Source organism: Bufo bufo, chromosome 8, assembly GCF_905171765.1.
Source record: "Bufo bufo chromosome 8, aBufBuf1.1, whole genome shotgun sequence".
Classification (NCBI taxonomy): Eukaryota; Metazoa; Chordata; class Amphibia; order Anura; family Bufonidae; genus Bufo; species Bufo bufo.
Window position 1 is genome coordinate 187634772 of NC_053396.1, and position 72089 is coordinate 187706860.

The 72089-nt window shown below is 47.7% G+C and overlaps 1 long non-coding RNA gene across 1 annotated transcript; it reads right to left on the bottom strand.

The window, feature by feature from the left end:
• Positions 1-2033: 2033 nt before the first annotated feature.
• On the bottom strand, positions 2034-12746 carry LOC121009438. Its single transcript, XR_005780753.1, has 3 exons — positions 12512-12746; positions 5211-5213; positions 2034-2095 (listed from the first exon to the last, which is right to left on the bottom strand). It is a non-coding gene; the product is annotated as an uncharacterized LOC121009438 (long non-coding RNA).
• Between the last annotated feature and the right edge of the window lie 59343 nt (positions 12747-72089).

Sequence of the window (72089 nt, forward strand, 5' to 3'; positions counted from 1 at the left end):
GACAACTTGGCTATAGCCATGTCCACCTTGGGAACGGAACCCCACGATTCCACCAAGGGTTTAGCCATCGGGTACATCAGTTTGAATTTTCTGGTGAGAACTGGACCTTTCTCAGGCTTTCTCCATTCTGTGCGCATCACAGAGAGAAGGGTCTCATCCGCTCTAAAGACACGCTGTGTCCGTCCGGCGGGATCGGAGGACTCCCCCATGTCAACATCCTGGTCCCCCGACCTGATGGACTTGAGTAACTTCTGCGTCCTTTCTGGAGGGAAAAAGCAAGAAGTAAATTCTTCCTCCTCAGAAGAAGATCCTACAGAACAGGGGGTAGGTCTTTCGACCGGTGCGACCACATCCATAGGAGTCTGAGAGGGTCCTGGTAGCGTCTCATTGAGCAGCCGCACCACTCCCTTAATGGAATCATCCACGTCCACGTATGTCTTCGTCCACTGAAACATTTCCTGCATCGTGGGTTCCGTGGATGCCGTGCGACAACTCTCACATCTGGAGTAAGGACAGCTGTCGTCTAGGGGTGTGTTACATTTGTAACACACCAGATGCTTCCTCTTGGCCCCAGCCTTACGCTGATCCGGATCCTTAGGGGAAGCCATAGTCTGTAATTAGAAAGAACACAGGTCATAACACCTACAAATTTACCTGGAGGTGGTGAAACAAGACCTTATGGGGGCCCACCAGCACTAGAAGAAATCAGAGCTGTAAAAGAGGAAACCACAAACCCAAGCCAAGCAATACAAAAATATCTCAAGGCACAGGGAACTCTGGAGCTAGCTTGTGAAAGCGATGCAACCAGAGCACTGACTGACAGGCTCTGGGCGCTTAAGAGGAGGAAGCCCCGCCCCCTAGGCGGGGCCTCAATCGTAACTAGCCCAGAGATATAACAGAGCCTATACAGGCTCAGGCTTGCCCTAAATGTCTCCCCCAACTAATCCTGGAAGCCAGGATGTTTATGGGGAGACAGTTCTAATAGGACTGCTGGTATCCAGGGTAACAGGGGGAGGGGATACCACCTTTAACTCACCCTTGGCCCCTTTACCCAACCTTGACCCATAACAAAAGACACGACAACTGTATCACTTTATTGCTGGATGGTGATCGGCCACAGCTTCTTTATTAAAGCGGCAAACCTTAATAAACCATAATATCGGAACGGTATGCCAAAGGCTGGACTCCCAGCGGGCAAGTTAAACCGTAATCATCCGAGCAGTCTGCCAACCGCTGGACTCCCAGCGGGCAGTTACTCCATCTGCTACCACCATATCTCCGCTGTACTCAAATGCCGCCACGGAGGAGGCCCGTTCTCCCAACGGGGCTCCGACCACCACCCAGCAGAACCGAGTCTGTTTTAGCTCACGTACAGGCCAGAAAAGGAATTGTCCAAATTAACACCCAAAAGGAAGACACCATCAGGTCCCATTAAAAACCAAGGCCAATAAGGCCCGTGATGAGAGCATAGTCCAACCACTTTTCAAATCACTAGTCAGACCACACATAGAGTACTGTGTACAGCTCTGGGCTCAGAGGAGGGCAACTAAAGTAATGACTGGAATGGGGCAACTACAGTACCCTGGAAGATTGGCAAAATAAGGTTTATTCACTGTAGAAAAAAGACGACTAAGGCGAGATCTAATAACTGTGAATAAATATATCAGGGGTCAGTACAGAGATCACTCCCCTCATCTATTTATCCACAGGACTGTGACAAGGGGAACATTCTCTGTGTCTGGAGGTAAGAATGTATTTTCACAACATAGAAGAGGATTATTTACGGTAAGAGCAGTGAGACTATGGGACACTCTGCCTGAGGAGGTGGGTGAGAAAGGGATAATCATATGTCAGGACACATGAGGTCCAGAGCTCTGGAATAGCAAAGGTGCATTACCACAGCGCGGGTCACCAGCATCACCGCGCCTCCGGCGGAACTCTATACCAACCACCTCTGGATGGAGTTATGACCACCAGAATTCCAGGATCCCCGTCCAAAAGACTTCCACCTCTCGAAAAACCAAAGAGCACCCACCAGCCTCTGTTCCTCTCTCCGCACCGCACAGAAGGTATACGAAAGCCAGCCATCGAACCGCTAAACGCCCCAAATCTGAAAGAAAAAACAATTAGGCCGAGCCACAACACGCAAAAGAGGATCGCACAACTAGACACAGAATAGTTATATTTCATCCAAAAAGTATTTTCTTTTTTGTTATTATTATTATTATTATTATTATTTTTATTTTTTTTAAAGACCAAGGTAAATTGTCAAACCATAGTGCACTTGGAAAGAGTAAACGGATGGCTCACTGTGATTGATCACGCTAGGTGCTCTGGATGAAGAGAGCACCCCCCTTGCTCTGGAGAAGGTAAGATACATGCATAAAATTAAAAAGCAACTAACAAAACAATATCCTTAATCGATGAATACTCGATTTTCCTGGAGACCTAGATGTTTCTCACAATTAAATTCCCAGTGTAATAAGCCCATATCATATGGGAGAGTCCCAGTGGAGATGATACAAGCTGTGTAGTAATCAGAATTGTATCCTCAAAGCTCTATATAGAGAACAGGGTTGTGCCTATCCAGACTGGCATAGATAATAAATGCAACCAGATTTATTTTATTTTACCGTACCCGAACAAACCAGTCCGGGTACACACCCCCCGGGCGCCCCGAGCGCCGGCCCAAATCACCCACAAATTGTCAAACCGCCTGGGGGAAACCTAACCTAAAGGGAAAAACAATTGGAGCCCCACCATGCGTGAAGTCATTACAGAATACCAAACGAACCGACCAGCCGGATCGAAACCAGGCGGAGGGGAGGTACCCACCCCTTTATATTAACTGGATCGACATGTATAGACGGACCCCAATCCAGAGTACTATTACCCCATACAAAAATTCTGGAATAACAACCCCCCGCGCAGTGCGGCCTTGAATGAAGAGACAAACACCTTGGAGAAAATATCAATCAGCCAGAACAGAAGGCTGAAGGAGACGGGACGTGACTATCCAAACTAAATACTCCCTAACTATACCGGTATCGCCTACCATACAATGAAACGATACATGCAAATAATGCTTGGAGGGTCACCATGCCTACCTGTGAAGTCCTGTCAAGAGGACCTGTCAGTGGGACTGACCCGCATCACAACCTAGATCCGAACGCGGAATGAAAGGCTGCAGTTTAACAGTGTAACTCCATGAATGGTGTTATATCAAGGCTCCCCCTGAGCGATGTCTACGAACAGACCTGGTTATCCGCTACTGGCTTACCATCTAGTTATACCTGCGACTACTGATTCCGCCATATCCACTCAACTAGGGGCAGCCCTGCTTCGTACAAACCATGTGGCACCAGTATACTAATACCACCCTCACGGCAACCAACCCAGCTGGACTAGAAGAAAGTCTCATGAACTGCTAACATCGTGTACATCTCCCCTGGATTTGACCCAACTGGATCCCACCGCACTGTAACTCCTGTATCACTGGACATGAGGAAAGTGCATCACCACCAAGCTGCCCGCCTGCACAGACATGTTATAAGCTCAGCAGCAGTGCCCAGGTATCAACCATACCAATGGAACCTTGGGCCGGTGACCCGTACCGTAGACTGCAGAAAGAGAAAACCGTAATTGCAGCTGTGATGATATGAACTCACAACCATTTACATTAAAGGAAGGTCCATAGCCACAGGCTATAGAGCTGAATGCTAGAGGGATTACTACTACTGCGTCTCGCCTCCGTATATATGTACTAACCATGTGCAGTGTACTCAAGTTGTGCGTAGTAGGTGTTTCTGGGTGTAGTAGTGCAATATACACTAACCTGGTACAGCTGACTCTCTGCAAGGGCAGGTATAGAATTAGAAATAGTTCGTGACGCCAGTGCCAAGTAAACGGTGGCACGCCGTTTGCGGAAAGCAGAAATAATTTGAGGAAACGTGGTGTTAAAACAGAACTTCAACTTTAGTAGTTTGCAGGCAGAGACAATATTGGAAACGCAGTTCCTCAGCATACAGTCGATTTTGCAATTCGGTCGATGCAGGCAATTCAGTACAGCAGGGTAATTACAGAGTGTTGAACACAGGATTTGCAGCAAAGGAGCTTGCACTCTAACTCTGTCTGATCCTGGAATGTAGCAATTCTTCACCAAGGCCCATTAACCTAAGTCTGGCTTTATATCCTTGATTATGGCTTAAATAAGTACCTCCTCTGTTTCTCTCAGTACCTCTGGCTCCTCTGATCTTTGCCTCTGTCTCTCTCAGCTTCCTCAGGCTCTAGAAACTTCTGAGCTCTGGTCTAGACTGCTTCTGCACTCCACACTAGATCAGGTTACACTGCCTTGCACTTCCCTGACTGGCCTTATATAAACTAGGGCTCCCTAGCTCCCTCTAATGCCTAAGAGCTGGAATGACACCCCTAGCCGGCCTGTACTTGCAAGTTTCATAGCAACAGGGAAATACATGCATTACATTAAATGACATCTTATAAAACTGACATATACCAACTTTCCATAATTAAGGAGGGACGACAGCACACCAAGTGACCTTTGGTAGTGACGGGTATTACAACTCCCGTACACTACATACCCCACTGCTTTAAGCTGAGTACGACCTCGTACTCCATCATGGGTCGCCCAACTGGAATCTCTACCTGAAATAGGAAAATAGACATGCAGGCATACATATATGCAATTCATCTGCATTTACATCAGGTCCAATTGGCAAAGATGCAGGGTAGTGACAAGGGGCGTCGTTCTCTTCTCTCAGGATAATGAATGGAACGGGGGCGCTGACCTGGCACAGCGTAACATTAGAACCAGGATAGTCCATGACAATGAATAAGTCCATGATAAAACAGTAGAAAACGGTATAAAAGTTCTTGGAGGCTCAAATAACAAACATGAGTCCGTACCCAGGTTATTTCTTATCAAATCACAGAGGCTCTCATGCGGTGGAGTCCATCTCTGGGCACAATACTTTAGTATGAAGTTGCACAATAAAATGACAGAATAACAACGGAACTACCCAGGGGTTTCCTGTGGGTGTAGCACAGGCAAGGGCTCACGTGGGGGAGTCCATTCTTGCGCACAAATGTCCAACAAGGTATTCCCAGTAACAACGGTTTGGGAGGAGACGCCACCAGAATAGTCAAAGTCTCCTAAACGGACTGGCGGGCGTCCCCTGGTCATCCGGGTAGACCTTCTCAGTACAGGGGTCTCCTCTTCCCTTAGCAACGAAGTAGAAGGGACAGGAGCAACAGGAGGGTCTCCATCAGCGAGACCCTGGTCAGGAACAACTGGAACAACAATATCCACAAGAGGGGAAACTGGATCCGGGGCATCTTGAACCGGCTCTTCTGGAGGTGAAGAAACAGCAGGGGCCGGAGCAGGCACCAACAAGTTCAACCAAGGTGTCAGAAGCCAATGCATGGGATCAGCGTCATACCTCAGATTACTAACAGCCTGCATAGGATCCTCGGGCTGTATGGCTGACTCTGACACAGGATATTCTGATCCAGAACTCTCGGCACTAGGTTCTGGTGTCAGGCAGAGTTTCAACCGGTTTCGGTGTACAATTTGGGATCCCTTGTCTTCCCGGGTGATCTCATAAGTGTGAGTTCCAACATTTGGGATTGCAGTGACAACATAAGGACTTCGCTCCCACTTACTGTCCAATTTGCTGGTACGACGGTTATTCTTTAACCATACCACGGCCCCTATGGTCAAGGGTTCTGCCTGGGCTGCCTGATCATAGTCTTTCTGCTGCCGGTCTCTAGCAAAGTCCATACGTTCCTGAACAATGGCCTTGGCTGCATCCAATCGCCTTTGATGTTCAGCAACCCAGTCGGTGTTAGGTAATGGGTTAATGCAGTCAGGCACATGTACATCCCATGAATGATCAGCAGGTAATGTCCCTTGGCGCCCAAACATCAAGTAAAAAGGGGTATACCCGGTGGAGCAATGTATGGTATGATTGTATGTGAACATGAGCTGTGGCAACAGACTGGGCCAATCTCCTCTGCTCTCAGGAGGCACGGCCCTCAGCATCTCAATCAAGGTCTGATTCATTTTTTCACATAATCCGTTACCTTGAGGATGGTAGGCCGTTGTCCGGATCTTCTTACAGTTGTGTAAGCGGCACAGTTCATGGAACAGATGGGACTCAAACGCAGGTCCTTGATCGGTGAGGATCTTTTCTGGACATCCATAGGGCAGGAGGAAGTGCTTCCAGAACATTTCGGCTGTAGTCTTGGCTGTCTGGTCTCTCACAGGCACTGCTACAACAAACTTTGTGAAATGGTCAATAATAGTCATGGCATAAGCATACCCTGAGCGACTAGGCTCCAGTTTTACATGGTCGATGGCGACAAGTTCAAGAGGACGGGTACTTACAATGGGTCTCAGTGGTGCCCTCTGATCATGGTGCTCACTTCGTTTCAAGGCACAGGCTACACACTCTCGACACCACTTCTCCATGTCTTCTCTCATGCCCACCCAGTAAAACCGCTGGCGGATAGTAGCCTCAGTCTTTTGGACCCCAAAGTGACCGGATTGATTGTGGTACATCTCCAACACCATACCTGCATCTCGTCGGGGTATGAGAATCTGGTGTACTCTTTCGTTGGACACTGGGTCTAGGCTCCTCCGTAGCAACAGGCCCTTTTGTATGAAGAGTTGGTGGCGCTGTCTCCATAGTTTGATGAGCTCAGGATCTGCACTCTTACGCCGAATCCTCTCAGGGGCTCTGCCACTAGTAATGAAGTCCAACAGCTCACCCAGCACTCTACTTTCAGACTGCAGTCTCACCCACCTTTCTTCTTTAGGTTCAGGCCTATTGGAGGATGAAGGAACTGCAGCTCTGTTATTGGTAGCTCGAGCCTGATCCTGTTGAGCAAATTTGTTATAGAAAGCCGGCATCTCTACATCTTCCCAAGCATCTCGCACATCATCAGGAGCTGTCTCTGTGGGAAGCCTGGATAAAGCATCAGCGTTATCATTAGTACGTCCAGCACGATACTTTACAGAGAAATTATAGTTGGCAAGGCGAGAGGCCCATCTCTGCTCCAAGGCCCCCAATCTAGCTGTATTTAGATGTGCCAGAGGGTTATTGTCAGTGAATGCAATGAACGGGGTGGCGGCTAGATAATCCTTGAATTTTTCTGTCACCGCCCACACTAATGCCAGGAACTCTAGTTTAAAGGAACTATAATTCTGGTCATTTTTCTCAGCTCCTTTCAGGGAGCGGCTTGCATATGCTATCACTCTCTCTTTTCCCTCTTGGATTTGGGCTAACACAGCTCCCAGGCCTTGCTTGCTAGCGTCAGTATAGAGATGGAAGGGCTTGCTATAATCTGGATAACCTAACACTGGAGGCTCGGTCAGTTTCTTTTTTAGCAATTGGAACGCTATCTCTCTTTCCTCATTCCACTCAATGGGCACAGGAGTTCTAGGACTCTTTTTGGGTTGCCCCCTCAAGAGCTCCTGGATAGGATCAGCTATTTGAGCAAAATGGGGGATAAACCGTCTATAGTAGCCGGCAAAACCAAGGAAACTCCTCACCTCTTTGACGGTAGTAGGAACCGGCCAATTACGGACAGCTGCTAACTTATCAGGGTCAGGTTGCACTCCCTCTCCGCTTACTATATGCCCCAGGTATCTTACTGCAGGTTTGAGCAGGTGGCACTTGGATGGCTTTACCTTCAAGCCATATTTGATAAGGATTTCAAATACTTCTGCCAAATGTTTCAGATGGTCCTCATATGTTTTTGAGTACACAATGACGTCATCTAGATACAGCAGCACTGTTTCGAAGTTTTTGTGACCCAAACACCGCTCCATTAGTCTCTGGAAAGTCCCTGGGGCATTACATAGCCCGAACGGCATACAATTGAACTCAAACAGGCCCATGGGAGTAGTGAAAGCAGTCTTTTCTCTATCTGCAGGGGCCATGGGTACTTGCCAGTAGCCACTGGTCAAGTCCAATGTGGAGAAATAGGCAGAGGAGCCCAGAGCAGTTAGTGACTCCTCAATGCGGGGCAGTGGGTATGCGTCTTTGTGGGTTATTTGATTAATTTTCCTATAATCCACACAGAAACGGATACCCCCGTCCTTCTTCTTTACAAGGACCAGGGGTGCAGCCCACGGACTACGGCTGTCCCGGATTACATTAGAGTCTTTCATCTCTTGGATCATTTCCTTTACAGTCTGATATGAAGTAGGCGGTAAAGGTCTGTACCTCTCCTTGATAGGAGGATGAGAGCCAGTAGGTATAGTGTGTTGTATGGCACTCACCTCACCATAATCAGTGGCATGCTTACTGAAGGCCTGGTGGTGCTCTTTGACAAGCTGTATAATCCCTTCTTGTTGCCGTTGGGGGGTATTCTCGTCCCCGACATGGAGCTCTTCCCACCAGGGCACTTGTGGCTGGGTCACCGGCGAACATACGCGGCCTGCAGCTGACGGCTTTTCTGTCACTGGAAGACGAATGATGTCTTGGAAGGACACCTGGGACAGCTGGGCAACAGGGCAATGCTTAGTAAGCGCAACAGGATGATTACTCAGATTAATCAGACGGACAGGTACTTTACCTTGGGAGACGTTCACCAGGCACTTGGCAGCTCTCACATAAGGATAATCCTCCATCTGGATCGGTTCCACCAGGGCTGGATAATCTCGGCCTTCGACTCCCAGGACAGCACGACACCACAAAAGAGTTTGAGAATTAGGAGGCAAAGTCACAGGCTTAATATCACGGATCCTGGCAGTACAAATCTCTCCTTTCTCATTAGCAAACCTCTGCTGGGCACTTAACACAGTAATAGTCTTTTGAATCACCCTCCTGGAAGCAGAGGAAGCAGTGGGTAAAGTCTGATGTAATACGGCCAGTATTTCTGAATAACAGTTTCTGAAGACATTGGTGCCTAGAATGACAGGATGTCCTCCTCTGTTGACGGCTTGTACTACGATCACTCCCTGTTGAGGCAGGGTTACTTCTCCCACCTGCAGGGTGGGTTCCCAGTATCCATGAACCTTTACTGGTTTGCCATTGCTGGCGATAATCTCCACCCAGGATTCAGGCGGCTGGGTCAATTGGTTGGTGTCCCAGAACCTTTCAAAGGCGGGCAGCTGAATGGTAGTGACCTGAGACCCAGTATCTAATAAGGCTTCAAAGGGGACCCCGTTGATCTCTATATTGATTTTAGGATGGGATCCTACATACCGTGGCATCCAATTTGGATCTTCTGGACCTAGTGTTCTACCTCCCGAGGGGTGGTCCTCAGCCTCAGGGGTTGCCCTGTTTAACTGCCAGCACGTGGATTCTGTGTGTCCCAGCTTTTTGCAGTATGTACACACGGGCTTCTTGCGACCTCTATTACGCCTCCCAGGATCCCTGGGGTGAGTCTCTTGGTATGGAGGTGAGAACGGCCTAGGAGATGACAGGAATTCTTCTTCTGTCATTATGGGTTTTTCCCATTCCTCTATTTTTCTGCACACTTTCTCTAAACTTTTAGTGAGGTGATTTACTTGCTCTGTCAGCATGGCAATAGTATCAGTAGCTGACACTTGAACAGCTTGGCCGGCCTCAGCTCGGTTAGTGATAAGCGGTTTTGGCCTGCAGGCTGATGACTCAGGTGGGGTGCTCAACTCAGGAGATACGGTGGACCCCAGGATCTTTATAGCCAGTTCTTTAAAGTCTAGAAAGGCACTGTTAGGGTGCTGGGCAGACAGCATCTTTAACTGGGTCCTTATTTGTTCACTAGACACCCCGTTGATAAATTGTTCCCTCAGGGTCTGGTCCTGGTTATCAGCCTCTTTGGGATCTATCTGAATTACAGCCCCTAAAGCCTCCTGAAGTGATAGGGCATAGTCACGGAGGGACTCACCGGGTTTCTGTCTCTTGCCAAAGAAGTGCATCTTTACCTCTGAGGCAGTCCTAGTTTCAAAAGTGGCTCTGAGGCGGGTGAAGATCTGTTCTAGAGTACTCCGCTCAGTAGCAGGCCATGATAACACTTCCCTGCGGGCAGCCCCCTCCAGTTGCGCCAGCATGATTTCCATTTGCTGGTCGGCATTTATAGGGTATAATCTGAATAGTGCCAGCAACTTTTCCTCAAAGTCCCGTAGGGTATGGGTCTCTCCCCTGTAGCGGGGGAACCATGGGGCCCCGAAATAGTAGGGCATGGTAAAGGGCATCATGCTGGGGGCCGCCGGATGACCAGGAGCCGCAAGCTCTCCTGGGGCCGGCTGTTCAGGCACTCCTGGCTCTGACATGGTAGTCTATTGAGAGGTGGCCGCTGGCGACTAAAGAGGCCGGTGCACTCCCCTTCCCTCCGGTTACAAGTGCTTACCGGTATCGTCGGGCTTGCGCAGGTCAAGTCTCGCGAGGTTCCGGACGTCCTGAGCACCCGATGACGCAGGAGAAGCAGGGCCGCGGCGGTGCGATGATCAAGAGGGGCGGGACTCTCTGTGTCTTTGCAGGGATCCGCCCACGAATGTCCTCAGCGGCGCGGGAAACTTTACTCCAGGCAGCCGGTGGCCATCTTTAGCAAAACGCTGTCCATTCACTGACAGCAAGCAGGATTGTAAAAAGTCCACAAAACCACACTCCAATGCGGCGATTCTCTTCCTCTGTGTAGCGCAACACTGCACAGCGCTTTTTAGAAGTTTTTGGTACACTTTGGGTATAATTTTCAGTCCACAAAGTCCACTTGAATAAAACAGGAAAGTTGTCACTTTGGTCACAGGGCAACTGTATAAGGCACAAAGTTCACGCTTCTTGCACTATAAAGCGTGCGAATCCTGTTCGTGACAGCCAAAAGAGAGGTGCAGTGTACTCAAGTTGTGCGTAGTAGGTGTTTCTGGGTGTAGTAGTGCAATATACACTAACCTGGTACAGCTGACTCTCTGCAAGGGCAGGTATAGAATTAGAAATAGTTCGTGACGCCAGTGCCAAGTAAACGGTGGCACGCCGTTTGCGGAAAGCAGAAATAATTTGAGGAAACGTGGTGTTAAAACAGAACTTCAACTTTAGTAGTTTGCAGGCAGAGACAATATTGGAAACGCAGTTCCTCAGCATACAGTCGATTTTGCAATTCGGTCGATGCAGGCAATTCAGTACAGCAGGGTAATTACAGAGTGTTGAACACAGGATTTGCAGCAAAGGAGCTTGCACTCTAACTCTGTCTGATCCTGGAATGTAGCAATTCTTCACCAAGGCCCATTAACCTAAGTCTGGCTTTATATCCTTGATTATGGCTTAAATAAGTACCTCCTCTGTTTCTCTCAGTACCTCTGGCTCCTCTGATCTTTGCCTCTGTCTCTCTCAGCTTCCTCAGGCTCTAGAAACTTCTGAGCTCTGGTCTAGACTGCTTCTGCACTCCACACTAGATCAGGTTACACTGCCTTGCACTTCCCTGACTGGCCTTATATAAACTAGGGCTCCCTAGCTCCCTCTAATGCCTAAGAGCTGGAATGACACCCCTAGCCGGCCTGTACTTGCAAGTTTCATAGCAACAGGGAAATACATGCATTACATTAAATGACATCTTATAAAACTGACATATACCAACTTTCCATAATTAAGGAGGGACGACAGCACACCAAGTGACCTTTGGTAGTGACGGGTATTACAACTCCCGTACACTACACATGTCCTGTATGTCATTGTTGAAAGGCCAAATAAAACGCTTATATATTTTATTTTTTTATTTTTTATATATACACACGGCCTAGTGCCCGCAGATAGGAGCATAACAGGCAGTACTACTTTTTTTTTTTTTTTTTTTTAAATACTACACTCCATGCTGAAAGGGAAATTGGGAGAACACCCGACAGGACTGATCTATCCTGAAAAACATCCGCAAAAAAGGCCAGCCAATAAACAAGACACAAGATAGAAGCAAGGCTTCTCATGCAGGAGAATATAAACATACATAATAAATATATACATCGATCAAACCTGTTTATTTATTTATATATGTATATATTCCATTTTTTTTTTTATCCATAAAATTACATTGTTAAATCATTTATTATTAGTATAATTTCATTTTTAATCACGTTTTATTTTAATTATTATTATTTTTTTTTTTATATAATACCTAGATATATATATATATATATATATATATATACTCAGTTCCATTATTTTTTTTTATTTTTTTTATAATACCCTTTGTTATTCATTTGTATATTTTAATGCCTATAATATATTAATTCGGTTAGTAATTTTTTATTATTTTTTTTTAAACGTATAGACAGAAAAAACCTCCATATATGCTAATGATATCCCGTTGCTCAGGGCTGCACCTGAGTTGCCCAATTTCCAGGAAAATATGTGCGGGTAACCTACAGGCTCTGTAAATCCACCCTATTTTTAAGCCATTAAGCGACCATCGAGATTGTTTTTTTTTTAAAAAAATTTTTTTATTTATTAAGGCAGGGACACCGCCTCTACCAGTGATTCTAACTCTGCACAAGAACCATCCTCCCCGCAGTACTCACCAGTCACAGAGAGGGACGGAACCTCCAAAGGAGCGGGTACGGGCTGCAGCGACCAGGCCGAGCCCTGGAGTGACGGTCAGGCAACAGCCTCGATACGGTGATTGTATAACCAGACTCCTCCGATGCGCCTGACATCCGTCCTAAAGACGATGATAAGCGCCACCTGAGGATCTGGAGCGCCCATTTCTCCCTGAAACCCAGGAACGGCGACAGGACTGGCGCATGTGGAATCCATTACGGCCATGCCTCCAGGCAATCTAAGGGAAGAAAAAAAAAAAAAACGCACCTGTGCCTGCGTTAAGGGGAGGAAGGAGGGAAGGGGGTGTCGCCATAATGGCTGCAAATAAGACCCAGAGAGTCTCATTGTACGGAAGGGGCTCTGATCGCAAAGCTGGGACAGTAGGAATACCCCTTAGAAGCCATAGGCACAGGTGCACCGAAATCGGACATGGCAAGCACGAGGGGTTATCTATAATACTGGACAGGAGACTGGGGGAAGCTAAAACAAGCAGCACATATGAAAACTCGCCTGCCCAGCGGTGCCCAGTACGGGACCCGGTAAACGCTGCAGGGGAAGGGGGGCGGGAGTTAGGCGAAGCGACCTAGCTTGCGCCATGGGAGCTAAAGGAGGCCGTCCAAAGCAGCAGGGGGAGGGGTGAGGACCCCATATTGCCCTGTATTACCGGGGAGACCAACAATCCCGCCCGGCTTGCTTAGCCCTAACGCCATGGAACAGAAGCTGGGAAGGGGGATAGGCGTGTTGACACAGCGCAGCACCACAGACATCACAGGATGGGTCGAAAGAAACGGCGCACACACGCGGGAAACTGGGGGATAATAAAAGTCGGGGGGGGGGTAGGAGGAACGGCGAGCAGACCGCCGGACCTTCGCTGAAGCGCTGGAGCTGCATGTATACCGCAGCAGCAGCTGCACAAAGCCCCAGAAGCAGGCACAGGGGAGGAGGATGGCAGGGTAGAGCTCAAGCTGCTCTAACAGAGCACAGCTAACCCTCCCCTCCTCATGTAACTCACCAGGAAGCAGCTCAAAAGGGCAGAACCACCTGTGGACTCCTGGTGTGGACAGAGCAAAGGGGTATGTCCATACCAATCTGCTTCCACTTGCAAGAGGAAGTGACCAGGACAGAGAGAAGGTATATGTGACCTTTAGGATTTCCTGCACCGCCCCCATCCTGTCTAAGGAGGTTCCCCAGTGATTAACCCTCAATGACCCTAATTTGCAACCTACTTAACCATTACTGAGACGGGGCCAGATTCCTAAATACCCCTAAGGGGAAAAGGGGGGAGGGGGAGGACCATCAGTCCCTAAGCACCCTCCCTATACAGTCAGGCGCTTTCCAAAATGGTGAGGTTTAAACCCTCACTGCATCGCTACGAAAAACCGGAAGTGACGTAGCGCACCTAGTGCGCGTCACTTCCGGAAGATGGCGGCGCCCATAGCGCCGCACACATGCGGCAATGAAAGGACGGGATACCGCAGCTGAGTTGGAGGAAGAGGGGAGGGGACACCCCTCTCCCCGACGGTACCCCAGAGACAAAAATCGCCGCGATCAGGCCTAAGATAAAGGCACTGAGAGGCCAAGAAGGGTCAAACTTTTTTTAGAACAAGGAAAAAAAGAGCCCCTAGCACTCTTCAGCTCCCTGAGGGGGAGCGACACGCCAGTCCACCTGTCCAGAGGACTGAAAAAAACACGGTGGGCTGGGGGGTGATCTCCTCCCTTTCAGGGAGCTGAAGATCGTTTATTGGTTCTTGGGCTCATTAAAATTCCGCCGGTCCTACCAATCCACAGGGGCAGTTAACCCCATCTGTGCTGCTGGTAGGACGTAAGGGAATATCTATTTTTAGCACATCCTGCGCTAAATATCATACAATAGTTAGGCTGCTGCAGACAGCAACATTAGCTGCGTCACATCTCCAGTGTAAAGTGTGCGCTTAAAAAATGTATCTGTGACATACAGTTTACTTTTTCCGTAGACGGTGTCCGCTTCTGACAGTGACCATACCAGGGCCACATCTCCAGTGTAACGTGTGCATAATTTTTTTTTATCTGACATACAGTGTATTTTTTTCAATAGACGGTGTCCACTTCTGACAGTGACATTACCAGGGCCACATCTAAAGTGTAACGTGTGCGCTTCAAAAATTTATCTGTGGCATACAGTGCACTTTTTTGCGTAGATGCTGCGGACAGTGACATTACCGGTGGTACCTCTCCTGTATAACGTTTCCTCATCCCAAATACCTTTGGCATTCCCTATAATTTTTCATTAGCCTCTGGTGACAGCATTGATATTATCTGCGGGATATCTCCTGTGTGACGTTTCCACATCCCAAATACCTTTTTAAATTTGTGCATACACTTCCAAATCCTACGTTACTGTACGTGTGACAGACTTTCAATCATATATAACATTTAATATGAAGAAGGCGAGCAGTAAGGGACTGTGCAGTGGCCGTGATGCTGATGGTTCACGCAGAGGCCGTGGCCCTGGGCACGGTGAAACTGTGCCTGCTGCCGGAGCACAAGAAAAACTATCATCCACAATACCTAGCTTCTTGTCCCAGTTTGCAGGGCGGTGCAGGACACCACTCTTAAAGTCAGATCAGTGCGACAAGGTGGTCGGTTGGATTGCAGCAGATAATGCTTCCAGTCGGTTAAGCACCACCCTGTCTTCCACCAACTCCAGTCTCAGTAGCCAAGAGTCTGCTCAACCCAATCCTCACCCTGATCCTCCTTCCTCCCACCATGGAGAGTCTGGGCAAACAAGTGATCCCACACTCGGATATTCTGAGGAGCACTTTTCAGCGCCATTCCTTGATTTGGCCCTCTCGCCAAGCACGCTTGAAGGGGGACAGATCTTGTGCCCTAAATCCAAAACTCTTGAGCATCCACAATCACAAGATGACAGTGGGGAACGGCAATTACTGTTTAATGAGGTGGATGATGATGAGACACAGTTGACAATAACTCAATGGCAATTACTGTCTCAAGAGGTTGATGAAGAGAATGAGACACAGTTGTCAATCACTGAGGTAGTGGTTAGGTCAACAAGTCAGGAGGATGAGCAGAGTGAGGAAGTGGAAGAGAAGGTGGTGGACGATGAAGTCACTGACCCAACCTGGGAAGGTTGAAAGCCGAGCGAGGACAGCAGTACAGAGGGGGAGGGATCTGATGCACCGCAACAGGCTGGAAGAGGCATTGTGGTGGGAAAAGGGAGAAGGCAGGCAGGCCACACCAAGCAGGCCCACAACTGTTCCCCGGAGCACACCTTGCGTAAATCTCCCTTGCCAAGGGGTAGGTGTTCCGTAGTATGGACACTTTGTGAGGAAAGTGCGGACGACAAAACAATTGTAACTGAAAGCCTGTGCTATACAAAAATAAGCAGGGGCTTGAATACCAGCAACCTCACCACCACCAGCATGATCCGCCACATGGCATCAAAGCACCGTAATAGGTGGGCCGAATGCCTGGGTCCACAATCTGTGTCTGCGGGCCAATCCCCTGCCTCCTGCCCTGCACCTGGACCTTCGCAAGCACCATCAGCGAGCACATCCACTTCCGTGTCCCAGCGCAGCATACAAATGTCCTTACCCCAGGCAGTTGAATGCAAGCGCAAATACTCAGCCACCCACCCACAGGCCATAGCACTAAATGCGCAGCTTTCCAAATTACTGGCCCTGGAAATGTTGCCATTTAGGCTTGTGGACACTGAGGCCTTCCGCAGCCAGATGTCAGCGGCCGTCCCGCGTTACGCAGTCAACAGCCGCCACTATTTTTCAAGGTGTGCCGTGCCCGCCTTACACCAACATGTGTCCCATAACATCACACGTGTCCTGACCAACGCAGTTACTGGGAAGGTCCACTTAACCACTGACACATGGACATGTGTGTTTGGCCAGGGATGCTACATTTTCCTGACGGCACACTGGGTGAATGTTGTGGAGGCTGGGAGCGAGTCGTACCCTGGGATGGCACAGGTGATACCGACGCCAAGGATTGCGGGCCCTACGTCAATCAAGGTTTCCGCCAGCACCTACGTTAGTGGCTCCAACACCCACTTCTCCTCCACCTCCTCCATCACTTCTACCTTCCAATTATCCGCGTGCAGCACCAGTTAGTCATCAGTCAGTAGCTGCAAGCAGTGTCGCACTGCAGTGGGGAAGTGGCAACAGGCCAGCTGAAGCTGATATACTTAGAGGATAAACAGCACACCACCGCAGAGCTGTGGCAGGGGATAAAGGACCAGACTGAGCTGTGGCTCTCGCCACTCAACCTAGAACCGGGCATGGTTGTGTCTGATAATGGCCGTAACTTGGTGGCGGCTTTGGAGTTCGGCAAGCTCAGACACATCCCATGCCTAACCCACGTCTTAAATTTAGTGGTTCAGCTGTTTCTCAAAACCTACCCCAATTTGCCTAAGATACTGGTGAAGGTGCGACACGTGTTTGCACATTTTCGACATTCCACATGTTGGCCAGGCTTTGAGCAGCAGAGGCCAGGCTTTGAGCAGCAGAGGGCAGTAGTGGAATACCAGTTTCAACATGGTCATCTCTCATTCCTCTGGTGGAGAGGACGAGCAAAACATTGCAATACCAGAAGATCCTTGTTGAAAAATTGCTCCAAAACTTTCCATCTGACAACGCTGGTGGCAGAGTCCATAGTTCTTTGGAAAACCGAGGAGGGGAGACAAGGGGAGCACACAGCAGTTCCAACAGGGCAACACTTTTCAAAGCCAGGGACAGTTTCATGACGACCCGCCAGCGACCTCACCCTGATGCGTGGCCTAGTGTCACAAGGAGGGAAAAATGTTGGAAGATGTTGAAGTAGTACATAGCAGACCTTGTCAGCATCCTCAATTACCCCTCAGTGCCTTACAACTACTGGGTGTCCAAGCTGGACATGTGGAACGATCTGGTGCTCTACGCCTTGGAGGTGCTGGCCAGCGTTTTGTCTGAGCGGGTATTAAGTGCTGCTGGTGGCATTATAACAGATAAGCGTATCCGCCTGTCAACTAAAAAAAATGCTTACAGGTTGACTCTTATAAAAATGAACAAGGCCTGAATTGACCATGACTTCTCGACTCCACCAGAGGAAAGCTGATGAACATTAAGGCACTTTAAATGTGTTGTTTATAATGGACTGAATACACTGTATTCCCATGCACAAACAAGGGTATATGGTTGAATCTTCCTTTTCTCATCTTCCTTTTCCTCTTCCATCATATCAACATGCTTATTTATCGCATATAATACCCTCGCATATATACCCTTCGCATATAATGTTTTACAGGGTCAGCTCACCTGAAGGCCCTTGCATATAATTTTTTAGAGAGTCAGCTCACCAGCAGGCCCCCACCTACAATATTTTACAGGGTCAGCTAACCAGCAGGCCCTCGCATATAATTTTTTAGAGGGTCTGCTCACCAGCAGGCCGTCGCATATAATGTTTTACAGGGTCAGCTCACCAGCAGACCCTAACCTACAATGTTTTACAGGGTCAGCTCACTAGCAGGCCCTCGCATATAATGTTTTACAGGGTCAGCTCACCAACAGGCCTTCACCTACAATCTTTTACAGGGTCAGCTCACCTGAAGGCCCTCGCATATAATTTTTTTAGAGGTCAGCTCACCAGCAGGCCCTCATCTACAATGTTTTACTGGGGCAGCTCACCAGCAGGCCCTCACATATAATTTTTTAGAGGGTATGCTCACCAGCAGGCCCTCGCATATAATGTTTTACAGAATCAGCTCACCAGCAGGCCCTCACCTACAATGTTTTACAGGGTCAGCTCACCAGCAGGCCCTCGCATATTATATTTTAGAGGGTCAGCTCACTAGCAGGCCCTCGCATATAATGTTTTATAGGGTCAGCTCACCAGCAGGCCCTCATCTACAATGTTTTACAGGGTCAGCTCTCCAGCAGGCCCTCGCATATAATTTTTTACAGGGTCAGCTCACCAGCAGGCCCTCGCATATAATTTTTTACATGGTCAGCTCACCAGCAGGCCCTCGCATATAATTTTTTACAGGGTCAGCTCACCAGCAGGCCTTCAACTACAATCTTTTACAGGGTCAGCTCACCTGAAGGCTCTCGCATAAAAATTTTTAGAGGGTCAGTTTACCAGCAGGCCCTCACCTACAATGTTTTACAGGTTCAACTTACCAGCAGGCCCTCGCATATAATTTTTTAGAGGGTCAGCTCACCAGCAGGCCTTCAACTACAATCTTTTACAGGGTCAGCTCACCTGAAGGCCCTCGCATATAATGTTTTAGAGGGTCAGATCACCTGCAGGCCCTCGCATATAATTTTTAGAGGGTCAGCTCACCAGCAGACCCTCACCTACAATCTATTACAGGGTCAGATCACCAGCAGGCCCTCACATGTAATGTTTTACAAGATCAGCTCACCAGCAACTGGGAGGAGAGAGGAGAAGAAGAGGTGAGTGTTGAGCTTACCGCGACTTATGCGTTGACAGCTCAGGCTGCAGATGGTAACACTATTGTCAGCAGCAGACACGTTAAAAAAAGACCACACTGCGGAGCCATGTGCCGGCGTCCTGGAAGCGCCAGATGTGACCATGCATGGTGGATGGCTCGTTCCAGATACATTAGCAGTCTGCTTTTTGCCTCCTGTGCACTGTAAGTTCTGCCTGCTTCTCCTCCTTCTCCTCCCTATCTGCTGCTCCATCTCTTCCTCTGAACTCCCCTCCTCTTCCTCTCTTGTGGGCACCCACGTGACGTCCACCGACACGTCATCATCGGATTTGTCATCTTCACCACCACTGACATTAGAGATCTCGGAATAGCAACAGCGGGGACCACCCTCCTAGGGCTGATCTGGGTACTGTCGTCAGACAGCTGGGTGGCGGCCGTTGCTACATCCTCTTCCTCATCCGATGCCAATAATGGCTGCGCATCGGTAAGGTATTGTAATGGATGGGAAAATAATTCCTCTGACTCGAGCGGATGGGATATGGTGGTGGTGGTGTCTTTGGGGGTGCACACAGCAGAGAGTGAAAAGGGCGCAGATAGAGAGGATGAGGAGGGTGCAGAAGCGGAAGGCTGAGTGAGCCACTCAACCAAGTCTGGTGCGTCCTTTGATGTAATCGCACGCACCTTCTGCAACTTCCCACTTAGGCTGCAGCCTGGTGCAACTGCCTGACCCCTACCACCCCTGCGGAATGGCCTTCCTCTTCCTCTGCCTGTCATTTTCAAAATGACCCTGTGACAAAAGTCCCTATAGAAGAGCAGTATTTGTGGAAGAAGGTATATCACACCCCTGCCTCAATCAGTTTTTTGGGGGGCAACTGGTAAATCACAACAGTAGAAATTATTGGTTTCAATAGTGTTTGTCACTCTGTGTAGATGCGGTAACGCAGCAAAACCGCAAACAAATGCTGCACTACCTAAATGCACTATATAGAAAGTATATTATTGGTATATAATACCCCTGCTTCAATCATTTTTTGGGGGATGCAACTGGTTAATCACACCAGTAGAAATGATTTCTTCAAAAAATGTTTTTCACTCTCTGTAGATGCGGTAACGCAGCAAAACCGCAAACAAATGCTGCACTGCCTAAATGCACTATATAGAAAGTATATTATTGGTATATAAGGCTACTTTCACATTTGCGTTCAGGGTTCCGCTTGTGAGTTCCGTTTGAAGGCTCTCACAAGCGGCCACGAACGGATCCGTAGAGCCCCAATGCATTCTGAGTGGATGCGGATCCGCTCAGAATGCATCAGTCTGGCAGCGTTCAGCCTCCGTTCCACTCAGCAGGCGGACATCCGAACGCAGCTTGCAGCGCTTGGGTGTCCGCCTGGCCGTGCGGAGCCAAACGGATCCGTCCAAACTTACAATGTAAGTCAATGGGGACGGATCCGTTTGAAGTTGACACAATATGGTGCAATTTCAAACGGATCCGTCCCCCATTGACTTTCAATGTAAAGTCTGGACGGATCCGTCTGACTAACTTTCACACAAATAATTTTTTCTGAACTATAATGCAGACGGATCCGTTCTGAATGGATCCCAACGTTTGCATTATAGGAGCGGATCCGTCTGTGCAGACATCAGACGGATCCGCTCTAAACGCAAGTGTGAAAGTAGCCTAACACCCCTGCCTCAATCAGTTTCTTTGGGGGGCAACTGGTTAATCACACCAGTAGAAATTATTTGTTCCAATAGCGTTTGGCACTTTGTGTGGCTGCAGTATCGCAGCAGAACCGCACACAACTGCTGCAGAATACAATTGCACTATAATATACTTTCTATGTTAGAAAGTATATTCTAAGTATATTACACCCCTCAGTATAGCACACCTATCGATAGCACACCTATACCAGTCCTTTAAAGGACTTTTGTGGCCCTATTAGCTAGCAATTTGTGTCCCTAACAGTCTGTCCCTGCTCCACACAGCAACCTCTCCCTACACTGGCAAAAGGCAGAATGTAAAATGGCGGCCAGATCAGGTTTATTTATAAGGTAGGGGGTATGTCTATGTGCTGAAACGTCTCAATTGGCTGTCCTGCACCACCTGATGGATGTGTCATGGGTCAAAGTTCTTCACAATGAAAAAGAATATGAAGGGCGCAAATATTGCCATATGTTCGCATGTTCGGCGAATCGCGAACACGCAAAGTTCGCCGCGGAACGACTGTCGGGCAAACCGCAAGGCCATCTCTACCAGCAGACCTTTAACTACAATCTTTTACAGGGTTAGCTCACCTGAAGCCCCTCGCATATAATGTTTTAGAGGGTCAGCTCACTGTCAGGCCCGCACCTAAAATCTTTTACAGGGTCAGCTCACCAGCAGGCCCACACCTCAAATCTTTTACAGGTTCAGATCACCAGCAGGCCCTCACATATAATGTTTTACAAGATCAGCTCACCAGCAGGCCCTCGCATATAATTTTTTTAGAGGTCAGCTCACCAGCAGGCCCTCATCTACAATGTTTTACTGGGGCAGCTCACCAGCAGGCCCTCACATATAATTTTTTAGAGGGTATGCTCACCAGCAGGCCCTCGCATATAATGTTTTACAGAATCAGCTCACCAGCAGGCCCTCACCTACAATGTTTTACAGGGTCAGCTCACCAGCAGGCCCTCGCATATTATATTTTAGAGGGTCAGCTCACTAGCAGGCCCTCGCATATAATGTTTTATAGGGTCAGCTCACCAGCAGGCCCTCATCTACAATGTTTTACAGGGTCAGCTCTCCAGCAGGCCCTCGCATATAATTTTTTACAGGGTCAGCTCACCAGCAGGCCCTCGCATATAATTTTTTACATGGTCAGCTCACCAGCAGGCCCTCGCATATAATTTTTTACAGGGTCAGCTCACCAGCAGGCCTTCAACTACAATCTTTTACAGGGTCAGCTCACCTGAAGGCTCTCGCATAAAAATTTTTAGAGGGTCAGTTTACCAGCAGGCCCTCACCTACAATGTTTTACAGGTTCAACTTACCAGCAGGCCCTCGCATATAATTTTTTAGAGGGTCAGCTCACCAGCAGGCCTTCAACTACAATCTTTTACAGGGTCAGCTCACCTGAAGGCCCTCGCATATAATGTTTTAGAGGGTCAGATCACCTGCAGGCCCTCGCATATAATTTTTAGAGGGTCAGCTCACCAGCAGACCCTCACCTACAATCTATTACAGGGTCAGATCACCAGCAGGCCCTCACATGTAATGTTTTACAAGATCAGCTCACCAGCAGGTAGTGACGGACGAACATCGCCCGGGACGGTCTGCGAACGCGATCAAATGTTCGCGAACCGCAAGTTCGTGGCAGGCCCCATTCACTTTATGGCAGGCGAACCTGAAAAACCTTCAGCTCATATTTGCAGCCAGACTTACTAGAAGTACACAAATAGTCCCACAACATGGACAGTGATATACCAGAGGGGATCATTGGCAAAAATTCCCACAAACAATATGTATTTTAATCAGGGGCCAATTTTATGCGTCTTAAAGGGAAACTCGTAAAAATGTGCCCTGATGGAGCCTAGAAAAATGTTATTCCCTATCGTGTAATGTATAAAAATGTGCAGCACTCCACGTTTTTGTATCCTGCAGAGTCTATTTTAAAAAATGCATACATTAACGTAATTTTTTTTTCTACCATGGAACAGTATGGTGAACTGTACGGCATCAGTCTGAGGCATCTGTTAACGCATAAATTTCTGGTATGCGACGATGGCACGGTGGAAGGTGAAGTGGAGGACAACTGGGAGGAGAGAGGAGAAGAAGAGGTGAGTGTTGAGCTTACCGCGACTTATGCGTTGACAGCTCAGGCTGCAGATGGTAACACTATTGTCAGCAGCAGACACGTTAAAAAAAGACCACACTGCGGAGCCATGTGCCGGCGTCCTGGAAGCGCCAGATGTGACCATGCATGGTGGATGGCTCGTTCCAGATACATTAGCAGTCTGCTTTTTGCCTCCTGTGCACTGTAAGTTCTGCCTGCTTCTCCTCCTTCTCCTCCCTATCTGCTGCTCCATCTCTTCCTCTGAACTCCCCTCCTCTTCCTCTCTTGTGGGCACCCACGTGACGTCCACCGACACGTCATCATCGGATTTGTCATCTTCACCACCACTGACATTAGAGATCTCGGAATAGCAACAGCGGGGACCACCCTCCTAGGGCTGATCTGGGTACTGTCGTCAGACAGCTGGGTGGCGGCCGTTGCTACATCCTCTTCCTCATCCGATGCCAATAATGGCTGCGCATCGGTAAGGTATTGTAATGGATGGGAAAATAATTCCTCTGACTCGAGCGGATGGGATATGGTGGTGGTGGTGTCTTTGGGGGTGCACACAGCAGAGAGTGAAAAGGGCGCAGATAGAGAGGATGAGGAGGGTGCAGAAGCGGAAGGCTGAGTGAGCCACTCAACCAAGTCTGGTGCGTCCTTTGATGTAATCGCACGCACCTTCTGCAACTTCCCACTTAGGCTGCAGCCTGGTGCAACTGCCTGACCCCTACCACCCCTGCGGAATGGCCTTCCTCTTCCTCTGCCTGTCATTTTCAAAATGACCCTGTGACAAAAGTCCCTATAGAAGAGCAGTATTTGTGGAAGAAGGTATATCACACCCCTGCCTCAATCAGTTTTTTGGGGGGCAACTGGTAAATCACAACAGTAGAAATTATTGGTTTCAATAGTGTTTGTCACTCTGTGTAGATGCGGTAACGCAGCAAAACCGCAAACAAATGCTGCACTACCTAAATGCACTATATAGAAAGTATATTATTGGTATATAATACCCCTGCTTCAATCATTTTTTGGGGGATGCAACTGGTTAATCACACCAGTAGAAATGATTTCTTCAAAAAATGTTTTTCACTCTCTGTAGATGCGGTAACGCAGCAAAACCGCAAACAAATGCTGCACTGCCTAAATGCACTATATAGAAAGTATATTATTGGTATATAAGGCTACTTTCACATTTGCGTTCAGGGTTCCGCTTGTGAGTTCCGTTTGAAGGCTCTCACAAGCGGCCACGAACGGATCCGTAGAGCCCCAATGCATTCTGAGTGGATGCGGATCCGCTCAGAATGCATCAGTCTGGCAGCGTTCAGCCTCCGTTCCACTCAGCAGGCGGACATCCGAACGCAGCTTGCAGCGCTTGGGTGTCCGCCTGGCCGTGCGGAGCCAAACGGATCCGTCCAAACTTACAATGTAAGTCAATGGGGACGGATCCGTTTGAAGTTGACACAATATGGTGCAATTTCAAACGGATCCGTCCCCCATTGACTTTCAATGTAAAGTCTGGACGGATCCGTCTGACTAACTTTCACACAAATAATTTTTTCTGAACTATAATGCAGACGGATCCGTTCTGAATGGATCCCAACGTTTGCATTATAGGAGCGGATCCGTCTGTGCAGACATCAGACGGATCCGCTCTAAACGCAAGTGTGAAAGTAGCCTAACACCCCTGCCTCAATCAGTTTCTTTGGGGGGCAACTGGTTAATCACACCAGTAGAAATTATTTGTTCCAATAGCGTTTGGCACTTTGTGTGGCTGCAGTATCGCAGCAGAACCGCACACAACTGCTGCAGAATACAATTGCACTATAATATACTTTCTATGTTAGAAAGTATATTCTAAGTATATTACACCCCTCAGTATAGCACACCTATCGATAGCACACCTATACCAGTCCTTTAAAGGACTTTTGTGGCCCTATTAGCTAGCAATTTGTGTCCCTAACAGTCTGTCCCTGCTCCACACAGCAACCTCTCCCTACACTGGCAAAAGGCAGAATGTAAAATGGCGGCCAGATCAGGTTTATTTATAAGGTAGGGGGTATGTCTATGTGCTGAAACGTCTCAATTGGCTGTCCTGCACCACCTGATGGATGTGTCATGGGTCAAAGTTCTTCACAATGAAAAAGAATATGAAGGGCGCAAATATTGCCATATGTTCGCATGTTCGGCGAATCGCGAACACGCAAAGTTCGCCGCGGAACGACTGTCGGGCAAACCGCAAGGCCATCTCTACCAGCAGACCTTTAACTACAATCTTTTACAGGGTTAGCTCACCTGAAGCCCCTCGCATATAATGTTTTAGAGGGTCAGCTCACTGTCAGGCCCGCACCTAAAATCTTTTACAGGGTCAGCTCACCAGCAGGCCCACACCTCAAATCTTTTACAGGTTCAGATCACCAGCAGGCCCTCACATATAATGTTTTACAAGATCAGCTCACCAGCAGGCCCTCGCATATAATTTTTTACAGGGTCAGCTCACCAGCAGGCCTTTACCTACAATCTTTTACAGGGTCAGCTCACCTGAAGGCCCTTGCATATCATTTTTTAGAGAGTCAGCTCACCAGCAGGCCCCCACCTACAATATTTTACAAGGTCAGCTCACCAGCAGGCCCTTGCATATAATTTTTTAGAGGGTCAGCTTACCAGCAGGCCGTCACCTACAGTGTTATAGAGGGTCAGCTCAACAGCTGGCCCTCGCATATAAATTTTTAGAGGGTCAGCTCACCAGCAGGCCCGCACCTAAAATCTTTTACAGGGTCAACTCACCAGCAGGCCCTTGCATATAATTTTTTAGAGGGTCAGCTCACCAGCAGGCCTTCAACTACAATCTTTTACAGGGTCAGCTCACCTGAAGGCCCTGGCATATAATGTTTTAGAGGGTCAGCTCACCTGCAGGCCCTCGCATATAATTTTTTACAGGGTCAGTTCACCAGCAGACCCTTACCTGCAATATTTTACAGGGTCAGCTTACCAGCAGGCCTGCACCTAAAGCTTTTACAGGGTCAGCTCACCAACAGGCCCACACCTCAAATCTTTTACAGGGTCAGATCACCAGCAGGCCCTCGCATGTAATGTTTTACAAGATCAGCTCACCAGCAGGCCTTCAACTACAATCTTTTACAGGGTCAGCTCACCTGAAGGCCCTCGCATATAATGTTTTAGAGGGTCAGCTCACCTGCAGGCCCTCGCATATAATGTTTTAGAGGGTCAGCTCACCTGCAGGCCCTTGCATATAATTTTTTCCAGCGTCAGCTCACCAGCAGACCCTCACCTACAATCTTTTACAGGGTCAGCTCACCAGCAGGCCCACACCTCAAATATTTTACAGGGTCAGATCACCAGCAGGCCTTTGCATGTAATGTTTTACAAGATCAGCTCACCAGCAGGCCCTCACATATAATTTTTTACAGGGTCAGCTCACCAGCAGGCCTTTACCTACAATCTTTTACAGGGTCAGCTCACCTGCAGGCCCTCGCATATAATGTTTTAGAGGGTCAGCTCACCTGCAGGCCCTTGCATATAATTTTTTCCAGCGTCAGCTCACCAGCAGACCCTCACCTACAATCTTTTACAGGGTCAGCTCACCAGCAGGCCCACACCTCAAATATTTTACAGGGTCAGATCACCAGCAGGCCTTTGCATGTAATGTTTTACAAGATCAGCTCACCAGCAGGCCCTCACTTACAATATTTTACAGGGTCAGCTCACCAGCAAGCCCTCGCATATAATTTTTAAGAGGGTCAGCTAACCTGCAGGCCCTCACCTAATTATACCTAATAGGTAATTTGCACGCATGCTGCCTTGCTTGGATGTGGTAGCCATAGCCGTTTCTCAGGCTCCCTCTCCGAAATCGAACTATGATTTCCAGATACCCATGGTCAACATGGTTTGCGCTAAAAATAACATCGAAAGTTAATAGGGCAGAGTCTTTTGAATGGATCGTTGCCGTCACGGGGACGTGCGATTGGCCCTAGGTTATCTAGAGTGGCAAAGTGGCAGAAGGCCCTCGCCCATAATGTTTTAGATGGTCAGATCAGCAGGTCCCTTGCTCAAATGTTTTTGAGGGTCACCAGCAGGCCATCAATCATAATTTTTCAAGGCTGTGTATGATGCCCTCCTTTATGTGTAACAAAAGGTGTATTGGAGTTCCTTGTACTTTTTGCCAGCCCTTTCACTTAGTGCATAGGCTTTATGAGTGTAGGAGTCCCACTACATGAACAATTGTACCACAATGTGAATGAGGCCCTCCTTTATGTGATATACAGGTTGTATCGGAGTGCCTCTTCCTTCTAATTTTTGGCAGCACTTGCACATTATATACAAGTTCATATAAAGGAAACAATGTTTCCTAACAAATTTTCCTCTAAAATCATTTTTTTCTTCGGTTTAATGCGTATTATTGTCAGTCTGTAAAAGTGGCGTACTACTCGGACAACATCGTTCCCAGCAGCGACCTAGGAGTCCAAGATGCATCCAGACATCCTCCCCATGCTGTTCCTGAAGCATTTCAGTGGTGTTTCCATCAATTTCTGACCTTTTTCTGTGAACCAGGCACCCTCTCCTCTTCAGAGAAGGGGGTGCCTGGGTTAATGCTCGGGTTCTCCCATTGACTTCCATCCCGATGTGTTCGGCCAGAGCACCCGAGCACTTTGTTGCTCGATCAACACTATCGAGCACCAAAGTGCTCGGGTGCTCGGGCGATCGAGTAGAACACCTCGGGTGCTCTACCGAGCAACATGGAAGTCAATGGGAAAACCAGAGCATTAAACAAGGCCCCCCCCCCTGCTCTGAAGAGGGGAGGGTGTCTGGTTCATAGTAAATGGTCAGAAATAGATGGAAACACCACTGAAATGGTTTTGGAACACCATGGGGAGGCAATAATATGCAACAAACTGAAGATAAAATCGATTTTATGGTTCAATCAATTTTTATTGATAAAGGTATATAATGACAAGCATGTCAATTGCAGATACGGTAAAACAAGCAAAATGCTGAGTACATTAGGGTATATCATAGCTTATGTGAATAAGAATCTGGAACGACAGACACACAAAAACTAGGGACAGGAGGGGGGGTGAGAGGAAGGGAGTAGGTTAGTGGTCGGGGAAAGGGACAAGTGGCAATCCTTTATTACTCAGCTTAGGAGCCAGAGGGGCTAGGGGTCTCAATCCTGCCGGTGTCCAGCCAGCTAGTAAAACGGGCCGAGTTTCTAAATTGGAACCAAGGTTCCCAAGAGCGTAAGAAAACCTGGACCCGATTATAGGATTCTGATCTGAGTTCCTCCATACGAATTAGGGTGTCCATGGCTGATATCCAGTGTATCCTCTGCAAGCTGTCTGTGGACCTCCATCTGCGTGGAATAATTTGTCGCATGGCTTGTACAAAAATTCTAAGGGCACCCCTCTTTTCCATCTGGGGGCGTCCTTGATAGACAGATAGCAGAGCAATCAATGGCGAGGGCGACACATTAGAGTAATATAGAGCATTTTGTAGGGCGAAGACATCTGCCCACAAAGAAGACACTCCTGGGCACTCCCACCATATGTGAAGCATATTGCCCACCACTGAATTACATCGCCAGCATGTATCTGGAACGGATGGATAATAGCGGTGGACCTTTACTGGAGTTCTATACCATCTCAGAAGAATCTTATAGTTAAGTTCCTGTAATCTACATGACACCGTGGATTTATGTGTGAACAGGAGTGCCCTGTTCCATTGATTATCGGATAGAGAAATTATTAATTCCTTCCCCAATCTCCCCAATACCCAACAAGCCGTAGACTAAAGAGATGGCGTGTCCCGGGCCAGAGTCTGCAAGGCAGAGCTTCTTAAAGTCAGTCAGGGGGGCCGACAACTGTGATCCGGGGGCCATAGTGTGGAGGAAATTGCGGAGCTGGAAGTAGAGAAAACACTGCCCTGGGGACCGTGGTATATTGTGCGGCAAGTCAGCTACAGGACGTACACCAGAGTCATTAAGGAGGTCTCGTATCTTAATCTGAGGCAAAGAAGTGGTGTGAAGGGACAGGAGGCGTCAAACGGCCTTCGGAAGGGAGGGACAGGTGCTAAGGACCGTTAAAGGCTCATAAGCCGTAACTAATTTGAGTTTGGACGCGAATTTGCCCCAGGACTTAGCTAGCATATGGAGAAGGGACGGATTATTGGAATCTAGCATTTGCTTCTGGTGTGCTAGTGCCAACCAGAAGATCCCAGTCGCCAGGGAGGGATCTAAATCATGGGCCATCTCCACCCATAACTTACTCTCCCGATGATGGAAAAGATCCAGGACGCAGTTTGCCAGCGCTGCTCTACAATTAGAAATAAAATTGGGTAAGCCCGCTCCTCCCATGTTTTTGGGATGGGATAAAGTAGCATAACTAATCCTTGCTCGGGACCCAGCAATTGTGAAGCCAGCCTGCGGCGCTGAAAAAAAAAAATATGTGGGAGGGTACATGGAACCGTCTGGAACAAGTACAAGAGTTTAGGAAGGATATCCATTTTAAGGGCATTGATCCGTCCAAACCACGAGATAGGGAGAGGGGACCACTTCTGCAGACTGGCTGTGAGAGAGCTAATGGCGGGTTTGTAATTAAGTTTGTATAAGTGAGCTGGGTTGGCAGGAAGGCTAATTCCTAGGTGTTTGATGGAAAGAGTAGCCCATCGAAATGAGAACACGTCTTTGATGCGGATGACCTCCCGCTGCGGAAGAATAATATTCAGGATTTTAGACTTTTGCACATTCACCCTGAAGTTGCTAAGGCGGCTGAAGGTTTCAAATTCTCGAAGGACCGAGGGTAAGCCGACCCCTGGGGAGGACAAGTACAGGAGGAGGTCATCCGCAAACAAAGAGAGTTTATGTTCAGTTCGTCCTACTTGTATACCCTTGATGGACTGGTTAGATCGGAGGGCGTTAGCCAAGGATTCCATAAATAGGATATATAGAAAGGGGGAGAGGGGACATCCCCGGCGGGTCCCGTTTCGTATCTCAAACGGGCTAGAGAGCAATCCATTAACCCGTACCTGGGCTGAGGGGGAGGCGTACAACACCATAATCCTGCTTATCATTTTAGACCCCAATCCAATGTGTTCCAACATCCTGGACAGAAACTGCCAATTCACCCTATCAAATGCCTTCTCGGCATCCACTGAGAGAAGGCACAGAGGGGTTCTAGACTGTCTCGCCTTGCTAATGATACCAATTGATTTCAAGGTGTTGTCCCGTGCCTCCCTACCAGGGACAAATCCGACCTGCTCCCTGTGTATACAGCCAGAGATATATGGGTGCAGCCTCAGGGCTATCAATTTCGCCTATACCTTCAGATCTACGTTTAGCAAGGAGATCGGACGGTAATTGGCGCAGAGGGCGGGGTCCCTTCCTGGCTTAGGGATCACTGTAATATGAGCACTAAGGGCTTGGCGGGGAAAGGGGTTAGATCCAGAGATGTGGTTAAAGGCCCGTAAAAGTGCAGGGGAGAGGGCCTCACCAAGTATCTTATAGAAACGAGGGGTTAGGCCATCTGGCCCTGGGCTCTTCCCTGTTTTAAGATCCTTTATCACACATGAGAGTTCAGAAGTCGAGAAATCTTCCTCTAGGCTTGGGATCTAAGTATTAGGGATGCGTGCCGGACCGAACTGCCGTAAGTATTGCTGTATGTCGGTCAGATCAGACTCGTGATTGCAGTCCCTCCCTGCACGAAGATTATATAGTTTTTCGTAGTAGGCTCTAAATTCAGAGGTGATGTCCGACGGAGCGCGGATCAGGCCACCGGTGGATGAGTTTAGTGAAGGCACGTGGGTGAGGGGTATGCGAGGATGTAAGGCTCTAGCCAGCCACCTACCACATTTATCGCCGTACTCGAAGAAACCATATTTAATCCGGTCTCGTATACAGAGCGTTTTTAGGTCGAGAATTTGGAGTATTTGTTGACGGGTTGAAGAGATGTCAGCTTTAAGCTGGTCCGAGGGGGAGATTTTGTTTAGGGCCTCTCTACTATCCAGCTCCGCAAGAAGGGTTGTAAGCCGTTGTGTACGCTCTCTTTTCAGTCTGGCTCCGTGTGATATGAACACGCCCCTAAGAACGCATTTTAAAGCCTCCCATTGTATCAGTGGTGAGGTAGCGTCCGATTGATGAATTTGAATGAAATTAGTGATAGCGGAGCGAGCGTCTGTTAAACTGACCTGATCATTAAGTAAATTGTTGTTTAGCCGCCAGGAAAACGGGCGACGTCCCAGTGGGGATGGGCCCAGGAGGCCATATACGGGTACGTGGTCAGACCACAAGAAGCCATCCATAGAGCAGCGAGGTCCAGAATCTAACAACTGTTGGGAGACAAACAAGTAGTCTAGTCTACCGTAACTGTTGTGTGCCTGAGAGTGGAAACTATAGTCTCTAACCCCCGGATGCAGCACCCTCCATAAATCGACCAGACGAAGAGAGGTGAAGTCGGCTCTAAACCGGCTGTGGGATACCGGGGAGACTGAAGACCTACCGGTAGACGAGTCCAGTGAGGGGTCCATCGCCATGTTAAAGTCGCCCCCGAGTATGATGGACGAGCCATCTGCGAAGCGGGAGAGACATCTCAGCACTGCAGTACCGAAAGCTACCTGCCCCTGGTTGGGAAAATAAATGTTAGCAACCGTATAAACTGAGTGATCCACAGACAGCTTGAGAAAAACATAACGCCCATTGTGGTCAATACTAGAAGCTAGTACCACTGGTCGAAAGGTTTTATGGAAAGCGATAGACACCCCTCCAGACTTTTTCATAGGATGAGGACTATGGAACCAAGTGTTGCAGTAACCATGCGTACACTTTGGTATCGACTGGGCCTTAAAATGGGTTTCCTGGAACATAGCTAACATGACCCGCTTGCGGTGGAAGCGGTATAAAATCTGATTTATTTTGTCGGGTTTATTGAGGCCCCTAGCGTTATAGGTACAAAAGGAGAAGTGGGACATTATTAGCGCCGGGAGTGCACCTAGATGACTAGGCGAGGTTGGTAGTAATGCAAGGGCGGGGGGGGGGGTTCAGGGAAGGTAGACACACTGGGGTTAGCAAGGAGAGGTGGGGACACGTAAAGTAAGCGCCTATAAGAGCGAGCCAGATGAGGCTCAATAAACTAAAGGGTGACAAAGGTCACAAGCGGCACAAAGTGTCGCAATCCCTATGTGGGAGGTGAAGAGGCCAAGGGTCAGTAAGCGGCCCTACTGGTCTCCAGCTACATAACAATAGAGTATCACTAAAATGAACAGAGCAAAGTTAGCAACATTAACAAAAGTACAAACGTAGAGTGCTGAGGCATTCAAACGAGGGACTTCAAGTCCGAACCAGGATCAGCTGCTTCAGGCCATAGGTTTCTGGTGGCGCCGGGCCGACCTCTGTGGCTTCGGATCTGCTACCTGCCAAGATTCCCGTCTCTGGAGCGGGGGCACAGTTGGTGCAAGGGGCCAATCAGGCAAGTCCATCCTTGGAAGGTTAAATGTGGACAGGAGCTTTGGAGGATCCGCAGGAGATCTGAAGACCGCTGACTTTCCTTCTTTTTTGGCGAGAAGCTGGAATGGGAAACCCCATCTATAGATGATGGCATTGTCTCGTAGGACGGTCAGGAGAGGTTTTATAGCTTTCCGCAGCAAGAGGGTGCGCCGGGCAAGGTCCAGCAGAATGATACAATCTGGGGCCGTATTGGAGACTTTCTCTGCCAGTCTGGCGGCTCTGAGGATGGCCTCTTTTTCTTTATAAAAGTGGATACGGCATATAATGTCCGTGGTCGGGCAGGGTCCGACGGTTTCGGGCCTAGCACTCTATGAATGCGGTCTATTTCTATAGGCCTGTCATCCACTCTGTTTAGTAGTTTGCTAAAATAGTTCTGGTCCCACGACTCCACTTCCGGCGGGTCAATTGTTTCAGGGTCACTTGTTTCTAATACGGAGGTTGTTCCTCCTATTTCTATTTTCAATATCTTCTAAGTAGGCCAGCACTTCTTGCAATTGGGCTGCTTGATCATTTATAGCTGCTCGGTGTGCGTCCAGTGCTGTAAAGATGTTTTCTTGGGTGAGCTCAACCTCCTCCACATGCTTTAGATCTGGGTGCAGCATTGCTAAGTCCTGCTTGTGGGAGGCCTACATTCTGCTCAGGAGGGCATCTATCTAGTTTTTAGTAGGTAGAGCCCTCAAATGGGACTTCCAATCCCACTCCTCTTCCTGCTAGTTGGAGAGGGGAGACCCTCCTAGCCGGGGACACATGGAGAGGGATGGGGTCTGGCCCGGTGATGAGTGGATGGACTCCCCTGTGGCTCTAGATGGGGCAGGGGAGGATGGGTCCACGGACCTGGGACTCACCGCAGCTGCATATGTAACTGGGGCATCTTTGTGCTTGCCATCCCCCTGATCGCTGCATTCTGAGGAGGGTGCACGATCCCTGTCGGCTTCTGGAGCCGCGCTGGGTTCCCGCGCCACCTCCGCCATCTTGGATCCAGTGGTCCCTGCTGCAGCTGCTCCCTGCTGACTGGGGGAGCCGAAATAGCGGTCGAGGGAGCCCGGTTCACGCTCAGACGGCACCGGGGTTGATGCTGATGCCTTCCTGCGTCCCATAATGCGGGTAAAGCTGGGAATCGTGCTCTGTTTTGCCGGTAAGAGCTGGAGATGTTCAGGAGCTCAGGCGATGTGCTACCTACTCCGCCATTGGCAAGCTCCGCCCCCGATAAAATCTATTTTAGAGAAAAAAATGGTTAGGAATAGAGTTGAGCGGACACCTGGATGTTCGGGTTCGACAGGTTCGGCTGAACTTCACAAAAAAGTTCGAGTTCGGGACCTTTGAAGTCAATGGGGATCCGAACTTTTGAGCACTAAAATGGCTGTAATGTCATGGAAAGGGCTAGAGGGCTGCAAATGGCATCAAAATGTGGTTAAGAGCGTTGCAAGTGCTCTGAAAACAAATGTGGATAGGGAAATGACTTTAAATAACATAAAGTATGTAAAAATAAAAAATAATAATCTTGATCTAGGAGGACGAGGTCCATATGGAGTAGGAGGTTGAGGAGGCGGTGGATGTTGCGGTGTAGGTGGAAGCGGCGGTGGAGGAGAAGGAGGTAGCCTAGACTGCTTTTTGGTTTTAAATTTATTTATATTTTTTTAAATTAGGGTACACCCCAAAACATTGGTAAATATAACCTGTGATAACCCCCTCCGGTCATGCTAAACACACGTTCAGACAATAAACTGGCTGCAGGGCAGGCCAGCACCTCTAAGGCGTAAAGGGCAAGCTCAGGCCATGTGCCCAATTTGGAGACCCAGAAGTTGCAGGGGGCAGAAACATCAGTCAGTTTGTGTAGGCGTGTGCACACATATTGCCCCACCATGTCGCACGTCCCTGTGATGTTCACGATCCAATTGGATATCTTCACTATCAACTTTCGATGTTCTTTTCTGCTCCTACCATGTTGATCACTGTTAGCGGTGAATCAGGGTTCCACGCCGGAGAGGGAGCGTGAGAAAGGGAGACCTCATCCAAGGGAGGTCAATGGATGAAATTTTATTGTGATCAAGCGGAAATGTGGGAGAAGCTATTAAAACTGAAGAATTAAAGGAAAGGAGGCAATTACTCACTCCCGACTCGGGGAGGTAGTGACGATAAATAACAATACAGGACTCTTAAGATGCCCTGTTATTGGAATGATTAATAAAAAATTATAGGGAATGTCACTGGGGTATTTTGGATTTGGAAACGTTAGCCAGGAGAGGCCCTGCTGCCGCTTTGTTGACTCTAGATAACTTCTGCCTGATCACATGTCCCTGTGACGTCCACGATCCATTTGGATATCTTCTCTATCAACTTTCGATGTTCTTTTCTACCATGTTGATCACGGTTATCGGCGAATCAGGGTTCCACGCCACAGAGGGAGCGTGAGAAAGGGAGACCTCATCCAAGGGAGGTCAATGGCTGCAATGGGATGAAGCGGAAATGTGGGACAAGTTATTAAAGCAGAAGGATCGAATGAAAGGGCCAATTAAAGAAGAATTTTTGAAATTTCAGTCCCTGTCACCTATGCAGAGCAGTGGTTTTTCATCGCCAGAAATGGGTTAATGTCACCCACCAATGGAACAGATTATTTTTAAAAATTTCGGTCCCTGTCACCTATGCAGAGCAGGAGTTTATTCACGGCAAAAATTGTAAAATGTAAAACCAAGAATGTAACAGAAAAATTAGTGAAATTTATTAAGCTGTCAACTATGTAGAGCAGGGGTATATCACAGCCAAAAATTGGTGAATTTCACCCGAAAATGTAACAAACAAATTATAGATTTTTTTTTACCTGTCTACTAGGTATAGCAATGGTATATCACACCCAAAAATTTGTGAATTTCACCCGAAAATGAAACAGAGAAATTAGTGAATTTTTTAACCTATCTACTAGATTGAGCAGTGGTATATCACACCCAAAAATTGGTGAATTTCACCTGAAAATGAAACAGAGAAATTAGTGAATTTTTTAACCTATCTACTAGATTGAGCAGTGGTATATCACACCCAAAAATTGGTGAATTCCACCCGAAAATTTAACTAATTAGTGAAATGACATAAAATAAAATACGTACAAAAACCCCCACAAAAACTTGATTTATGAGGTGGAGGTCCATATGGAGTAGGAGTTTGAGGAGGCGGTGGATGTAGCGGTGTAGGTGGAAGCAGCGGTGGAGGAGGACGAGGTAGACACACTGGTTTTTGGTTTAAATAAAATAAAAAAAATTAAAATTAGGGTACACTCCAAAGTGTGAAATATCCAAAATATCCAAAATATAACAATGGCTGGTTAAGGCCGGTATACATGTCTATTCTGCACAAGGTACGGACAAGTCCTGTGGGAAATATGCCTGGTTCATTCTAATGAACATGAGCTTGTCCACATTGGCTGTGAACAGGCGGCTGCGCTTGTCTGTGATAACGGCCCCTGTCGTGCTAAACACACGTTCAGATAATACACTGGCTGCAGGGCAGGCCAGCACCTCCAAGCCGTAAAGGGCAAGCTCAGTCCATGTGCCCAATTTGGAGACCCAGAAGTTGAAGAGGGCAGACCCGTCATTTAGTACGTGTAGGCATGTGCACACATACTGCTCCACCATGTTGGTGAAATGCTGCCTCCTGCTAAGACGTTCCATATCAGCTGGTGGTGCTGGTTGTTGTGGCATGCTGACAAAGCTTTTCCAGATTTCGGCCATGCTAACCCTGCCTTCTGAAGTGCTGGCGGTGCCCTAACTGCATTGGCCACCTCTTCCTTCTCCTCTGCCTTCGCTTTGTGCTTCCACTGTGCCCCCGCTGTCAGGCGGGAATGCCACCAGCAGCGCATCTACCAGCGTGCGCTTGTACTCGCGCATCTTACGATCGCGCTCCAGTGACGGAATTAAGGATGGTACGTTGTCCTTGTAACGGGGATCCAGCAGCGTGGCCACCCAGTAATCAGCACAAGTTAGAATGTGGGCAACTCGGCGGTCATTGCGGATACACTGCAGCATGTAATCGCTCATGTGTGCCAGGCTGCCCAGAGGCAATGAAAAGCTGTCCTCTGTGGGAGGTGTATCGTCTGTGTCCTCTGTATCCCCCCAGCCACGCACCAGTGATGGCCATGAGCTGGTCTAGGTGCCACCCTGCTGTCAACATGGTTCCTCCTCCTCCATCTCCTCTTCCTCCACCTTGTCATCCTCCAGAACTGTGCCCTGGCTGGACAATTGTGTACCTGGCGTTTGTGGGTGCAGGAACCCACCCTCAGAGCCACTTGTGAATGACTGGCCGGAAACCCTATGAAATGATGCCTCTTCCTCCTCCACGTTTTTTCATGGAGGCATAGAAGTGGGATAGTAACGCTGAGAACGGCGTTATTGGCACTGGCCATGTTGGTGGAGTACTCGAAACAGCGCAACAAGGAACACAGGTCTTGCATGGAGGCCCAGTCATTGGTGGTGAAGTGGTGCTGTTCCACAGAGCGACTCACCCGTGTGTGCTGCAGCTGAAATTCCACTATCGCCTGCTGCTGCTCGCACAGTCTGGCCAGCATGTGCAAGGTGGAGTTCCAACTTGTGGGCACGTCGCATATGAGGCGATGAGCGGGAAGGCCGAAGTTACGCTGCAGCGCTGACAGGCGATCAGCAGCAGGATGAGAACGCTGAAAGCACGCACAGACGGCCCGCACTTTATGCAGCAGCTTTGACATATCGGGGTCATTTTTAAGGAATCTCTGCACCACCAAATTCAGCACATGCGCCAGGCAAGGGATGTGCATCAAACCGGCTAATCCCAGAGCTGCTACGAGATTTTGCTTATTATCGCACACCACCAGGCCGGGCTTGAGGCTCACTGGCACCAACCACTCATCGGTCTGTTGTTCCATGCCCGTCCACAGCTCCTGCACGGTGTGGGATTTGTCCCCCAAACAGATAAGTTTTAAAACTGCCTGCTGTCGTTTACCCCTGGCTGTGCTGAAGTTGGTGATGAAGGTGTTACGCTGACCGGATGAGGAGCTGGTAGAGGATGAGGATGAGTAGGAGGAGGAAGCAACAGGAGGCAAACTGAAGCGCCCTTCAATCCTCGGTGGTGGAAGGACATGCGGCAAACTGCTATCCGCCTCAGGCCCAGCCGCCACTGCATTTACCCAGTGTGCTGTTATGGAGATATAACGTCCCTGACCGTGCTTACTGGTCCACGTATCCGTAGTGAGGTGCACCTTGCCACAGATGGCTTTGCACAGTGCACACCTGATTTTGTCCCCCACTTGGTTGTGCAGGGAAGGGATAAGCTGTCGGAAAGTAATAATTCAATTAAGAATTATTAATTATGGTCATAAAATTCATAAAAATGATTAACCATTAAAAAAAAAATGATAAAATTTGTCATAAATTCTTAAAATCATGACCTGGTGAATTGTAGACAAACTAATCGATACAATTCACATCCGAGTCCGACTATTTCCTCAGATAAATAAGTTATTTTTGACGTGAGATGATGTTAATGATAAACATGTAGTTCTGCATTATACAATAATACACAGTTATTGGTTACAAGGTTATAAACATATATAAGTAAATAAACACAATGATACATGCAAATGAATATATATATAGCATTGATATGAAGCATTACAAGCTTATCAATACATGTGAGTGGAAATAACTTGTCACAAAGCTATTATTAGGTTAGGATATCAAATAGGAACATAAGTTATATACAGTACATTACTTCTGTTCAGAGGATACCTCATGATATCAAGATGGGCATGTCTAATCCTAGACATAAATATAGAATGCTAAATACATTCTGCCCCCCCCCCCCCAACCAACTACACATCACATGACCTCAAGATGGGCAAATCCATCCAAGGATATAACTTAGAAGAGATAACTGTATCCTTCCGCCCCATCCTGTTTTCACACATATGACTTTGGTAAGACCATTAAGACAAATGACAGGGATTAGGATCTTTGCTAGATCATATCTTAAATGGAAAGAACTTGAAATAAGTCTTTCCTGTGGGAATCCATCACTTAGCTTGGCGAAGAATGTTCTATTAATATATATATATATATATATATATATATACAGTCGTGGCCAAAAGTTTTGAGAATGACACAAATATTAGTTTTCACAAAGTTTGCTGCTAAACTGCTTTTAGATCTTTGTTTCAGTTGTTTCTGTGATGTAGTGAAATATAATTACACGCACTTCATACGTTTCAAAGGCTTTTATCGACAATTACATGACATTTATTCAAATAGTCAGTATTTGCAGTGTTGGCCCTTCTTTTTCAGGACCTCTGCAATTCGACTGGGCATGCTCTCAATCAACTTCTGGGCCAATTCCTGACTGATAGCAACCCATTCTTTCATAATCACTTCTTGGAGTTTGTCAGAATTAGTGGGTTTTTGTTTGTCCACCCGCCTCTTGAGGATTGACCACAAGTTCTCAATGGGATTAAGATCTGGGGAGTTTCCAGGCCATGGACCCAAAATGTCAACGTTTTGGTCCCGGAGCCACTTAGTTATCACTTTTGCCTTATGGCACGGTGCTCCATCGTGCTGGAAAATGCATTGTTCTTCACCAAACTGTTGTTGGATTGTTGGAAGAAGTTGCTGTTGGAGGGTGTTTTGGTACCATTCTTTATTCATGGCTGTGTTTTTGGGCAAAATTGTGAGTGAGCCCACTCCCTTGGATGAGAAGCAACCCCACACATGAATGGTCTCAGGATGCTTTATTGTTGGCATGACACAGGACTGATGGTAGCGCTCACCTTTTCTTCTCCGGACAAGCCTTTTTCCAGATGCCCCAAACAATCGGAAAGAGGTTTCATCGGAGAATATGACTTTGCCCCAGTCCTCAGCAGTCCATTCACCATACTTTCTGCAGAAGATCAATCTGTCCCTGATGTTTTTTTTGGAGAGAAGTGGCTTCTTTGCTGCCCTTCTTGACACCAGGCCATCTTCCAAAAGTCTTCGCCTCACTGTGCGTGCAGATGCGCTCACACCTGCCTGCTGCCATTCCTGAGCAAGCTCTGCACTGGTGGCACTCCGATCCCGCAGCTGAATCCTCTTTAGGAGACGATCCTGGCTCTTGCTGGACTTTCTTGGACGCCCTGAAGCTTTCTTAACAAGAATTGAACCTCTTTCCTTGAAGTTCTCGATGATCCTATAAATTGTTGATTGAGGTGCAATCTTAGTAGCCACAATATCCTTGCCTGTGAAGTCATTTTTATGCAACGCAATGATGGCTGCACGCGTTTCTTTGCAGGTCACCATTGTTAGCAATGGAAGAACAATGATTTTAAGCATCACCCTCCTTTTAACATGTCAAGTCTGCCATTTTAACCTAATCAGCCTGACATAATGATCTCCAGCCTTGTGCTCATCAACATTCTCACCTGAGTTAACAAGACGATTACTGAAATGATCTCAGCAGGTCCTTTAATGACAGCAATGAAATGCAGTGGAAAGTTTTTTTTGGGATTAAGTTAATTTTCATGGCAAAGAAGGACTATGCAATTCATCTGATCACTCTTCATAACATTCTGGAGTATATGCAAATTGCTATTATAAAAACTTAAGCAGCAACTTTTCCAATTTCCAATATTTATGTAATTCTCAAAACTTTTGGCCACGACTGTATATATAAAAGCAATCATTAATGCTTTGCTAGATTATGAGTCTTGATTCTTCTGCAGGTAGAATGAAGCCTCGCAATATCCTAATACTACATCTCAATATGGAGATGATCAATTAATTAATTTATTTATTTATTTATTCGCCAATCAGATAGTATAATTTCACCCACACTATCAAATTTGTCCTAATAAAATGAAATATCATTTTCTGTGTCTCTTACCAAGTCCTAGTAGGAATCTCAATTCTGCTCCTAGGAAAGCTGGGTGGTCCATCATAGCGCACCTCACCATGGCTTTCATCTTGATAGACCCCTCTAGAGATCTCAACTTTTGCTTTCTTCTTTTTCTCCTCCACTTGATGAAAATTTTATATAACGGCTTTGATGTCGGCATCGGAATTTGTACATTTCACTTATCTACATCCATGAATAACTATTGTTTTGAAATAACATTTACTCTTCTCAGAAATCCAATTAACATAAACTTACTTCAATGTTTCTGTACCTTCTACAATACCTTCTAAATGATAAATACATGGTATAACATATATATAAATCGATACATTGTTACACATAGATAACACATTACATGAATTATTGATTGAAATATGTTATAAACTAAATATACCATACAGAGATATATAATATAATTATGAATATATAAATTGAACCTCATACAGCAGGTGTGCCTCAAGGATATGAATCCTTATCACGTCATGGCTTATCCATGAAACAACCTTGTTCCCTCCAGACAGACATGTCTTAGGAAGTTGGTATACTCCCCATAGATAAACCCATAACCTTAGTAATAACTTTTAAATACAATGTCCGTTTATGTTCACAATTATTTTTATATAAACTGAACTTGCCATGAACTCATCTTGGCTTCTGGTATGGGCTTAACCCCTTCAGTACCAGGACAGTAATATTGACTATGTATAGACAACGCCTTCTAAGGGTTGTAAACGTGATCTGGCTGTAGCATTCTAATGCCAGCAACAATATACATGACTAGAGTTGAGCGAACACCTGGATGTTCGGGTTCGAGAAGTTCGGCCGAACTTCCAGGAAATGTTCGGGTTCGGGATCCGAACCCGACCCGAACTTCGTCCCGAACCCGAACCCCATTGAAGTCAATGGGGACCCGAACTTTTCGGCACTAAAAAGTCTGTAAAACAGCCCAGGAAAGAGTTAGAGGGCTGCAAAAGGCAGCAACATGTAGGTAAATCCCCTGCAAACAAATGTGGATAGGGAAATGAATTAAAATAAAAATAAAAAAATAAAAATTAACCAATATCAATTGGACAGAGGTCCCATAGCAGAGAATCTGGCTTCACGTCAGCAGAGAATCAGTCTCTTCATGCCATAGCAGAGAATCTGGCTTCATGTCAGCAGAGAATCAGTCTCTTCATGCCATAGCAGAGAATCTGGCTTCATGTCAGCAGAGAATCAGTCTTCATGTCATAGCAGAGAATCAGGCTTCACGTCACCCAACACTGGAAGAGGCCACTGTTACACATTTAGGCCCTGGCACCCAGACAGAGGAGAGAGGTCCCGTAACAGAGAATCTGGCTTTATGTCAGCACAGAATCAGTCTTCATGTCATAGCAGAGAATCAGGCTTCACGTCACCCACCACTGAAACAGGCCACTGTCACACATTTAGGCCCTGGCACCCAGACAGAGGAGAGAGGTCCCGTAACAGAGAATCTGGCTTTATGTCAGCACAGAATCAGTCTTCATGTCATAGCAGAGAATCAGGCTTCACGTCACCCACCACTGGAACAGGCCACTGTCATATATTTAGGCCCCGGCACCCAGACAGAGGAGAGAGGTCCCGTAACAGAGAATCTGGCTTCATGTCAGCAGAGAATCAGTCTTCATGTCATAGCAGAGAATCAGGCTTCACGTCACCCACCACTGGAAGAGGCCACTGTCACACATTTAGGCCCTGGCACCCAGACAGAGGAGAGAGGTCCCGTAACAGAGAATCTGGCTTCATGTCAGCACAGAATCAGTCTTCATGTCATAGCAGAGAATCAGGCTTCACGTCACCCACCACTGGAACAGGCCACTGTCACATATTTAGGCCCTGGCACCCAGACAGAGGAGAGAGGTCCCGTAACAGAGAATCTGGCTTCATGTCAGCAGAGAATCAGTCTTCATGTCATAGCAGAGAATCAGGCTTCACGTCACCCACCACTGGAACAGGCCACTGTCACATATTTAGGCCCAGGCACCCAGGCAGAGGAGAGAGGTCCCGTAACAGAGAATCTGGCCTGATGTCAGCAGAGAATCAGTCTTCATGTCATAGCAGAGAATCAGGCTTCACGTCACCCACCACTGGAAGAGGCCACTGTCACACATTTAGGCCCTGGCACCCAGACAGAGGAGAGAGGTCCCGTAACAGAGAATCTGGCTTCATGTCAGCACATAATCAGTCTTCATGTCATAGCAGAGAATCAGGCTTCACGTCACCCACCACTGGAAGAGGCCACTGTCACACATTTAGGCCCTGGCACCCAGACAGAGGAGAGAGGTCCCGTAACAGAGAATCTGGCTTCATGTCAGCACAGAATCAGTATTCATGTCATAGCAGAGAATCAGGCTTCACATCACCCGCCACTGGAACATGCCACTGTCACATATTTAGGCCCAGGCACCCAGGCAGAGGAGAGAGGTCCCGTAACAGAGAATCTGGCTTCATGTCAGCAGAGAATCAGTCTTCATGTCATAGCAGAGAATCAGGCTTCACGTCACCCACCACTGGAACAGGCCACTGTCACACATTTAGGCCCTGGCACCCAGACAGAGGAGAGAGGTCCCGTAACAGAGAATCTGGCTTCATGTCAGCACAGAATCAGTCTTCATGTCATAGCAAAGAATCAGGCTTCACGTCACCCACCACTGGAACAGGCCACTGTCACACATTTAGGCCCTGGCACCCAGACAGAGGAGAGAGGTCCCGTAACAGAGAATCTGGCTTCATGTCAGCACAGAATCAGTCTTCATGTCATAGCAGAGAATCAGGCTTCACGTCACCCACCACTGGAAGAGGCCACTGTCACACATTTAGGCCCAGGCACCCAGGCAGAGGAGAGAGGTCCCGTAACAGAGAATCTGGCTTCATGTCAGCACAGAATCAGTCTTCATGTTATAGCAGAGAATCAGGCTTCACGTCACCCACCACTGGAACAGGCCACTGTCACATATTTAGGCCCCGGCACCCAGACAGAGGAGAGGTTCATTCAACTTTGGGTTGCCCTGCAATATAATGGTAAAATGAAAATAAAAATAGGATTGAATGAGGAAGTGCCCTGGAGTACAATAATATATTGTTAAGGGGAGGTAGTTAATGTCTAATCTGCACAAGGGATGGACAGGTCTTGTGGGATCCATGCCTGGTTCATTTTTATGAACGTCAGCTTGTCCACATTGGCTGTAGACAGGCGGCTGCGTTTGTCTGTAATGACGCCTGTAACAGATGGACTCTTTTATATTATTTTATGTTCGGCTGTCCATACACCCCCCTTCCTTTCTCATTTTCCTGTCCCATTGTTTCCCAAGAGCAGGGTGGTGTCCCAGGGACACTGCCAGACCTGTTTAAACTAGCTGCCGTGTCCCCCCTCAACCTCCCATCAGCCCTTGCTATTGTCTGACCCCACCTTTCCTTGTATTATAGTAATCTATTCACCCTATTGTATGTAAATGAGGCTGTTGAGGGGTTTGAAACATGTGTGCTATGCCTAGTAATGTTCAGTTGACTCCCAGACTGTGTTTCGTCCGGTTATTGGGAGGATTGGGAACATTGCCTTACTGTTCAGCGCAGACTGTGGATTTACCTGTTATACCAGCGGAGATCGTGGATTCTAATATTGCACTCCACTACAATTGGTGGCAGCGGTGGGATCCAACCTTACAGCCGAAAAGCGGTGTTCGTGTAAATTGAAACTACCAAACAAGGAAAGTGAAGGGCAATTCGTATGGAACAAAGGAACGAACAACGAGGTGAATGGAGATTGATTATGCTGCTTTGAAACGGCAGACATTGAAAGAGCTATTGGAAGCCAGGGGTAAAGTAGCCAGCAACAAACCCAAGGACGTACTAATTGCCGAGCTGATGGAGGGAGACAGAGCCCGCAGCGCTACACCCCCAGCAGCCATGGAGGAGACACTCTACCAGAGGGAAATGAGAACCAGGCTGGAATTTCTGCCACAGCCTATATCAGAGGCCATGATGCAAATGGTAATGGCAAATGTGCAGGAGTACGTGATGGCACACAGCCCACAGCATGCACCGTCCCGAGCGGAGTCCACGACTGGGTCACTCTACAGCCAGGTAAAACCCAAAATTCCCTATCATGCCTTTAAAGTATTTTGCGAGGAGAAGGATGAGATTGATGGGTTTTTACAGGATTTTGAAAGGCTGTGTGATTTACATGACTTGGAACGGGCAGTATGGGTCCCCTTGCTGGCAGGCAAGCTAGCAGGGCGGGCAGCGGAAGCATATCGCGCTGTACCCAGCGAGGACAGCAAAGATTATGGAAAAGTAAAGCGAGCGATATTAGAGAGTTATGCCATTACCCCAGAAGCATACCGGCGGAAATTTAGAAACCTGCGAAAACCAGAGAAAGATTCTCATGCTGAGTGGGCACACAAGCTGGACCAAGCATCACAAGGGTGGATATAAGCCAGCCAAGCCACTACTATGGAAGAATTGCGACAGTTAATGCTGTTGGAGCAATTCTTCAATGGTTTGTCTCCAGAGACACAAGAATGGGTGCGGGACAGGAAGCCTCTCACCCTAACAGAAGCGGCACGCTTAGCCGATCAGCATTTTGATGCGAGAAGGCATCAGGTAACCTTCCCCAAGAGTTACCCGCGACCCGCGGGGTCACCCAGCGTTCCACCCCCCCACGCTCCCACTGCATCTCCTTTTCGCCCGTCCCCAGGGAACCTACCACCACCCTCCAGGTATAATGGACGTGCCAATATCCAGTGCCACACCTGCAAACAGTGGGGGCACCCAAAATCGAGGCAGACCCGCCTGGAACCAAGCTCGACCGAATCCGGCACCAAGGGCTGCTGCCCACCATTATCAGCAGGAGCCAGCTGCCCAAGAGATGTGGAGTGTGCAAGCCGAGGAACCTCTAGGGGTATTACACGAGGTGATGTCCGTTCGAGCCACCGACAACAGACAGCATCATCGCCAGCTGGTGACCCTGGAAGGGAAGGAAGTACAAAGGCTCCGAGATTCCGGAGCCACGCTCACCTTGATCGCACCCCATCTGGTTCCAGGTTCCGCTCACACTGGCGGATCAGTGGCCGTAAGGGTGGCAGGGGGAGCAGTGTACCGACTACCCACTGCTAAAGTGCATTTGGATTGGGGTGTGGGAGAGGGGGTTGTGGAAGTGGGCCTCATGCAAAATCTACCAGCAGATGTTGTACTGGGGAATGACTTGGGCCAGATGACCTCTGCTTTTGTGCCCCAGGCTCCACACCAGGAAGCTCATCCAGTGACCACACGACAGCAGGCTCGCATCACGGCTCCACTAGCACACTCTGAGGCTCAGGTAAGAGACCATGACCCCCACACGACCCGTATGTCCTGGGATACCCCAACTACATTTGAGGCAGAGGTAAAGTCAGACACCACGCTACAGATATACAGGGACAGAGTACACACCGACCAGGCTGAGGTTGAGGGGGGACACGGCAGCTAGTTTAAACAGGTCTGGCAGTGTCCCTGGGACACCACCCTGCTCTTGGGAAACAATGGGACAGGAAAATGAGAAAGGAAGGGGGGTGTATGGACAGCCGAACATAAAATAATATAAAAGAGTCCATCTGTTACAACGCCCCCTGCCGTGCTGAATACACGTTCAGACAAAACGCTGGCCGCCGGGCAGGCCAGCACCTCCAAGGCATAAAAGGCTAGCTCTGGCCACGTGGACAATTTGGAGACCCAGAAGTTGAATGGGGCCGAACCATCAGTCAGTACGTGGAGGGGTGTGCACAGGTACTGTTCCACCATGTTAGTGAAATGTTGCCTCCTGCTAACACGTTCCGTACCAGGTGGTGGTGCAGTTAGCTGTGGCGTGGTGACAAAACTTTTCCACATCTCTGCCATGCTAACCCTGCCCTCAGAGGAGCTGGCCGTGACACAGCTGCGTTGGTGACCTCTTGCTCCTCCTCTGCCTTCGCCTTGGGCTTCCACTGGTTCCCCTGTGACATTTGGGAATGCTCTCAGTAGCGCGTCTACCAACGTGCGCTTGTACTCGCGCATCTTCCTATCACGCTCCAGTGTAGGAAGTAAGGTGAGCACATTGTCTTTGTACCGGGGATCCAGCAGGGTGGCAACCCAGTAGTCCGCACACGTTAAAATGTGGGCAACTCTGCTGTCGTTGCGCAGGCACTGCAGCATGTAGTCGCTCATGTGTGCCAGGCTGCCCAGAGGTAAGGACAAGCTGTCCTCTGTGGGAGGCGTATCGTCATCGTCCTGTGTTTCCCCCCAGCCACGCACCAGTGATTGGCCCGAGCTGCTTTGGGTGCCACCCCGCTGTGAACATGCTTCATCCTCATCCTCCTCCACCTCCTCCTCATCCTCGTCCTCCTCGTCCTCCAGTAGTGGGCCCTGTCTGGACACATTTGTACCTGGCCTCTGCTGTTGCAAAAAACCTCCCTCTGAGTCACTTCGAAGAGACTGGCCTAAAAGTGCTAAAAATGACCCCTCTTCTTCCTCTTCCTCCTGGGCCACCTCCTCTTCCATCATCGCCCTAAGTGTTTTCTCAAGGAGACATAGAAGTGGTATTGTAACGCTGATAACGGCATCATCGCCACTGGCCATGTTGGTGGAGTACTCGAAACAGCGCAACAGGGCACACAGGTCTCGCATGGAGGCCCAGTCATTGGTGGTGAAGTGGTGCTGTTCCGCAGTGCGACTGACCCGTGCGTGCTGCAGCTGAAACTCCACTATGGCCTGCTGCTGCTCGCACAGTCTGTCCAGCATGTGCAAGGTGGAGTTCCACCTGGTGGGCACGTCGCATATGAGGCGGTGAGCGGGAAGGCCGAAGTTACGCTGTAGCGCAGACAGGCGAGCAGCGGCAGGGTGTGAACGCCGGAAGCGCGAACAGATGGCCCGCACTTTATGCAGCAGCTCTGACATGTCGGGGTAGTTGCGAATGAACTTCTGCACCACCAAATTCAGCACATGCACAAGGCAAGGGATGTGCGTGAAACCGGCTAGTCCCAGAGCTGCAACGAGATTTCGCCCATTATCGCACACCACCAGGCCGGCCTTGAGGCTCACCGGCAGCAACCACTCGTCGGTCTGTTGTTCTATACCCCGTCACAACTCCTGTGCGGTGTGGGGCCTGTCCCCCAAACATATGAGTTTCAGAACGGCCTGCTGACGTTTACCCCGGGCTGTGCTGAAGTTGGTGGTGAAGGTGTGTGGCTGACTGGATGAGCAGGTGGAAGAAGAGGAGGAGGAAGCTGAGTAGGAGGAAAAGGAGACAGGAGGCAAAGAATGTTGCCCTGCGATCTTTGGCGGCGGAAGGACGTGCGCCAAACAGCTCTCCGCCTGGGGCCCAGCCGCCACTACATTTACCCAGTGTGCAGTTAGGGAGATATAGCGTCCCTGGCCATGCTTACTGGTCTACGTATCTGTGGTTAGGTGGACCTTGCCACAGATGGCGTTGCGCAGTGCACACTTGATTTTATCGGACACTTGGTTGTGCAGGGAAGGCACGGCTCTCTTAGAGAAGTAGTGGCGGCTGGGAATAACATACTGTGGGACAGCAAGCGACATGAGCTGTTTGAAGCTGTCTGTGTCCACCAGCCTAAATGACAGCATTTCATAGGCCAGTAGTTTAGAAATGCTGGCATTCAGGGCCAGGGATCGAGGGTGGCTATGTGGGAATTTACGCTTTCTCTCAAATGTTTGTGAGATGGAGAGCTGAACGCTGCCGTGTGACATGGTTTAGATGCTTGGTGACGCAGGTGGTGGTGTTGGTGGTACATCCCATGTTTGCTGGACGGCAGGTGCCAACGTTCCTCCAGAGGCGGAGGAAGAGGCCGAGGCTGCAGCAGCAGAAGAGGCCGAGGCGGCAGCAGCAGAAGAGGTAGCAGGGGGAGCCTGCAGTTCATGCTTTGCATGCAGGTGCCTGGTCATGCAGGTTGTGCTAAGGTTCAGAACGTTAATGCCTCGCTTCAGGCTCTGATGGCACAGCGTGCAAACCACTCGGGTCTTGTCGTCAGCACATTGTTTGAAGAAGTGCCATGCCAGGGAACTCCTTGAAGCTGCCTTTGGGGTGCTCGGTCCCAGATGGCGGCGGTCAGTAGCAGGCGGAGTCTCTTGGCGGCGGGTGTTCTGATTTTGCCCACTGCTCCCTCTTTTGCTACGCTGTTGGCTCGGTCTCACCACTGCCTCTTCCTCCGAACTGTGAAAGTCAGTGGCATGACCTTCATTCCATGTGGGGTCTAGGACCTCATCGTCCCCTGCATCGTCTTCCACCCAGTCTTGATCCCTGACCTCCTGTTCAGTCTGCACACTGCAGAAAGACGCAGCAGTTGGCACCTGTGTTTCGTCATCATCAGAGACGTGCTGAGGTGGTATTTCCATGTCCTCATCATCAGGAAACATAACTAATTGTGCGTTAGTGCATTCTATCTCTTCCACCCCTGGGGAAGGGCTAGGTGGATGCCCTTGGGAAACCCTGGCAGCAGAGTCTTCAAACAGCATAAGAGACTGCTGCATAACTTGAGGCTCAGACAGTTTCCCTGATATGCATGGGGGTGATGTGACAGACTGATGGGCTTGGTTTTCATGCGCCATCTGTGCGCTTTCTGCAGACGACTGGGTGGGAGATAATGTGAACGTGCTGGATGCACTGTCGGCCACCCAATTGACTAATGCCTCTACCTGCTCAGGCCTTACCATCCTTAGAACGGCATTGGGCCCCACCAAATATCCCTGTAAATTCTGGCGGCTACTGGGACCTGAGGTAGTTGGTACACTAGGAAGTGTGGCTGTGGCAGAACGGCCACGTCCTCTCCCAGCACCAGAGGGTCCACTAACACCACCACGACCATGTCCGCGTCCGCGTCCCTTACTAGATGTTTTCCTCATTGTTCCCGTTCACCACAATTTTGAAAATGGCAAATTTGGGAATAGTTTTTCAACCCAGAACAAAAACTGTGCTTTTACGGTCACTACAAATAATTTGACCAGCTAAAACAGTACTGATTTGGAGGAATATAAAGGTCAGGGCTATTTTTTAGGCGCTGTGTGACAGGTATACCTTTAATCACAGAATTAGACTTGTATCTGCACTGTAGCGTGTGTGTTAAGTTTTTCAGAATGACACTATCAGCACCTTGAATCTAATATACCCTTTTTGGGATAGATTTAAAGTAGGCCGGATATAGCAGAAACTACTAATTTTGAAAATGGCAAATTTGGGAATACTTTTTCAACCCAGAACAAAAACTGTGCTTTTACGGTCACTACAAATAACTTGACCAGCTAAAACAGTACTGATTTGGAGGAATATAAATGTCAGGTCTATTTTTTAGGCGCTGGGTTACAGGCTCAACTTGCCCCTGATGTAGTATATGGCCAAAAAATAACCATACTATTGATGGTTAAATGCACTTGGGTGACACAGGCTCAGCCTGCACCTGATGTAGTATATTGCCAAAAAATAACCACACTGTTGATGGTTAAATGCACTTGGGTGACACAGGCTCAGCCTGCACCTGATGTAGTATATGGCCAAAAAATAACCACACTGTTGATGGTTAAATGCACTTGGGTGACACAGGCTCAGCCTGCACCTGATGTAGGATATAGCAAAAAATAACCACACTATTGATGGTTAAATGCACTTGGGTGACACAGGCTCAGCCTGCACCTGATGTAGTATATGGCCAAAAATAACCACACTGTTGATGGTTAAATGCACTTGGGTGACACAGGCTCAGCCTGCACCTGATGTAGTATATGGCCAAAAAATAACCACACTGTTGATGGTTAAATGCACTTGGGTGACACAGGCTCAGCCTGCACCTGATGTAGTATATGGCCAAAAAATAACCACACTGTTGATGGTTAAATGCACTTGGGTGACACAGGCTCAGCCTGCACCTGATGTAGTATATGGCCAAAAAATAACCACACTATTGATGGTTAAATGCACTTTGTGGTAGCTTGTGCTGGCGCACCACAAGCCACAAAATGGCCGCCGATCACCCCAGAAAAAAAAGTGATATAAAAACGCTCTGGGCAGCCTAAAAAAAGTGAGCAATTCAATATCAGCACTTCAATTATCCACAGCTGGAGATCGATCACTGAATTAAGTCTTTTGGAGGAGTTAATCTGCCTAATCTCGCCCTAACGTCGCAGCAGCAACCTCTCCCTATGCTTGAATCAGCAGAGTGACGTTCAGCGCTTTGCAGCCTTTCAAAAAGCGCCAAGAAAGCGCCGAACACCGAACCCGGACTGTTACGAAAATGTTCGGGTCCGTGTCACGGACACCCCAAAATTCGGTACGAACCCGAACTATACAGTTCGGGTTCGCTCATCCCTATACATGACAATTTATCATTAATATGTCATCTCATCAATCAATCTCGGTGGGACCTCCATTTTTGTCGGGAAGTAATAATTAAATTAAGAATTATTAATTATGGTCATAAAAGTCATTAAAAAAATTAACCATTACATTTTTTTAAATAAAATTTGTCATAAATTCTTAAAATCATGACCTGGTGAATTGTAGACAAACTAATCAATACAATTCACATCTGATTCTCACTATTTCCACAGATAAATAAGACAGATAAACATGTAGTTCTGCATTATACAATAATACACAGGTTTATTGGTTACAAGGTTATTGTCACGGATGGTGTAGCAGGAAACAATAAGTAACAAATAAAGATCCGACTGACTTGATCCCAAACTAAGGAACAAAAGGGTTAGCCCTATTAATGCCCTAGAGCTCTCCCTCACTGCTCAGCCCACGCAAAGATCTCAATGATAGAAAGTTGCATGTCCACGTACCTTAGACTGAGTGACACCTGCAAACCCTATAATAGTGAGAGGACATGACCACCGGCTCCCTGCACTCAATACGGAGGGAGTCAGGGTCACCTAGAATCAAGCCAAAAGGCAGACACAAATACAGAAATAGACTTATCGTGAGGAACCAGCAGTAGCAACTTCAAGCAGTGAAACCAATCCAGGAAGTAGTATAAACCGCAAAGTGAAGCAGTATGGGAGGAGATATATAGGGAGGCAATTACTGCTAATAGATGACAGCTGGGAGAGGGAGAAGAGATGTCAAAGCGAAAGCAAAACAAAAGAACATAATGCAGGAGGTACTGAAGAACGTCTATCAGAACTTCTCAGAGATCTGGCGGTGACAGTTATAAACATATATAGATAATTAAAAGTGTCAGGAAAAGACCTTCCTCAATGATTTATATTAAGAAGGTCAAGCAGGTCATGTGAACGTATTATTAGATATTTAGTTTTAATGCTTAAAAGTTGTGATGTTCATCTGCAGTACCGCAGTGCCATCTGGAGGCAGATGGACAATATTATATTATTTCATTATTTGTTCTATGCCATATTAGGAGTTAATATGATACCATGGTGTTATAAACATGAGAATACACCCACCTTACCTGATTGGGAATTCCTAATCTAAAGGGGATGATTGTTAGATAAGGGGCGGAATAATTACGCGTGTGCGGAGCAGCAAGAGAGATCAATATAGATCCATAGATCAATATTAAGCCATAGAGCCATCCATTCATCCATCCATTTATTCAATCAAAAAGAAAACTTTACCAGAAGAAACTTTGATTATTTTTTTTGGATTACTAGGAAAGTTCTTGAGAACTGGTCCCATCTAAACTCTGTCTACCTTTGACCCCGTAACATATATTTTGTTTACTACTCGTGATATTAATAAGATATTTCTCTCGGTATATAGCCAAGAGTTCCCATACTGTGGGAATATATAGTGTTAGGCGCCTCCATAATGCTGATTATTCTCTTAGCAAAGATGCATATTGTTAATGGAAGATCTGACATTATTTGAAATGGGGACTAAAACCCTTGGAAAGTTATTTTCCATAGTCTGATTGCCGAGCTGAATATTTTATCATATTAATATCATATATTTTTGATTGGTCATAGGAAAACAGAGTCAAGGGATAACAGTTATTTTCCTGTATAATCCGTGTTTTATTGTTATAGCCTGTTTGATAAACAGAAGATCCTAAGTTTCTCTTGGTATATGAGTCTGTTTGTTAAAAGTATGACATTGGTTGTCATAAATCACTAAATCATACTGTGCTGATCAGATAGTTGTGTGTTAACACCACCGTGTGGTACATTTTGGGTATTATTTTGTAACTTCATCATTTGTTTTGCAATTGTATTGATTTTTATATTCTTTGTTTTATAATAAATATATATATATATATATATATTTTTGCATATACAATTGTCCCTTTGTTTCACTGCTTGCACAAATCAAATTAAGATACTTGATAAAAAGAACTTAGAGGCGTGTTTATGTCCGCCCGAAGGATAATATAATTTCTATGTTTTTTTTATCCTCTCTTTTATATGAAGATTCTTTTTATATAGAAGATATATGACAGGGCACGCCTGGAAAAGTAGTGCCGACTCGGCACGACGTATTGTGGGACAGCCACCGCCATAAGGCTTTTTAAAACTCTTTGTCTCCACCAGACAGAATGATAGCATTTCAAATGCCAGTAATTTTGAAATGCTGGCATTCAGGGCCAGGGATCGCGGGTGGGTAGAGGGATACTTCCTCTTCCGCTCCAGTGTTTGGGAGATGGAGAGTTGAACGCCTCTGTGGGACATTGTGGAGATGCTTGGTGACCCAGATAATGGTGTTGCTGGCAGATCCTCTGTTTGTGGGGTGGCAGGTGGCACTGTCACTCCAGAGGTGGATGAAGAAGCCGAGACTGCAGCAGAAGAGGAAGAAGGAGGATCCAGAGACCTTTCTTGGTTTTTGAGGTGTCTAATCCACTGCAGCTGATGCTTTGCACTTAGATGCCTGGTCATGCAGGTTGTGCTCAAGTTGAGAATATTTGCGCCTCGCTTCAGGCTCTGATTGCACAGCGTGCAAACCACTCGTGTCTTGTCGTCAGCACATTGTCTGAAGAACTGCCACGCCAGCGAACTCCTTGGAGCTGTCTTTGGTGTGCTCGGTCCCTTGCTGCGGTGGGCAGTAGCAGGCGTACTGTTTAGGGTACGGCCGCTCCGCTTTTGCACCCTGCTCCCTCTTCTGCTGTGCTGGTGGCTCTGTGCGACCACCACCTCTTCCTCCGAACTACACAGGTCACTCGCATGACCTTGATTCCATATGGGGTCAAGTACCTCATAGTCCTCCACATCATTTTCCACCCAGTCTTCACCCCTGCCCTCCTTGTCGGTTTTCTCACTTTCGAAAGCCACAGCAGTTGGCACCTGTGTTTCATCAGCATCCGAGACGTGCTGCGATGGTCCTCCCATGTACTCATCTTGAAACATAAGTGGTTGGGCATCGGTGCACTCAATCTCTTCCACTTCTGGGGCAGGGCTAGGTGGATGACCCTGGGAAACTCTGCTAACAGAGTCATCAAAAAGCAGAAGAGACTGCTGCATGACTTGGGGCTCAGACTGCTTGGCTGATTTGCAAGGGGGTGAGGTAAAAGAATGATGGACATCGGTTGCAGGTGCCAACTCTGATCTTTCAGCAGGAGACTAGGTGGGAGACAATGTGAAGGAACTGGAGGCACTGTCAGCAACCCAATCTGCTATCGCCTGTACTTGTTCTGGCCTCTCCATTCGTAGAGCCGCATTAGGCCCGACCAAATACCGCTGAAGGTTTTGTCGCCTACTCGCACATGAGGAAGGTGTTTCACTTGTGCATGTAGTTGGCACAGATCGAACACGTCCTCTCCCTGCAACAGGAGCTCCACCAGCAGCACCACGACCGGGGTCACGTCCCTTATTTGACGCTCTCCTCATATTTCTCAAATTTAGGATCTTGCCCAAAATGCGTGTTTTTTTAATAACATAATAGAACAACAGTATCTTACACGTGTATCTCACAATGACAGATGCAGCAAAGGCTGCAAAATTAAATTTTTTGCCCTAAATAGGTGTTTTTTTAATAGCAGAATAGAACAACAGTATCTAAAGGGTGAATCTCACACGTACAGATGCAGACAAGGCCACAAATTAAGATTTTTGCCCAAAATGGGTGTTTATTTAATATCAGAATAGCACAGCAGTATGTAAAGGGTGTATCTCACAATGACAGAAGCAGCAAAGGCTGCAAAATTAAGTTTTTTGACTTAAATGGGTGTTTTTTTTTAATAGCAGAATAAAACAACAGTATCTAAAGGGTGTATCTCACAATGACATATGCAGCAAAGGCTGCAAGATTAAGTGTTTTGCCCTTAATGGGTGTTTTTTTTAATACCAGAATAGCACAGCAGTATCTAAAGCGTGTATCTCACACTGACAGATGCACACAAGGCCGAAAATTAAGTATTTTGCCCTAAATGGGTCTTTTTTAAAACCCAGAAAATTATAGCTGTATTTCTTGTTTAAATTGCACACTGACAAATGCGGCAGAGGCCCCAGATGGAGGGTATTGCCATAAATTTGTGTTTTTTCAAAGCCAGAAAATTATTGTATTGTATTAAGTATTTCAAGCTTGTTTTAACAATAATAGATGCAGCAAAGGTTGCAATATTAAGTACTTTGCCCAAAATGGGTGGTTTTTTTACTAACAGAATATGACAGCAGTAAATAACGCTTGAATTTCACATGTACAGATGCAGCAAGGGCTGTAAAATTTAGTATTTTTCCCAAAAATATATATTTTTAAAACCTAGAAAATTATAGCTGTATTTCTTGTTTAAATTGCACACTGACTAATGCTGCAAAAGCACCAGATATAGGATATTGCCAAAAATGGGTGTTTTTTTAAACCCAGATTTTTATTGCAGTATTTTAAGCTTGGATTTCAATGTCACTAAACCACATATGCAGTGCTGGTGCACTGAGATTGCATAAAATGGCCACCGCCGCCGACCCTACTAACGGATGGATAAAAGTTCTTTTTGTCTGTCACTGGGCTCAGGGCAGGGTAAAAAGATTGTGGCGGCCACTGAAGAAGGGGAGGTACCTGAAACGCGTTTGGTAGGTTTGGACGGAGTAGCAATCAACGATTTATATGGATTCTGCCGCAAGCGGCTTTCTTTAATGGTGCACTACAACCATTCATTATATATCCAGGAGCACAGACCAACTCCTCATTGAACTTTCCATTTGGTGATGCGGAACTAACAAACTCATCTCCCGGAGCATATGACCCCCCCGATCACGTGTACATACTCCGAGTCACGTGAAACCACCGCCAAGTCACGTGGGACGCCACGTTGATTTCGTGAGACAACACGGGACGCCGGTATCGAGTCCGGCGGTGAAAGAGAGGAGACATCCGATAACCATCTACCTCCTGGCGGCAAGACCCTAACCGACAGTGTGAATAGGGACCTGTCAACTGGCCTATGATCCGGTGGTAACATATGTTGTTTTCCACATGCATTTTTGATAGTAGAGATACGGATATACTCCGGTGAGTGTTGACTTCACAAGATACATACTAACAGGAGACACGCTTCCTTCCACTTGTTGTTTTCCATCTCCATATGGAACAATAGTTCACAATGCCTTCTGAACGGGCAGCACATCTTCTATCAAGTCTCACAGTTTTTTTTCAACTAAGGTTCTATTCGGCTACCTATGGAGCCATAGACTTGTCATACTACTACTGTATCTATGATTATATAGATGTGCGAATATACCTCTGACCTGCATACTACCTCTATTTGCTATTTTTATGTATTTTATGCATTTTTATGTATTTTTATGGTACATATTTAGTTATATTGGTGTTTAATAAATACTCAATTTTTCATGCACTTGCTGTCCGAGGCTCTTTGATATTTGAGTGCCCCTCTTCTACTCTCTATACATTTTTTTCCTGGTACTGGGTGACCCTTGAGGAGTGCACCTACCCATAGGGATCTCCCAGATGAGCCGCCATTCCTGCTTCTTCTTACACTCATAAAGCCTATGCACTAAGGGAAAGGGCTGCTAAACATTACAAGGAACTTGCACTCCAATACACCCTTTATTACACATAAAGGAGGGCATGATACACACCCTTGAAAAATTATGATTGCTGGCCTGCTGGTGACCCTCTAAAACATTAGGGGCAAGGGCCTGCTGCTGATCTGACCATCTAAAACATCAGGGATGAGGGCTTGCTGCCGAGCTGACCATCTAAAAAATTTTGTGGGCGAGGGCCTGCTGCCGAGCTGACCATCTAAAAATTTAGGGGTGAGAGTCTGCTGCTGAGCTGACCCTCTAAAACATTATGGTTAAGGGCTTGCTGGTGACCCTCAAATACATTATGAGTGAGGGCCTGCTGGTGACCCTCTAAAACATTATGGGTGAGGGAAGCCTAATAAGCATGTTGATATGATGGAGGAGGAGAAGGAGAAAAGGAAGATTGAACCATATACCCTTTTTAGTGGTGGAAGGGGTGCATGGGAATACAATGTGTTCAATACACCATAAAAGCCACATTTAGAGTGCCTTTATGTTCAGCCACTTTCCTCTGGTGGAGTACAGACAGGGGCAATCCAGGCCTTGTTAATTTTTATAAGAGTCAACTGGTCAGCATTTTCAGTTGACAGGCGGATGCGCTTATCAGTTATTATGCCCCCAACAGCACTAAATACACGCTCTGCCAAAACGCTGGTGGCGGTGCAGGTCAGCACCTTCAAGGCGTAGAACACCAGTTCGAGACACGTGTCCAGCTTGGACACCCAATAGTTGTAAGGCACACAGGGATCACTGAGGACACTGACACAGTCTTCTAAGTACTCCTTCACTATCTTCCAAATGTTTACCTCCTTGTGACACTAGGCAGCGCATCAGGTTGAGGGTGCTGGTGGGGTGTCATAAAACTGTCCCAGGCCTTGGAGAGTGTTGCCCTGCCTCTGTTGGAACTGCTGTGTGTTCCCCTCATCTCACCTCCTCAATTGGCCAAGGAACTACTGTCACGGCTGTGTCATGGTCTGGTGTAGTGGACCATGACACTTTTGCGGTGCATGCTTGTTGCTGGTGGCAACATGTTGTTTTGCATGTTTTCTTCCCCTTTAAGTTGTCTGTCCCTTCCCATCCTGGTGTGTTCAGGGTTAAGATATGTGCTTGGTGGAGCTGGGTGTGGCATCTAGCTCTTCTTATACTGTGTTGTGAGCCTGAAGGTCAGTTGGTTGTTTGCCTGTATATGTGTAGGAGCTCTGCTCCTTTCCGGATGTATCATGTTACCTGTGTGAGGGCATCCTAGTTGGACATCGGTTGTCTCCCTTGTCTCCTTTCCCTTCCTCACCTGTTATGTTATTTGGTGTGGTTCATGTTGGGGTTTAGTTGTTTATGTCATGTCTGGTGTTCCATGTCAGGTCGGTTTGGTGTTGTGATCTGCATGGATGTTTGATATTTTCCCCAGTCTGTTGTTGAACCATAAGCCTGTATGCTGCGCTGCCTGGAGCTTCCATGCATCTGGTGTTCGCACGGAGGTCCGGGTAAATGTTTGGTGCCGTCTTTCCATCTCTGCTGCGGCAGGTAAGTGTTGGTTGTTGCTAGTGTTCTGTTGTTGCACTGTGTACTTACCTGCTGTCCAGTTGCTGCATATGGTCTTTTCCCTTCTGTTACTAGGCCAGTGGGAGACTCCAATTTAACCATGTCGTGGATGAATCGGCCGTCTCTTATTCCTGACTTCCATATTGCAGGGACCGATAGGGTCAGTAGGGCCCAGGTTCGAGAGTATGAGCCCCCCTACCATCGAGGGCGGCTCATACAGTCAGGAGGTCAGGGATAGGATTAGGGCGGCTGTAGGAGGTGACCTGCTCCCTATCCCTGTTTTCGGGCTTAGTAACAGTTCCCATTATACGGTGGGGGGGTTCCCCCACTCCCCACCGTGACAACTGCGTACTCTGCAGCTAGCGTTGTCAGATGGAAATTTTTGGAGCAATTTTTTCTACAGGGACCTTCTGGTATTGCACCATTTTGCTTGTCCTCTCCACCAGAGGAATGAGAGATGAGAAGTTATTTTTGTAGCGGGGGTCGAAAAGGGTGAACAACCAGTAATCAGTGTTGACCAAAATGCGTACAACGCGAGGGTCACGGGAAAGGCAGCTAACATAAAGTCAGCCATGTGTGCCAGAGTCCCAATAGACAAGACTTTTGCTGTCCTCATCAGGAGGATGACTCTCAATCTCCTCATCCTCTTCCTCCTCTTCTACCCATCCACGCTGAACAGATTAAATAATACTTTCATGGGTACTACCCTCTGTAGTGGAGGCAACCGTCTCCTGCTCCTTCTTCTCTTCATCATCCAATTTGCGCTGAGAAGACGAACTGAAAGTGGTCTGGCTATCACCCTGTGTACTTTCTTCCCCCATTTTCACCTTTTTCACATGCAAAGCATCTTCCTTAATTGTGAGCAGCGAGCGTTTGAGTAGACACAGAAGTGGGATGGTTACGCTGATAATAGAGTTATCGCCGCTCACCATCTGTGTTGATTCCTCAAAGTCGTGTAAAAAATCACAGAGGTCAGACATCAATGCCCACTGGTCGATTGTGAAGAGCCGAAGCCGACCGGAAAGGCGATGACCATGTTGAAACTGGTATTCCACTACTGCCCTCTGCTGCTCACAAAGCCTGACTAACATGTCGAACGTGGAGTTCCAGCGCGTGCTCACGTCGCACAACAGTCGATGAGCTGGCAATTGCAAGTGCTGCCACAGCGTTGACAGACCGGCGGAAGCTGTCGATGACTTGATGAAATGGTCAGACACTCAGTGCACCTTCACCAGTAGCTCAGGCAAAATGGGGTAGGTTTTGAGAAACCGTTGAACCACTAGGTTGATCAATTGGGCTAGGCATGGTATGTATGTGAGTTTGCCGAGCTCCAAAGCCGCCACCAAGTTACGGCCATTATCAGACACAACCATGCCTGATTCTAGGTTGAGTGGCGAGAGCACAGCTCAGTCTGGTCTGTTGCCGCTTCCCCACTGCAGTGCTACACTGCTTCCAGCTACTTACTGATGTCTGACTGGTGCTGCAAGTTGATAATTCAGAGGTGGAAGTGGAGGAGGAGGCGGAGGAGGAGAAGGGGGGGGGGGTTGCAGCCACTAACGTAGGTGGTGGTGGAAACCCTGATGGAAGTATGGCCCACAATTCTGTGCCATCCCAGGGTATGACTCGCTACCGACCTCCACAACTTTTACCCAGTGTGCCATCAGGGAAATGTAGCGTCCCTGGCCAAAAGCACTTGTCCATGTGTCAGTCATTAAGTGGACCTTCCTAATAACTGCGTTGGTCAGGGCATGGGTGATGTTACAGGACACATGCTGGTGTAAGGCTGGGACTGCACACCGTGAAAAATATTGGCGGCTGGGGACAGAGTACCGTGGGCCAGCTGCCACCATCAGGCTGCAGAAAGCTTAAGTGTCTACAAGCCTAAATGGCAACATTTCCAAGGCCAGCAATTTGGTAAGGTGCGCATTTAGCGCTATGGTCTGTGGGTGAATGGCTGGGTATTTGCGCTTTCGTTCAAAGGCCTGGGGTATAGATATCTTTACGCATGTAGAGAGGTCAGAAAAAATATGCGGCACTCACCCGAATCTTCACAACGTGATGCTCTTTATTAGTCCTTCATACAGGACAAAAAGGTCGGGTACTGGGGCGGACAGGCTCCTGCAGGTGAATGGCGGCTACGGCCGTTTCGCGCTATGGATTGCGCTTCTTCTGGCCGCACTAATTTTTCTGACCTCTCTACATGCGTACTATCGATATGACCTTTATCCAATGCTGAGCACCACAGACGGAGTGTATGTTTTGCTGCTGTGTCGTTATCTGAGCCAGTCAGAGCACCGGCTTTACCTGCCTGACCCTTGCAGTGCCGCTTCGTTCTTTTTCTTGTTTGCACAGATAGATATCTTTACACTGTGCTGAAGTTGATGTGCTAGCTGATTGTGCTTGTGAAGGTCCAGGTGCATGGTGGGAGAATCCGGGCCTTTGTCTTATACGGGGGATTGGCCAGCACGTAACACAGGAGAAGAGGAGGCAGTGGTGATTGTGGATCCAGGCATTCGGCCCACCTATTAGGGGGCTTTGATGCTATTGGTGGATCATGCTGGTGGTGAGGTTGCTACTGTTCACACCCCTGCTTATTTTGGTATGGCACAGGTTGCAAATGACAATTCTTTTATCGTCCGGACTTTCCTCAAAAAAGCTCCAGACTGCGGAACACCTACCCCTTGGCAAGGGAGATTGCCGCAAGGTGGTGCTCTGGGGAACAGTTGCGGGCCTGTTTGGTGTGGCCCACCATCTCCCTTTTGCCAACCCACTGCCTCTTCAAGCCTGTTGCGGTGCTGCGGATCCCTCCCCCTCTGTACTGCTGTCCTCGCTCGGCTTGTCACCCTCCCAGGTTGGGTCAGTGACTTTATCGTCCAGCAACCTCCTCTTCCACTTCCTCACTCTGGTTATCCTCCTGACTTGTTGACCTAACAAAAACCTCAGTTATATACAACTGTGTCTCATCCTCATCATGAATCTCTTGAGACACTAATTGCGGTTGACTTATTGGCAACTGTGTCTCATCATCATCCACCTTGTGAAACACTAATTGCCGTTCCCCACCATCATCTTCTTCTGACTGTGGATGCTCCAGAGTTTGGGAATCATGGCACAAGATCTCCACGTATCCCTCTTCAAGTGGACTTGGCGAGAGGCCCAAATTAAGGAATGACGATGAAAATAGCTCTTCAGAATATCCGAGTGTGAGATCACTTGTTTGCCAGGACTCCATGGTGGGTGGAAGGAGTATCAGGGTGAGGATTCTGTTGACCAGACTCTTGGCTACTGAGACTGGACTTTGTGGAAGACAGGGTGGGACATGAAGTTAGGTATCGTGGATGAGTGTGTTTCTTGTGCTCTGGCAGCAGGCACAGTTTTACCGCGCCTAGGGCCACGGCCTCTGCATGCTCCATCAGCAGCACGGCCACTTCCCCGTCCCTTACTGCTCGCCTAGCACATATTAAATGGTATATCTGCTTGCAAGTGTGTCACACGTACAGTAGCACAGGATTTGTAAGTGTATGCGCAACAAAAGTACACTGAATGTCACAGATAATTTTAGGATGCGCAAATATTATACAGGAGGTATAGCGCATATAATGTCGCTGTCACCAGCGGCTAAAAAAATATTACACTGAATGAATGTCACTGATATTTAGGATGCGCACACGTTAAACAGGAGGTATAGCGCAAGTAATGTCGCTGTCACCAGCGGCTAATAAAAAATTACACTGAATTAATGTCACAGATATTTCGGATATGCAAACGTTATACAGGAGATGTAGCCCAGGTAATGTAACTGTCCGCAACGGACACCGTCTACAGAAAAAGCACACTGGATGTCACAGATATTTTTAGGCTGCGCACACGTTACACAGGAGATGTAGCGCAGATAATGTCGCTGTCACCAACGGCGAAAAAAATTACCCTGAATGTCATGGATATTTCGGATGCGCTAACGTTATACTGGAGATGTAGCGCAGGTAATGTCTCTGCCACCAGCAGCAAAAAAATTTGACTGAATATCACTGATATTTCGGATACGCAAATGTTACGCAGGAGATGTAGCGCAGGTAATGTAACTGTCCGCAGCCGACACGTCTACGGAAAAAGTACACTGGATGTCACAGATATTTTTAGGCTGCGCACACGTTAGACAGGAGATGTAGCGCACATAATGTCGCTGTATTCAGCGGCCAAACAATTGCAAACTATTTAGCGCAGGTTGCGCTAAAAATATATATTGCTGCCAGATACAATATTCCTTAAAAGGACTTTTGGGTCTCTAACAAGTTTTAGCTGCGTAGCAGCCAACAAACGTGCGGGGAGGAGACTCGAGCATTGCGCTCGAGCACACACGGTATTTGGCCAAACACCGCGATGTGCCGAGCATTGCGATGCTTGAGCTGAACTAGTGTTCGGCCGAGTATGTAGATCCTTAATGGTATTGGTTCCTTTGTTTTATGATCAGGTCGAGTTTCCACTTTTGCCTTATGTGCTTGAATTAACTAGCCTAGTGGGAAGTGTGTTGGGATCCTTCACTATGTGCTGGACTCTAAGAAATTGACTGTAAGATAGAGATTTGACAGTAGCCCAAGGATAACAACTGTCAAACCTCAGTAATTTGTTACTAGTGTTGATCGCGAATATTCTAATCGCAAATTTTTATCGCGAATATCGGCACTTTGAGAATTTGCGTAGATAAAAAATATGCACATTATTACTGCCGATTTGCGCAATCGCGAATATATTGGAGCACTCTATCTGCATATAAAGCTATTGTTCTGCCATGCATGCGAAATGTAATCAAAAACAGTGCTGTAAAGTAAAATTACTTACAGTGATCAGGAGTTCTTCCTCACAGTCACGAAAGTTGCTGCCAACCATTTTCACCAGTCTCAGAAAAATTCTAGCAGCTTGAAAAGTTTAGCAAAAGTGAGCCATGCCTGTATTGCCTGCGCAATACGCGCATATTACTTTGCTGATTTTCGCAATCAAGAAAATAATGACTGGAGATCACGAATTCTAGAATGCATTAATTTATGGCGAATATTAGGCCAAAAATTTGCGAAATATCGCGAAAATGAATATTGCCTATGCTGCTCATCACTATTTGTTAGTCAGTTGATTTCGTATACAAATCAGTAATAAGTGAATTACCCTTATTAATTACCATTGTGTCCAAAAACTGAATACGTTCAGCATAGTGTTGATCGAGCACCAAAGTGCTTGTGTGCTCTGGCTGAACACATCGGTATGCTTGAGTGCTCTACCGAGCACCCGGGCATAATGGAAGTCAATGGGAGAACCCCAGGCACCCCCTGCTCAGAAGAAAAGAGGGTGTCTGGTTCACAAAAAAAAAGTTCGAAATTGATGAAAACCCCATCAAAATGGTTTGGAAACAGCATTAAGAGGATGGCTGGATGAGTCTTGGACTCCTATTATCTATGACATACAATAGACAACCACACAAAGGCTATATATCAAAAGCCAGGTATGTGGAAGCCAACAATCTATCCATGAGACAGATAACAGTCAGCATACCTTACAATGGCAGCCTTGTGCACTATCTGCAAAAAAAGGGGGTTAGTCAGCACATCACAATGCACAGGTGTACACTGCCATGGCTAGAAACATAAAGAAAAAAGACAATGCAACAGCACTCTGCAGACCAAATAAAGTACAATAATGCCATAGTCACAAAAAATATTCAAGTGCTAATGCTACGCTTATTTATAAAGTGAGATGCTTGGCAAATGCATTTTGTACAAAACCATTTGAACCCGTCTGCCAAACATCAAGGCGATCTCTGTAAGACGGGAACCTAATGCTAAATACTACCTGTTATGCGCCATAATGGCCACCATAAAATTCAGGAAGGGTTAGTTCCACATGCATGCTGGGTCCACTCTGCCTTTTACCATTTTTGGTGCCATAATGGCCTCCATTACTTCCGAGCCCACTCCATACCTCTCCTGGCGCCAGATGGCTTCCAATGAATGGGAATCAGGATTAGCCTGTCTGCTAGGGATAAGCGAACCCGAACTGTATAGTTCGGGTTCGTACCGAATTTTGGGGTGTCCGTTACACGGACCCGAACCCGAACATTTTCGTAAAAGTTCGGGTTCGGTGTTCGGCGCTTTCTTGGCGCTTTTTGAAAGGCTGCAAAGCAGCCAATCAACAAGCATCATACTACTTGCCCCAAGAGGCCATCACAGCCATGCCTACTATTGGCATGGCTGTGATTGGCCAGTGCAGCATGTGACCCAGCCTCTATATAAGCTTGGGTCACGTAGCGCTGCACGTTACTCTGCTGATACAAGTGTAGGGAGAGGTTGCTGCTGCGACGTTAGGGCGAGATTAGGCAGTGATTAACTCCTCCAAAAGACTTCATTCAGTGATCGATCTACAGCTGTGGATCATTGAACTGCTGCTATTCAATTGCTCACTGTTTTTAGGCTGCCCAGAGCGTTTTTCAGTCACTTTTTTCTGGGGTGATCGGCGGCCATTTTGTGGCTTGTGGTGCGCCAGCACAAGCTGCCACCAAGTACATTTAACCATCAATAGTGTGTTTTTTTTTGCTATATCCTACATCAGGGTCAAGCTGTCATCAAGTGCATTTAACCATCAATAGTGTGGTTATTTTTTGGCCATATACTACATCAGGGGCAAGCTGAGCCGGTCGCCCAAGTGCATTTAACCATCAATAGTGTGGTTATTTTTTGGCTATATCCTACATCAGGGTCAAGCTGTCATCAAGTGCATTTAACCATCAATAGTGTGGTTATTTTTTGGCCATATACTGCATCAGGGGCAAGCTGAGCCTGTCACTCAAGTGCATTTAACCATCAATAGTGTGGTTATTTTTTGGCTATATCCTACATCAGGGTCAAGCTGTCATCAAGTGCATTTAACCATCAATAGTGTGGTTATTTTTTGGCCATATACTACATCAGGGGCAAGCTGAGCCTGTCACCCAAGTGCATTTAACCTACTATTGGCATGGCTGTGATTGGCCAGTGCAGCATGTGACCCAGCCTTTATATAAGCTTGGGTCACGTAGCGCTGCACGTCACTCTGCTGATACAAGTGTAGGGAGAGGTTTCTGCTGCGACGTTAGGGCGAGATTAGGCAGTGATTAACTCCTCCAAAAGACTTCATTCAGTGATCGATCTACAGCTGTGGATCATTGAACTGCTGCTATTCAATTGCTCACTGTTTTTAGGCTGCCCAGAGCGTTTTTCAGTCACTTTTTTCTGGGGTGATCGGCGGCCATTTTGAGGCTTGTGGTGCGCCAGCACAAGATGCCACCAAGTACATTTAACCATCAATAGTGTGGTTATTTTTTGCTATATCCTACATCAGGGTCAAGATGCCACCAAGTACATTTAACCATCAATAGTGTGGTTATTTTTTGGCCATATACTACATCAGGGGCAAGCTGAGCCGGTCACCCAAGTGCATTTAACCATCAATAGTGTGGTTATTTTTTGGCTATATCCTACATCAGGGTCAAGCTGTCATCAAGTGCATTTAACCATCAATAGTGTGGTTATTTTTTGGCCATATACTACATCAGGGGCAAGCTGAGCCTGTCACAAAAGTGCATTTAACCTACTATTGGCATGGCTGTGATTGGCCAGTGCAGCATGTGACCCAGCCTTTATATAAGCTTGGGTCACGTAGCGCTGCACGTCACTCTGCTGATACAAGTGTAGGGAGAGGTTGCTGCTGCGACGTTAGGGCGAGATTACGCAGTGATTAACTCCTCCAAAAGACTTCATTCAGTGATCGATCTACAGCTGTGGATCATTGAACTGCTGCTATTCAATTGCTCACTGTTTTTAGGCTGCCCAGAGCGTTTTTCAGTCACTTTTTTCTGGGGTGATCGGCGGCCATTTTGTGGCTTGTGGTGCGCCAGCACAAGCTGCCACCAAGTACATTTAACCATCAATAGTGTGGTTATTTTTTGCTATATCCTACATCAGGGTCAAGCTGTCATCAAGTGCATTTAACCATCAATAGTGTGGTTATTTTTTGGCCATATACTACATCAGGGGCAAGCTGAGCCGGTCACCCAAGTGCATTTAACCATCAATAGTGTGGTTATTTTTTGGCTATATCCTACATCAGGGTCAAGCTGTCATCAAGTGCATTTAAACATCAATAGTGTGGTTATTTTTTGGCCATATACTACATCAGGGGCAAGCTGAGCCTGTCACCCAAGTGCATTTAACCATCAATAGTGTGGTTATTTTTTGGCTATATCCTACATCAGGGTCAAGCTGTCATCAAGTGCATTTAACCATCAATAGTGTGGTTATTTTTTGGCCATATACTACATCAGGGGCAAGCTGAGCCTGTCACCCAAGTGCATTTAACCATCAATAGTGTGGTTATTTTTTGGCTATATCCTACATCAGGGTCAAGCTGTCATCAAGTGCATTTAACCATCAATAGTGTGGTTATTTTTTGGCCATATACTACATCAGCGGCAAGCTGAGACTGTCACCCAAGTGCATTTAACCATCAATAGTGTGGTTATTTTTTGGCTATATCCTACATCAGGGTCAAGCTGTCATCAAGTGCATTTAACCATCAATAGTGTGGTTATTTTTTGGCCATATACTACATCAGGGGCAAGTTGAGCCTGTCACTAAGTGCATTTAACCATCAATAGTGTGGTTATTTTTTGGCTATATCCTACATCAGGGTCAAGCTGTCATCAAGTGCATTTAACCATCAATAGTGTGGTTATTTTTTGGCCATATACTGCATCAGGGGCAAGCTGAGCCTGTCACCCAAGTGCATTTAACCATCAATAGTGTGGTTATTTTTTGGCTATATCCTACATCAGGGTCAAGCTGTCATCAAGTGCATTTAACCATCAATAGTGTGGTTATTTTTTGGCCATATACTACATCAGGGGCAAGTTGAGCCTGTCACTAAGTGCATTTAACCATCAATAGTGTGGTTATTTTTTGGCTATATCCTACATCAGGGTCAAGCTGAGCCTGTCAAAAAGTTATTCTGAATAACTTCACACACACGCTACAGTGCAATTCCAAGTCTAATTCTGTGATTAAACGTATACCTGTCACCCAGCGCATAAAAAATAGGCCTCACATTTATATTCATCCAAATCTGTCATTACTGCTTTAGCTGGTCAAGTTATTTAGTGTCCGTCAAAGCACAGTTTTTGTTCTGGGTTGAAATACAATTCCCAATATTGCAATTCTCTAAATTAGTTGTTTCTGCTGTATCATGCCTACTTTAAATCTATCCCTCAAAGGGTATATTAGATTCAAGGTGCTGATAGGGTAGTTCTCAATAACTTCACACACACGCTACTGTGCAGATCCAAGTCTAATTCTGTCCGTAAACGTATACCTGTCACCCAGCGCCTAAATAATAGGCCTCAAATTTATATTCAGCTAAATCTGTCATTACTGGTGTGCCTGTATTAGTGTAATAAGGTACCTAAATAGTTAGCCAGATAGTGTTAGGTGTCTGTAAAAAAAGGCCTGAATTTGAATTCAATACATTGGCCCGAATAATATTTTTCTTATTGTGGTGAACGGTAACAATGAGGAAAACATCTAGTAAGGGACGCGGACATGGTCGTGGTGGTGTTAGTGGACCCTCTGGTGCTGGGAGAGGACGTGGCCGTTCTGCCACAGCCACACGTCCTAGTGAACCAACTACCTCAGGTCCCAGTAGCCAGCAGAATTTACAGCGATATTTTGTGGGGCCCAATGCCGTTCTAAGGATGGTAAGGCCTGAGCAGGTACAGGCATTAGTCAATTGGGTAACCGACAGTGCATCCAGCACGTTCACATTATCTCCCACCCAGTCTTCTGCAGAAAGCGCACAGATGGCGCATGAAAACCAAGCCCATCAGTCTGTCACATCACCCCCATGCATATCAAGGAAACTGTCTGAGCCTCAAGTTATGCAGCAGTCTCTTATGCTGTTTGAAGACTCTGCTGCCAGAGTTTCCCAAGGGCATCCAACTAGCCCTTCCCCAGGGGTGGAAGAGATAGAATGCACTAACGCACAACCACTTATGTTTCCTGATGATGAGGACATGGAAATACCACCTCAGCACGTCTCTGATGATGACGAAACACAGGTGCCAACTGCTGCGTCTTTCTGCAGTGTGCAGACTGAACAGGAGGTCAGGGGTCAAGACTGGTTGGAAGACGATGCAGGGGACGATGAGGTCCTAGACCCCACATGGAATGAAGGTCGTGCCACTGACTTTCACAGTTCGGAGGAAGAGGCAGTGGTGAGACCGAGCCAACAGCGTAGCAAAAGAGGGAGCAGTGGGCAAAATCAGAACACCCGCCGCCAAGAGACTCCGCCTGCTACTGACCGCCGCCATCTGGGACCGAGCACCCCAAAGGCAGCTTCAAGGAGTTCCCTGGCATGGCACTTCTTCAAACAATGTGCTGACGACAAGACCCGAGTGGTTTGCACGCTGTGCCATCAGAGCCTGAAGCGAGGCATTAACGTTCTGAACCTTAGCACAACCTGCATGACCAGGCACCTGCATGCAAAGCATGAACTTCAGTGGAGAAAACACCTTAAAAACAAGGAAGTCACTCAGGCTCCCCCTGCTTCCTCTTCTGCTGCTGCCGCCTCGGCCACTTCTGCTGCTGCCGCCGCCTCGGCCTCTTCCTCCGCCTCTGGAGGAACGTTGGCACCTGCCGCCCAGCAAACATGGGATGTACCACCAACACCACCACCTGCGTCACCAAGCATCTCAACCATGTCACACGGCAGCGTTCAGCTCTCCATCTCACAAACATTTGAGAGAAAGCGTAAATTCCCACATAGCCACCCTCGATCCCTGGCCCTGAATGCCAGCATTTCTAAACTACTGGCCTATGAAATGCTGTCATTTAGGCTGGTGGACACAGACAGCTTCAAACAGCTCATGTCGCTTGCTGTCCCACAGTATGTTGTTCCCAGTCGGCACTACTTCTCCAAGAGAGCCGTGCCTTCCCTGCACAACCAAGTATCCGATAAAATCAAGTGTGCACTGCGCAACACCATCTGTGGCAAGGTCCACCTAACCACAGATACGTGGACCAGTAAGCACGGCCAGGGACGCTATATCTCCCTAACTGCACACTGGGTAAATGTAGTGGCGGCTGGGCCCCAGGCGGAGAGCTGTTTGGCGCATGTCCTTCCGCCGCCAAGGATCGCAGGGCAACATTCTTTGCCTCCTGTCTCCTCCTCCTCCTACTCAGCTTCCTCCTCCTCTTCTTCCACCTGCTCATCCAGTCAGCCACACACCTTCACCACCAACTTCAGCACAGCCCGGGGTAAACGTCAGCAGGCCGTTCTGAAATTCATATGTTTGGGGGACAGGCCCCACACCGCACAGGAGTTGTGGGGGGGTATAGAACAACAGACCGACGAGTGGTTGCTGCCGGTGAGCCTCAAGGCCGGCCTGGTGGTGTGCGATTATGGGCGAAATCTCGTTGCAGCTCTGGGACTAGCCGGTTTGACGCACATCCCTTGCCTGGCGCATGTGCTGAATTTGGTGGTGCTGAAAGTTCATTCGCAACTACTCCGACATGTCAGAGCTACTGCATAAAGTGCGGGCCGTCTGTTCGCGCTTCCGGCGTTCACATCCTGCCGCTGCTCGCCTGTCTGCGCTACACCGTAACTTCGGCCTTCCCGCTCACCGCCTCATATGCGACGTGCCCACCAGGTGGAACTCCACCTTGCACATGCTGGACAGACTGTGCGAGCAGCAGCAGGCCATAGTGGAGTTTCAGCTGCAGCACGCACGGGTCAGTCGCACTGCAGAACAGCACCACTTCACCACCAATGACTGGGCCTCCATGCGAGACCTGTGTGCCCTGTTGCGCTGTTTTGAGTACTCCACCAACATGGCCAGTGGCGATGACGCCGTTATCAGCGTTACAATACCACTTCTATGTCTCCTTGAGAAAACACTTAGGGCGATGATGGAAGAGGAGGTTGCCCAGGAGGAGGAGGAGGAAAAGGGGTCATTTTTAGCACTTTCAGGCCAGTCTCTTCGAAGTGACTCAGAGGGAGGTTTTTTGCAACAGCAGAGGCCAGGTACCAGACGGCCCACTACTGGAGGACGAGGAGAACGAGGATGAGGAGGAGGTGGAGGAGGATGAGGATGAAGCATGTTCACAGCGGGGTGGCACCCAACGCAGCTCGGGCCCATCACTGGTGCGTGGCTGGGGGGAAACGCAGGGCGATGACGATACGCCTCCCACAGAGGACAGCTTGTCCTTACCTCTGGGCAGCCTGGCACACATGAGCGACTACATGCTGCAGTGCCTGCGCAACGACAGCAGAGTTGCCCACATTTTAACGTGTGCGGACTACTGGGTTGCCACCCTGCTGGATCCACGGTACAAAGACAATGTGCCCACTTTACCTTATGCACTGGAGCGTGATAGTAATATGCGCGAGTACAAGCGCACGTTGGTAGACGCGCTACTGAGAGCATTCCCAAATGTCACAGGGGAACAAGTGGAAGCCCAAGGCGAAGGCAGAGGAGGAGCAAGAGGTCGCCAACGCAGCTGTGTCACGGCCAGCTCCTCTGAGGGCAGGGTTAGCATGGCAGAGATGTGGAAAAGTTTTGTCACCACGCCACAGCTAACTGCACCACCACCTGATACGGAACTTGTTAGCAGGAGGCAACATTTCAATAACATGGTGGAACAGTACCTGTGCACACCACTCCGCGAACTGACTGATGGTTCGGCCCCATTCAACTTCTGGGTCTCCAAATTGTCCAAGTGGCCAGAGCTAGCCTTTTATGCCTTGGAGGTGCTGGCCTGCCTGGCGGCCAGCGTTTTGTCTGAATGTGTATTCAGCACGGCAGAGGGGCGTCATTACAGACAAACGCAGCCGCCTGTCTACAGCCAATGTGGACAAGCTGAAGTTCATAAAAATGAACCAGGCATGGATCCCACAGTACCTGTCCATCCCTTGTGCAGATTAGACATTAACTACCTCCCTTTAACCATATATTATTGTACTCCAGGGCACTTCCTCATTCAATCCTCTTTTTATTTTCATTTTACCATTATATTGCGGGGCAACCCAAAGTTGAATGAACCTCTCCTCCGTCTGGGTGCCGGGGCCTAAAAATATCTGACAGTGGCCTGTTCCAGTGGTGGGTGACATGAAGCCTGATTCTCTGCTATGACATGAAGACTGATTCTCTGCTGACATGAAGCCTGAATCTCTGTTATGGGACCTCTCTCCTCTGTCTGGGTGCCGGGGCCTAAAAATATCTGACAGTGGCCTGTTCCAGTGGTGGGTGACATGAAGCCTGATTCTCTGCTATGACATGAAGACTGATTCTCTGCTGAAATGAAGCCAGATTCTCTGCTATGGGACCTCTCTCCTCTGCCTGGGTGCCTGGGCCTAAATATGTGACAATGGACTGTTCCAGTGGTGGGTGACGTGAAGCCTGATTCTCTGCTATGACATGAAGACTGATTCTCTGCTGACATGAAGCCTGAATCTCTGTTATGGGACCTCTCTCCTCTGTCTGGGTGCCTGGGCCTAAATATGTGACAATGGACTGTTCCAGTGGTGGGTAACGTGAAGCCTGATTCTCTGCTATGACATAAAGACTGATTCTCTGCTGACTTGAAGCCAGATTCTCTGCTATGGGACCTCTCTCCTCTGCCTGGGTGCCTGGGCCTAAATATGTGACAATGGACTGTTCCAGTGGTGGATGACGTGAAGCCTGATTCTCTGCTATGACATGAAGACTGATTCTCTGCTGACATGAAGTTTGAATCACTGTTATGGGACCTCTCTCCTCTGTCTGGGTTCCCGGGCCTAAATATGTGACAATGGACTGTTCCAGTGGTGGGTGACGTGAAGCCTGATTCTCTGCTATGACATAAAGACTGATTCTCTGCTGACATGAAGCCAGATTCTCTGCTATGGGACCTCTCTCCTCTGCCTGGGTGCCTGGGCCTAAATATGTGACAATGGACTGTTCCAGTGGTGGATGACGTGAAGCCTGATTCTCTGCTATGACATGAAGACTGATTCTCTGCTGACATGAACCCTGAATCTCTGTTATGGGACCTCTCTCCTCTGTCTGGGTGCCTGGGCCTAAATATGTGACAATGGACTGTTCCAGTGGTGGGTGACGTGAAGCCTGATTCTCTGCTATGACATGAAGACTGATTCTCTGCTGACATGAAGCCTGAATCTCTGTTATGGGACCTCTCTCCTCTGTCTGGGTGCCGGGGCATAAAAATATCTGACAGTGGCCTGTTCCAGTGGTGGGTGACATGAAGCCTGATTCTCTTATATGACATGAAGACTGATTCTCTGCTGACATGAAGCCAGATTCTCTGCTATGGGACCTCTCTCCT